Source organism: Chamaea fasciata, unplaced genomic scaffold (assembly GCF_029207755.1).
Source record: "Chamaea fasciata isolate MVZ Bird 193981 ecotype frontalis unplaced genomic scaffold, bChaFas1.0.hap1 SCAF_9, whole genome shotgun sequence".
Lineage (NCBI taxonomy): Eukaryota > Metazoa > Chordata > Aves > Passeriformes > Sylviidae > Chamaea > Chamaea fasciata.
The window spans coordinates 32246317-32302060 of NW_027094094.1; the positions used below are offsets into that span (position 1 = coordinate 32246317).

General features: G+C 50.3%; 3 protein-coding genes across 8 annotated transcripts in view; 2 read left to right on the plus strand and 1 right to left on the minus strand.

Annotated features, from left to right (window-relative positions):
- MINPP1 (multiple inositol-polyphosphate phosphatase 1) overlaps window positions 1-3371 on the plus strand; it is a 16061-nt gene extending 12690 nt beyond the window's left edge. The window contains exon 5 of the mRNA XM_066191731.1: window positions 1-3371. This exon is cut by the window's left edge and continues 220 nt beyond it. Within this exon, the coding sequence (XP_066047828.1) occupies window positions 1-180 (180 nt within the window). The 3' untranslated portion in view covers window positions 181-3371.
- Window positions 3372-13564: 10193 nt separating this feature from the next.
- On the plus strand, window positions 13565-40157 carry PAPSS2 (3'-phosphoadenosine 5'-phosphosulfate synthase 2). 3 transcript variants are annotated; one of them, XM_066191730.1, is made up of 13 exons: window positions 13565-13633; window positions 27122-27227; window positions 28625-28860; window positions 29573-29711; window positions 29974-30092; window positions 30204-30317; window positions 30961-31072; window positions 34195-34400; window positions 35094-35229; window positions 36221-36489; window positions 37558-37787; window positions 38975-39075; window positions 39323-40157. In XM_066191730.1, the coding sequence occupies exons 1-13, from the start codon at window positions 13613-13615 to the stop codon at window positions 39331-39333; spliced, it is 1800 nt and encodes a 599-aa protein (XP_066047827.1). In that variant the 5' UTR covers window positions 13565-13612; the 3' UTR covers window positions 39334-40157. The 3 variants fall into 3 exon arrangements, with proteins under 3 accessions (XP_066047827.1, XP_066047825.1, XP_066047826.1); XM_066191728.1 differs by having other exon boundaries at window positions 38975-40157; XM_066191729.1 differs by lacking the exon at window positions 39323-40157 and having other exon boundaries at window positions 38133-39067.
- Window positions 40158-41792: 1635 nt separating this feature from the next.
- Window positions 41793-55373, minus strand: ATAD1 (ATPase family AAA domain containing 1). Of its 4 annotated transcripts, none has more exons than XM_066191736.1 (10): window positions 55226-55373; window positions 53494-53669; window positions 52212-52310; window positions 51861-51981; window positions 49841-50041; window positions 49116-49222; window positions 47227-47316; window positions 45629-45679; window positions 44038-44144; window positions 41793-43151 (listed from the first exon to the last, which is right to left on the minus strand). In XM_066191736.1, the coding sequence occupies exons 2-10, from the start codon at window positions 53653-53655 to the stop codon at window positions 43031-43033; spliced, it is 1059 nt and encodes a 352-aa protein (XP_066047833.1). In that variant the 5' UTR covers window positions 53656-53669; window positions 55226-55373; the 3' UTR covers window positions 41793-43030. The 4 variants fall into 4 exon arrangements, with proteins under 4 accessions (XP_066047833.1, XP_066047829.1, XP_066047831.1 ...); XM_066191732.1 differs by having other exon boundaries at window positions 44008-44144; window positions 55226-55370; XM_066191734.1 differs by lacking the exon at window positions 55226-55373 and adding an exon at window positions 54865-54924 and having other exon boundaries at window positions 44008-44144.
- Window positions 55374-55744: the final 371 nt, after the last annotated feature.

Sequence of the window (55744 nt, forward strand, 5' to 3'; positions counted from 1 at the left end):
GAGGAGTACCAGGTGCAGCTGCTGCTCAACGAGAAGCTGCTGGCCTTCCATCACTCCAACGAGACCACCTCCACCTACACAGACCTCAAGGACTACTACAAGGACATCCTGGAAAACTGCCACTTCAAAGAGGAGTGCGAGTTGCCCAAAGTCAACGTCACTGCTGTCGATGAGCTGTGAGGGAATGAAACTGGACGAGTGTTCTTCAGATCGGTCTGGGTTCAGTTCCACAGGCATTAGGAACAAGCACTTTGGATGATTTGCTGCTGCTATGTTGATTTTCTAACTTTGCAGATTTGGGGGGTTGTCTCAGCTTGGTGCACTGGTTCTCTGTTGCATAAGCAGAACTGCATAAACAACTGCTGTCACAGGGAAGTTGTGAGAAATGCGTGATGCAAGACACAAATACCTGTGTGTTTATATGTGCAAATAAGCTGATTTCATTGGTCACTTCTGTTATGAATGGGCCATAGATGGATTTAAGAGCTGGGGCAGCTTCTGTTTTACTGGATCTGAAGGTGGTTGGACTGATTCAGTATTGGTTTGTGCTGCCTGTGTTTCTTGCTGCTGTTTTCCTGTGCCATGCATGAAATACTTCAAACCTTTTTTTGATCCTTTTCCCAAGCTTCTAGAAGGGAGAGGGTACATAGTCCTTCTCCACAGCTGCACAACTTCTGCCTGGACAGCGCCATTTCTATTTTGGGCATTTTAAAGTAGGAGGAGTTCCTGCATGCATCACCTGCTTGAAAAAGGGCAAGGAATTAAAAGTCCTAAGGTCATCATCAACCCATCCTGCACAGCAAGTTAGTCTTCAGGGTAAGTAAATTATCTTTAAAAAGAAGTAGGGGAAAAAAGACATAAAAGTGAGGGAGTGGAAAGTAGCCAGTCTTCCTTTAAGGTGCTCTGGGACTCGCAGCAGTTATTCTCGAAATACTCGAGTATTCTTTCACTAACACCATCCATTTCTGGTGTTACTTGGGCATTCAGGTTAGGCTGTGCTATGGCTCTGAATCTCTTGGTGTCCTGGCCAGGTGGTGACAGTTTTCCTACCAGCTCTGGCTGGAAAACACCTCTGATGTCTCCAGCCTCCTGCTTGAAATGGAATTGTTGCTAACTCTAAATCCAGGTTTTTGAACTGTCTAAAGATTTGGCTGAGACTTGACTTCTCCTAACTTTAAGGCACCAAACAAGCTGCCACTTATGTAGGCCTTACACATTTGGTGTGTCACCTTGCTTTTGCAATGCAGCTGGTTTTAAAGGGGTGAATGGCATAGAAGGACGGTTGATATTTTAAAGCAACTACACTTTAAGTAGGTTTCCTTATGCCTGAAAGCTGGGAAGTGTTTTAGATCTGTGCAGTGTGACTGTAAAAGGAAAACTGAAGATAACTGATGAGAAATGTCTGAATTAAGTCAGATAAAGATTCCTTCATCACCTGCAAGGGAATAACTGTTTGACCAAGTTGCCCCAAAGCAAATAAGAGTATGGATTTATGGTGCTGGTAGCTCTTGAAGTGTGCACTCTCACCATCTGATGAGTGTTCAGAGCTCACCCTGTAAAGTGGGGTTTATTTTGCTGTTTCCTGGGCAGCAGGTGAAGACTGCGAATAAACGATTACCAGAGCATAGCCTGCAGCAGTTGAGGGTATAAAGGCCTATAGTGCACCTGATAAGTCCTTTTTGTAGGCTCACCCCCGGAACTGGGAACTTGACTGCTGCAAAAACTGAAAAAAGAAAGCCAAACTCCAAGTTGAGAAAAGTTATACTTAGTGTATGGGGTTTTAATTTTTTTTTTCCTGAGGACTCAGGCTTTTGTCACTTTTTTTCTTCTTAATATACCTTGTATAAAAGCACTTCATGTGTACATAGCTGTAAGTTAAGGAGCAGTTGAACGCCTGGTTTTTGCTGTTGCTCTCTGAATGAAGGGCATTTCCCTACCTGTGCTTTCAGGGCCCTGTTTGATTAGTGCACCACTTGCTGCAGATACCAAGAGCTCACTGAAGATACTGATTCAAATATTTCAACACTTGCCTGTGTTAAATCCGCAGCTCTTTCTGAAGCTGAATAAATGGTTAGGGAGGAGTTCAGTGCTGCAACAACCAGAGGAATATAGGTCAGGATAATTGTCAGCCCCTGCATAGGACTCCTGCTCAATCACCTTTGCATGTCTCCTCTTTCACATGATCCTACCTTGAGACTAAGTCAACTGATGCAAATGGTTGTGACAGATGCCAGTTAAGAACTTTATTGCAACATTTGAGTCAGGCTACGAAGAAATGAGCCTTTGTTTAAAGGCAGTTAAGTTTGGAAAGAGCAGATACGAGGGTGCGAAAATCCACCTTTGAACAAATATTTTTTTCTGTGAGTCAGTGATGATTCATGAACAGAAGGGATGAAAGCCTGACTATGGGAGATGAATGGAGGATCCTGTTGTTAGTTCAGCAAGACTGATTTTAAGACATCACATTTGTTAAAATATACATCCTTCTTCCTTATGGAGGGAGGAATACATTGCACTTGACTGCTTTTTTGATTGTGTGCCAGATGAGGTGCAGGAACCAAAAAACACCTTCTATTGTGGAGTGCCCTCAGAAGCTGTTCCCTGTTTCACCTTGGAGCCTGGGTCCCTCACACCCCCGCTGTAACAGATCTCTCTTCAGCTGCTGTCAGCAATTTACCTGAGAGGAAAATGCGCTGTTGGAGCTCTGATCTGTGTTTAGAGGATGCTCTGACTCACTCCTTTGGCAGAATTAGAGGCTCAGTGTGGAAACCTTGCACCATTGTGGCACTATAGAAGTGTTGGGACATAAATACTCTGGGCACTTACTCTGATACTTAGCACTGGGGAGGTGACTTCACTCTGACCCTTTTGTCTAATAAACAAAGACATTTGTTTAGATACTTAAAAAAAGAAAACTAAAATGGATCAAAATACTTCAGTGTTGGGCACTAGCTCAGTATGCGGTGTTTGATCAGGCTACCACATCTGGCAGTGCACATTCCCCCATCCTGCAAAAGTCCTGCAAGACCATGCTTTCTCCTCCTTCCTGTGGCTCTGGAGGCATCATCTCAGACATCTGTCAAGGACTCTCTTTGCAACCTTTCTGAAACTGGAAGCTCTCACTGATGGGAAATACCAACAGTGTTCTTGTATGCTGGCCTTCAATATGTGTGAAGTACATTTTAATTTGTTAAAATGTTTAATCTTTCTGGCAAGTGAATTTTTTCTGTCTAGTAAGAGCTGCTGTTATTCTGGTTAGTGTGGGGCTGTCAAATGCAGATTTGTAATGATCTTGGACTAACTGGATGAATTTGGAGAACTTGTGGATTTTTAGTGCTGTGAAATAAAACTGCACACTTTCTTCACCTGTTTTCTGAGCAGCAATAATGACATGATCTTTGGAGTCATGGTTGTGTTTTCCTTCAAAATACAGTTGGGAGGTTGCTGTTACATATGTTGGTGTCTCTGATTACTTTAGGTCATCAGATTCCTCGATGGTTAATAGAAAAATGCCTTAATTAGGTTTTTACACTCACATTTTGAGGGGACTAAAGATTTACTCTTGTTTCCAGGAACCCTGGTGTGAAAAGCAGTAACAATTTCCTGACAAGGTTTTTGCAGATGCAAAAAGGATGCGGTGGCTGGGATGGCATCATTTTTGATTAAGGGCTGTTTCTGCATTTTCTGTGAAGATGTATTTGCTTGTAAGACATCTGGAGATGGAAGACAATAGAGGATGTTTTGTTCAAAACAGGGAAAAGTCCCCCAAACTGTGCAGTCACAGGAAAAGGAGTGAAATGCCTCTCAAATTAAGACACCACATAGAACCTTTGGGAAAGGAACACAATCACCACCATCCTTCTCCCCTTCTCCCTATTTTTTGTCTGTAATACATTAAAGAATTGTTTGTTGTCTAACTTTTTGAAGGTAAGGTAGTATTATCAGGTGCTGCTGAGGCAGGAATAATGACTTATCTTTAAAGTGTTAAGTTCTTGCTTCCCTGGGCTTTAAATTATAGATTTTCTCCTGACCTGACTGGCCTGGAGTGAAGGTCAGGAGTGAGAAGATTCAGGCTAACAGCATGTGGCATTTATGGTGGTGAACCCAATTATTTAATTTAACAATCCCTTTGAGTTTAAAGGGAGCATTGTTTTTCTGACGTTCTGCTGAAAGGTTCGAGCACGCCTCTTACTGTCTTCAGTTAGCGGAAACAAATCCCTCATCCTCAGGGAAGAAGGGATTATTGTGGAAAAAAAGAGTATGGAGGGAGTGAGGTGGATTTTGTATTATTTATTTAGAGGTCAGAAAAGCTCTGCAGGCTTGTCCACATTAGTGCCCTGTAGCTCTCAAACGCTTCCCTGCCTGTGATAACAGAGCCTGAATCTCTTACAGAACTAGAAGGTGCCCAGGTGATCCTGGGAACCACTCCAGAAAGAGGATCCAGGTGAGATCAGGCTCAGGGTCCTTCAGCCTGGTGCCCTCTGGCTTTTGGTGGGATGTGGGTGGTGCCTTGAACATAGGGACAGAGCAGACATTCCCCATCCACTCCTGATTGTGGCTACAGGGGTTTTTTGGGCTAAGAACAGTGGATTTGTGTTTAGCTTTATATATTGCTCTGAAGGAATTTCTCTTCTTTATGGCTCTCCTGGTGCTTTCCTAACCCAAAGACAGAGCTCTGTCGCTGTGCCCAGGTGAGACCCCACCTGCAGAGCTGCCCCAGCCCTGGGGCCCTGCACAGGAGGGACCTGGAGCTGCTGGAGAGAGGCCAGGGGAGGCTCCAGGATGAGCAGAGGGCTGGAGCAGCTCTGCTGGGAGGAAAGACTGGGAGAGCTGGGATTGTTCAGCCTGGAGAGGAGAAGCTTTGGGGTGGCCCAGTTGTGGCCTTCCAGGGCCTGAAGGAGCTACAGGAAAGGTAGGGGGAGATTTTAAACAAGGGCCTGGAGTGCCAGGACGACTTCCCACTCTCAGAGGGCAGGGCTAGATGTGATATTGAGAAGGAATTGTTCCCTCTGGGGGTGAGGAGGCCCTGGCACAGGGTGCCCAGAGCAGCTGTGGCTGCCCCTGGATCCCTGGAAGTGTCCAAGGCCTAACTGGACACTGGGGCTTGAGGCAGCCTGGGACAGTGGAAGGTGTCCCTTGCCCATGGCAGGGGTGGCACTGGATGGGCTTTAAGGTCCCTTCCCACCCAAACATTTCTGTGATTCCATGACCACTTTGCAGTGTGATGTGGTGGAGGCTGGAGCTCAGCTAGAGCTTTGGGAAGGTCCAGCTCCTCTCATTTGAGCCTCCTGCTAGACTGGAATTTCAGCCACGTTTCCAGGAGCTGTGATTTGAAAACAGTGAGAGCTTCCCGCATTCTCAGTGAGCAGAGTTAGTTACCATATGCAAATGCTGAGGCTTGGCATGTGTTCTGGAGCAGTTCTTGCGATACAGATCTTGTTTCAGTGTTGTTTTCCTCAACACCAGCAGTTCATCCCATTCCTTGGAGCACTTTTATTGGGAGAGGAGTTAAACACTTGACCTCTTTGCATTCCACTTGTACTACTTGTGACTTTGATTTTCTTTTCCTCGCATGGGAGGGGCCCATCTTGCTTCTTTCTTCCTTGTGCTGAAATTATTCTGTTCTTCTCGTTGCTGCTGATTTCTGGCTTGGTTTTACCCTGTGCCTATAAATATATTTCCTGGGCCACACTTGCACCACACTGTTCAAGGTGAGGCTGTGCTGTTGACTTGAAAAGGAGTGAAATGATAATTCTTGTGAACTTTTCTAGGTTTTTGTTTCACACTTCCCCCACATAAAATAGCATCCCAAAGATGTCCTCTGTGTATGACGTATTGCTCCTTCTTGCTATTAATGCTGTTTGCTGCTCTCTGAGGATTTTGGTTGCCTAAAAATACTTCTGAAAATTGGAGCAACTTTCTAATATTTATGAATGTGCAATATCTTGTATTTTTAAGTTATGATCGTTTGAAATGAATAATTTGTTTATTAGACTAAATATATGAGGGATGAGGTAGAGGGAGTATTTTCAAACAATCAGATAGTTCTGTCCAAAACACAGGGAGGTGGCTCTTGATCCTCTGCAATCCCACCTTTGTGCTGGATCAGCCAGGACAGAGTTGGCTTTCTGGGCTGCCAGGTCATGTCCAGCCTCTCATTCACCTATCAGTTTAAAAAACCCCAACCCCCTGAGCTCCAGTTCTTGGTTTATGTGCCAGAAGAGAGATTTGAAGTCCTGAGGGGTTTGATTTTCAGCCTGTAATGTTATACTTACCCTTTATCTTCCTATTCTGTGTCCTGACATAGTCACTGACCTGCCTGATCCCTCTGGAGATGCCGCTTGCATCTCATTTCAGTCTTTGCTTTGCCAGATCTGATAAGCTGGTCCCTCTTCATCTCTCCTCCTCACCTGACTTACTTCATGTGTGTGGTGGCTTGTTTCACTTCAGTTCTTTTGAACTTTATGGCCACCATTGTACTTGGTTTTCCAGATGCGATCTAACAAACAGCTCACCGCTGGCAGGGAGATCTCCCCACTGTTCTTCTTGGGAGGGTTAATCATTAGGCCAGTGAGGTTTTTATATTTATTGGGTTGGTTGGGGACTGTTTTCTGTGGCCCTGTGGAGGTTTTATGCTCTGGTTCCCATCTGCTGCTACAGAACTTTCTCACCGGATGCCACAGGTCATTTCTTACACATAGATTTGTGTAGAACAGATTTTATTTTTTGCAATATAAATAGTGTTACTAACTGTATCCTGCATTTGCCTGCATGCCTGCTGCTTTTATTATCCACGACCTGCTTCCCCAGGGCCTCGTGCTCCCAGCCCTCTCAAGCATGAAACGTATGCAAAATCGTGCCGGGTCTTGGCTTCGCAGGAAAGCCTTTGGGGCTCAGATTTCATCTCCTAATACCCAGAATTACCAGGCTGTTCTTCAGTCCTCATGGGCCTTGGTGTGGCAAAGAATAGCTCATCTTCCTCTGTAGGGAATGCAGGCTCTGCCCTGAACCCACCAGCGAGGATGGTTGGCTGTACAGGGATTGATTATCCCTGGGGATAATCGGGTTTGCCTTTCTTCTCCTGGGTTTGAGGACAGGTGAGATGGATCCTGCAGTGTTCCCATGGAGCAGATCTCCCCTGTCTCCATCTGCTCCTTTTCCAGGCAGAATTGGGAGCAAATGCCGCTCCCAGCACGCCTTGGCCTGTCTCTCCTGTGCCCCTGTGCTCCGTGTCCCTGCTCAGGCAGGAAAGGGGTGGTGACTCAAAGGGATTCTTGATAGGTTCAGGTTCTTTTCTTCCTTTTATTTTGCTTTTCCCCCAGGAGGTGCTGCATGTGTTGATCAACCCACTGTTGGGCACAGGGCTGGAGTTGGGTGTCAAAGCCAAATCCTGGGGTGTGCTGGGAGCTTCCAGCTGGATGAGGCAAGACAAGGAACAGCAGAGGCTCATGTGACCTACTTCTTCAGCTCTCCCACGCAGCCTGCAGAGCACAGCCCTGAGCTGCAGGAGACAGCTCTGCTGGTAAATGAGGAATTGTTCCCATCCTGTGTGCCAATTTCAGGAGTTTTGAACTCTATCGTGGTTACTGGGCCACTTTGGCAGCTGTGGCTGCCCCTGGATCCCTGGAAGTGTTCAAGGCCAGGCTGGACAGGGCTTGGAGCAGCCTGGGACAGTGGAAGGTGTCCCTGCCCAGGGCACGGGGTGGCACTGGATGGGCTTTAAGGTCCCTTCCAACCTAAGGGAAATTTGTTTCTCCAAACAAATCAGTGTTTGAATCAAGCACCCAACACCTGTCACAAACAGTAAATGTCACCCTGATTTTTTAAAGCTTGTCACCTTATCCTATACCTAGGAATGGCTGTTCTATGAGAGTGATAAAAAGACTTCTCTGGATTATTCTAAAAATAGCAAAATTGAAGTTGAGTTTACCAAACCAGAAGAAGTTTCCTTTCACGTGGTTTCCTGTGAGAACAGTTGCTTTTCTTAGTTGGTGGCAGCACACATCTGTCATGGTTGACAGCTTGTCTGGAAATCTGTGTGACAAATCTCACTAGGAAATGGCGCGGGGGAAAAGTGCTATGATCCAGTAGTGTATTGCAGATCCTAAATCTGCGTCTGCACAGGCGTGAAGACAGGTGAAAAAAGGTGGGGACTGTGGGGTTTTCCCTGTGCTGCCTGGAAAAGTGCTTGGTGCTCCTGCTCACAGGTGTCTGGAGATGGAGGGAGTGACAGGTAGGAGGTGCTGTCACAGATGGCTGCTTTGTAAAAGGATTAGGATGAAATTACACTTCAAAATGTGATAGGAGCTGACTTCCCTACCTGTCTGTGCTTGTCCAGCTTTAGCACTGCCCGGCCCTGGAGAGGCTGGATTTTAAATTGGCCCTTCCTTAGCTGATTCTGCTTCAGTCACAACAGTCCTGGTTGGCAGTTTTAGCCAGCCTGGTATCTTTGTAGATATCTTTGGTCTTTTATTCTGCCAGCCTGCTTTTGGAAAAAAAAAGCTTCTAATCTGACTTCCTGAGTTCCCAGATTACTGTAGGGAAAGTGAGTCTGAAAAAATTCCAGGAGCTGAGATCTTTATTCTGGTATTGTAAAAGGAACAAGGTAGGGATATGGGTCAAAGTCTGTGATAGGGATAAGAAATCACATAGGGCAAAGGCAACAGACCCATAGTAGATAATTACACTCAATAAATAAATATCTTTACTGCAATATGACACACCACAAAAGGATAAGAATCCTCATTTTGCTTCCAATGAAAGACATTTCTAAAGTCAATATTCCCTTCCTTGTAGAGTGTTGTCTAAGCCCTGGTAGGGGCATATCTTTTATATGTTATATATTTTATATCCTGGAGCTGTGGTGTGCAGTCAGGAGAGCATGAGGTCTGTCTGCAAGTGGGAGCTGGGATTGCTCTGGGCTCTGTGGGGCTGGCAGGGAAACCTCAAAAGCACTTTAAGTTTACAGACAGGCAAAGAGAAACATGAATACAAAAAAGGAAAAAAGAAAAAGAGGTGAGTGAGAAAAACCAAGGAGCCCTGTCAGAACTTAGTTTACAGATCTGATGCCCAGGAAGTCCCACCTGGACAGGAGGCAGAACTTCTTCCCTGAACACATTGTCCACACGGCCTGGGGGGCTCCTCCCTGGGGCTGTGGCAGAGCTGTGTGCACACAATGCTGTGCCCTGTGCTCTGGGATGGCCCTGCTGGAGCACGGAGGTGGCACCACGTGCCCACCGAGCTCCCTGCAGCCTCAGCCATCCTGTGACCCTGTGCTGAGCATTGCTCGGAGGACAGGACACGTTTGTACCCGCCCTAAAAACAAGTGACAGAAGCAGCAGTGGGATTGTACATTTTGCATTTTTACCATTTCCCCAATGATTATGGGGGTTTGGTATGTGTGGGATGCCATCCCCAAGGCTGGACCAGTTGCACTGGGAACCTTCAGAACTGTCAGTGCAGCCCAGAGGGTGTGTAGGAAAGCAAGATCCTGCTGGGGAGCAGGAGTGGTTGTGTCACCGGAGCGGTAAATACCTGGCAGTCCCACCTCTGGGTTGTTTAAAGGGAGCTGTGCAGCACTATGAGAAGACCCAAGTAGGTGCAGAGCATGTTCCTGGCTTGGGCTTCTCTCTCCCATTGTGAAATCCTGGCAAACTGGTTTTGAACTTGGTTTCTGGCTGGAGCAGTCCCCAGCAGCAGTGGGTGTTGCCGGTGCTGGAGGCTTCAGTAGCTAATTCCTTGTCACTTCTGGAGCTCCTGTTCTCTCAAACAGCTTTCTGGAAGTTGGGGATGGTCCCATGTGTTTGAATTATAGAACAAGGAAAGGAAAAACGTTTCCTGTTCTCATTAAAGTCCAAATTGCTGACTCCAGGAAGCAGTGCCCTAACCTGGATCTCTGGTGCTTCCAGCAATCTGTGCTTTGCTTTCATAGCGTATTTCTGATTTGACATCTCCCAGGTGAGGCTTTAAGGCTGCAGATCCACCCTTGACTTATCCACAGAACTCAACCCGCTTTGTGCAAAGGGTGAAAGGTGAGGTGGATAAGCTGGAAGTGCTTGTTGGGGCAGTTCTGTATCTCTGGTATCTCTGCGGGCCGATGCCGGAGACGTTACGTGTGTTCAGTTGGGGAATGTTCGGGTTTCAAAGGTTCCGATCCTAATGCATTGGGGACGGGATGAGCAGAATTTGTCACGCTCCCAGTGACTGGAGGATGCTCCATTAACTGAGTGACAGCGTCCCCTGGCACTTTGGAAAAACAAGGCCAGAGAATCTGAGAAGGAATGGTGCTGAAGGCAACAACCATGTCTCCATCACTTGAAAAACTAAACATGGCACTGAACCTTCATCTGCAGGTCCCCCGGTGCTAGGAAAGCAAATTAACAAGAGCAGAGGCAGCCGCAATGGAGTAGTTTTGAGTACAGGGCATAGTGGAATGCTTTTCCAGCTAGCAGTCATCGAATAAGGGAATTCCTGCAAGGACTTAAGAGTATAGTTGTGCAAAGTCAGGGACAGTGACCTCCCCCCTGTATCTTCATGTGGGAGAACTCTGCAAGGCACAGCCCTCTCCTTCCATGGCACTTGCCCAGAGGCTGCAGCACTTCTAGGGTTGATACCTCAGAGCAGAAAGGATGTGGCCTCCTAATTTCCACCTCTGCTGCCTTGTAGGTGGCAGAATGTGTTGGTGAGCCTATCCCACTGGTCATGGCCAGCTGGTGAACGCTGACGTGAGTGTTGGTGCTTTGGGGCGATTTCTCGGGTAATGCTGGGATAGGAATTTTGACTAAGAAGGTGGTTTGGAATGGGGAAGATGGATGGAGCAAATGCCTCACAAGCAGCTGCTTGCTGGGTCTGTTTAGGGGAGTTATATATAGATTCTGCTCTCTGTTAGTTGCTTGCACAATGGGGTCCTAAAGGAGCTTTTTCTCTAAGGATTTATTGTCTCTTTGAGATCGGCGTGTCAGGGCGGCACAGACTTTGCAGGAAAATGCTGAATCCCAGTGCACAAGGGCAGCTCACAGGGGACATGGCTTTCTTTGGTCCTTCCCAGTAAGGAGAGGAACAACAGTCTCCTGTAAGCAGAGTGAGATTCCCCACAAATAAAAATATTTCCTGTAATCATAAAATCACAGGATGGTTTGAGTTGAAAGGGATCTTAAAGCTCATCCAATTCCACCCTGTGCCATGGGCAGAGACACCTTCCACTGTCCCAGGTTTCTTCAAGCCCTATCCAACCTGGCCTTGGACACTTCCAGGGATCCAGGGGCAGCCCCTGCCTGCTTTGCTGAGCTGCTGCTGCTTTCCCTGTCTGCATGAGGCCGAAGCTCTTGTTTAATAGCCCAAGAAATTCTTTGATGAAAATTGAGTGTCACTAATTTGCATGTCTCTTCAGGTAAGCAACTAGATTTTTTTTTCTTGCTTGCTTCGTTTCTGATTGTTTCTTCAGTTACTTCCTTGAAAAGCCCCACACAAATTAAAATTTTTGACAATAGCCAAACGTATTTAGCTATTATAGCTTAATGTAACGAAAGTCCCCACCATTCTTTGCCATTGTGCTTGGGAAAATTAAGTGAAAAATAGGTGAAAAACCCTTGGATCTCTTACACACAAAATATTATTTGCTCGAATTCCCAGGCAGGTTATGAGCAGTCAGTTTAATTCCTAGAAGGGAAATAACTTTGACGAAGTTAGAAGTGAAGAATGATGCAACAAATGGAGATAACGTTGACTCATTTTCTGTCTCACTGATAGGTATCTAGGGGAAACATGGAGGTGTTACATGCTCTGGATGCTAATTTTTCTGTTACATTGTAACCCTAGTTTTCTGTCTTTCCCCTTTGCTTTCTCTAGCTCACTTTTAATGAAAAAAAAATGTTTTCCTTTGAAAACGCCCTCTCTAGAACCAGCTATGTGTCAGGCCAGGATGGTTTAGAGTGGTCTGTTGTTACAGGAGCCCCTCTTTGTGCCTTTTGTTCTTCACGATTCCCTTCGTGCTGCTCCTTGTTCTTCAGGAAATGGGTTTCCCTTCTGGCTTTGGTCTGCTGGGCACCTTTCCCACCCTTCTGCTTCACTGAAGGTACAGAAAGGCAAGGTAACATGGAGAGGGAGTAAAGATGTGAATTTAAATGTACCAGGATGGACTTTTCCAATGGATATTGCATTTAGCCTTCTTTCCCTGTTCTTCCAACCTTGCTGTGTTGTTTCCATGGCAGAAATTTAATCCGCCCTTAATTGAGAAAAACAATATGAGGAAAAGCAGGGAATGAGTGATGCTAAAAAGCGACCCTGGTATTATTTAGCTGAGTTAATCCTGAATGTAATGCCATGGGTTTAACTGGAATTACACTGGGGATTAGTTCGGTTGATAGCTGATCACACTCTAATAGCTGCCTGGCTTTGGGAGTTGGTTCAGCAGGTGCTGTTGCCTCCTTCCAGCCCCATTCCTTCACCTCCATGTTTTCCCACAGTGGGCCTGTACTTCCTGCAGCAAGATCTCATTTGAGAAACCTCAGTTGTCCTTTCACTGCTCCCTTGGCGGTTCCCATTTTCTGTTTTAAGAGTTTATCAGGAGAATGAACCTTCGGGAGCATTGGAAAATCCCAACACCTTTTTCCTTTTCCTTCGAGGGGCTTCACTCAGGGCTCAGTCAGGGTATCAATGATTTTAAACTCTGCTGGAATGAAGGACAGAGATGAAACAGGAGTGTTTGATGGACTGCTGATGATCATGTGCTGAACAGGTCCCAGGAGCTGCCCAAAGTAGGCTCAGCATGTTGGACCTGGAGGGAGCACTTGCTCTTCTGGGCATGATGAGAAGTGAGGTATCTCCTCCTAGAGGAGAGGCAGCACAGTTGGCACAGCCGTCCTTGTAGCCCTGGGATGGATCCATGGATGGGTATGGAGCAGGAGGCAGTGGTCCAGGAGGATAAGAGCCATGCTGGATTGGACCCCACGTGTAGAATTACCCACCCACCAGGATGTTCCTGTCCCTGGATCACGGGGCCATCCCAGGGTTGTACTACTGCGGTTTCCCTCCACCAGGACATTGCCTGTCCTTTCCTCTGTCTCAGCACGGTGCCGGGACCTGAGCTTTTCCAGCAGTGGAAAACTGAGAATTTGGGGCAACGCTGTCAGTCATCAGGTTCTCTTCCCCTCACCTGCTGCGCTTTGTTTGCTGGGAGGCTCCTCTGTGTTTCTTTTCAGCTCTTTTGATATTTTGGCCAAACCCTCAGGGACCAGCCTCCGGCACTGCTTGGTTTTATTCATTTTTATCATCATCCTCGGGAGGTGCTTTTTCTCCCAGCAGTGTTGCGTGACCCGCCGTTCGGCTCCCTCTCCTCGAGCCTGGCCGTGGCAGGAGAGCCCCAAGCGCTTCGCTTTAGGGCGCTTTCCTGCGGGCGGCCGTGCCGGGGCGCGCCGTGCCCGCGCTGCCCGCTCCTCCGGGGGCTGGGGGCCGCGCCCCCCGGCCCGGAGCGCCCTGCCCGGTTCCCCCGGGGGCCGGACCGGAGGAGGCGGGGGCGGGGGCGGGCGCAGGGCGAGAGGGGCCGGCCCAGGGCCGCGCTACGTGTCCCGCAGCCCTTATAGCCCCGGCCCGCCGGGCCCGGCGCCGCAGCACCATGTCGAGCCGCGAGCAGACGGTAGGGACGCGCCGGGGAGCGGGGGGCGGGCGGTCCCTGCGGATCCCTCTCCTTCTCCTGCGCTGGGATCCCCGGGCAGCGGCAGCCGGGGCGTGCCGGCAGCGCTCGGGAGTTGGCCAGCCCATCCATCACTCGGGACGGCGGGGATGGGCGCGCTGGCCGGGAAGATCCCGCATCCTCCGCTGGCATTCGGCCGTATCCCGCACCTGTCCCGACTTCGGTCCCGGCGGATCGCCTCCAGGCGGGGCCGGAGCTCGTGGCTTTTTTGGGCGTCCTCTGTCCCGGTCCCAGCCGGGACAAGGAGTTGGTGAGCCGGTCACCGCCACGCTCTCAGCATCGCTGCACAGCCAGCGCTTTGGAACACGCACAGCAAAGTAATCATAGCCAGGACACAGTTCGGTTAGAAATTAAAATTGCAAATCATAGCCGCAGCCAGACATCGCGTTCCGCTTGCCAGCTGCCCTCCCCTACTCCCTGGATCTGGGATGGGAGCTCTGGGTCCCTCTGGCTGTGCGTACGTTTTCCAGGTTTTAAATCAGAACCAGAAGAAATCTTGACGTAAGTCTTTCGGGCTGCTTTTTGCTGGTTGATTTGATTCATTTTTTAAAAGTTTGCCCTAAACTTTTCCGATGGATTTGATGCATTTTGGACACAGTGGTAATTTGTCCGGGGAGGAATGCAGCCAAAACCACACGGAACAAAGCGCGCCTGTGCGGCGAGGTGTTCTTGGAAACGCAAAAACCTGTGGTTTAGGGATTATTTCAGGCAGGGGAGGTGCGGGCCGTGAGCTGTGTATGGGAGTTCTGTTTATTGCTGTGACAGGAGAGAGGCATTACTGAACTTCCAGAACAATCCCTCTCCTTTGCCTCCACTCTGGGTTGGAAAAATGACCTTTATAAGCGAGTTTGTGGCTGACCTTTGTGCCGGGGCTGTCAAAACAGATGCTATCAGGTTGACAGCTGTAGGCGGATTTTTGTGTGCTTATCTGCCAGGTATCTGATGGAGTGAGAAAAGGCGTGATTTCGCTAATTACAAGAGGTTTGGGGAGTGATGGTGAAACGGTGATGTCCCATTAGTGATCTTCCCGTCCCTTGCCAGGAAGATGTGGTTGCACAGAGTGTAAAGGAAGTTCTCTCTCTGAACTGCAACCTCAGCAGCTTCTTGGTTTCAACCATCTCCAGTTTATATCAAAGGCATGGACAAGGAATTTCACTTTGCTCAGGGTCCTTTGACCTTTTTTTGTGCCCACAGACGGTTCGTCGCGACACTGTTGTAGCTGCAACAGCCGAAGGTGTTAGTTCCATTTTAAAATGGAGACACAATAATTTATCCTGTCGAGATCTCTGTTGATACAGCAGTGGGATCATCCTTCTGTTGCCCCTTCTTCGTTCTCCCAGTAACACAAATCCTTATTACTCCTAAAAATCCTTGTTGCTGCTAAAACCTCCGTTTTGTCACAGTTTCGTGATGTGGGCGGTGTGTTAATCTTCGTCCCACAGACCAGGTTTTGTGAGGCTGGATGGTACCAGCTTTATTCACCAGAGCTGGGTTTTGCAGGTGATGTCGATCAGCTGTCAGGTTTGGAAAGGCACAGCAGTGCCAGCCGTTGTGAGATGGACCACTGTGTTATTTGACAGTGCTCTTCATTTTGCAAACTGAATAACTAGAAGTCCGGGACTTAAATCCTAAAATCAGCCTGAATGCTCTCTGGAGTTTGAATCTGGTTTGAGGATGCTTTAATTGCACACCTATTTATTAATTGATAATATGGTAAGGTGTAAAGAAGAAAACTTTTTTTTTTTTCCCTTCTGCATGTGTTATCCTTAAAAATGAAATGAACGTGGCACCTTAATTGTGCCTTGTGTGAGGACCGGTCTTGGTGTGCGGGAATTTCTCTTTGGCTGGTTAATATGGAAACACTTCGTGCTCTCCTCATTTCTGCTCCTGACTCCGCAAGAGGCATGAAGCCCTCTACCGTGCCAGGCAGTGCCCTCCTGTTCCCAGCCCTCACCGACAGAAAGCATTTGTTTCTGGCCAGTTTCAGGACTGACTTTTTGGGCAGGAGAAGGGTCTGTGATGGTGACCTCAAAGCCGTAGTGTCCCTCACACAGGCCTCCTGTGTGCCTCGGTGGCAAACGCTGCCCTCGGGAGCAGGCACACCGTGACGAGAGTGCAGGGCGGGAGGTGGAGCTGTGGGCCTGCCCTTGTTTATTGTGCGGGCTCTTGCACAGCGTGGCTTTCAGGGTTGAGGGGTTCTTTGAGCTCTGTAGAAAGAGCAAATCCTTCTCCCCACACCTGCGGCCCCGCCGGCATTTCCGCCGCTCGCTGCCCGTGCCCGCCGAGCGGCATTTTCCTGCCGGGCGGGAGCACACAGATGATGCACTGTGCTCCAGGGAAACTTGCCGCGGAGCCCAGAGCCACGGGCACGGCCCTGCCCTGGCAGTGTGACCGCCTGCGTGGCTCTGTGTCCCCAGCGCTGCGTGGAAAGTGCAGCTCAGCGCATCTCATGGGCTGGAGGTGTTGGGAGTCCTGCCCCCGGCCAGTGAAGTTTCTCTTCGGGTGCTCTCGCAGGTGCTTGGGGAGAATGAGAGCCCAGAACCGAAACTGTTTTTCGGGGGAGGTGTTTCAGCTTTGTCACCTGCCTGCTCTCACAGCAGCGTCTCCAGGAATCCGACTGGTGAGGCATCCCTGGCTTGCAGCAGGATGTGCTTCCCCAGCCCAGCGAGTCACAGAGCTGTAACTTCTGCTAGCTCACTTGTGTTTGTGCAGGGCTTATGTGCAAATGATGTGGGCTTATTTAAATTTATTTAAAGAGGAGAAACAAACCCACAAGATCAGATGTCAACCCTGAGGAGAGGCTTAGTTTCTTTGCCTAAAAACTACTCTCCTGTTGAAAAAAACCGGAGCTGCAGGGCAGAGTTCAGATGGACTGAGTGATACCCCAGGCAGAGCAGGAACATATGTGCATCTCCATCAATTTAATTGCTAAGCAACATGAAGGAAAAAGCTTATTAAAACACCCAAACCATGCATTCATCTCCTCTCACACTTCCTCTTAACTCTTGCCTTGAACGTAAAGAGCAAAACAACTTGAAAGATGTTTATTTTCAAAGCAGTTCTGAGTAGCTCATCACAGTGACATTGCCTAGGGGACAGGGCAGCAAAGCCCTGATTTCAGGGAATTAGTGTGGCTTGCTCTGCGTTGAGTCACTCAAGAAAGTGAGTTTTCTAAAACTCATGTTTTATCCACTGAGCCACAAGCTGCTTGCTCTTACAGCATGATTTATTCCGTGGAACGCGGCGTCCAACTCATTGCGCCGCAACATCCAAAGGTGATTGTTTTCCAGCTGCTCATTGCATGCTTGGGATTTCTTGGTTTATTTTCTATTACTTTGTTTGCTTTATATCTCTTTTCTTCGAAGACCGTGGAAAAGTGAGGTGATTGACTTTTGTTACTTTGTTATTTAGAACTTTCTCCCCTTTTCTGCCAATTTCTTCTGAAGCCCTTTGCTATTAGAAAGTTCCCTTTCCAGTCTCTTTCCCCCGCCTTGCTGTTTCACTCACTTGGGCTGCCAGTGTGCCAGACCAGTGTTTAATAACCACACTCTGCTCTGTATGAGCAGGCAGGTTCAGCTTGGGGGATTTCAGGGAAGAAAAGCCAGGAGAAATTGCAGGTTCCTAAACATGAATGCCTTCTCCTTTCCGTGCTTGAGCCCTCCAGGGGTTGGGGAATTAAATAACCATCTTGGTGTGGTCTGAGCACCTCTGCTGGTGGTGGCCAAGGCTGTAACTCCTTCAGCTCTGGGTGGGAGCACTTCGAGCCAGTGTGTTCTTTCCTGTCCTGCTGCTGGACTCCGGCAGAAATACAGACTCCAGCCTCCTCTGGTTTTCAGGCTGCGCACATCAAGTCACAGCCAGTCACAAGTCCATGCCAAAACCCCTTAACACAGGTGTAGGTTTCCATCCGTGCCCCTGCAAGAGCATTTAGTCAATCAGCAAATGATGCTGAAGACCCCACACTACCCAGACATGTGCACTGCAGCTGCAGCTTAGATTTAGGCCAAGGAGATTTTATTTTTCTGGAGGGTTTTCAAGACAAACACTGGCATATTTGCCTTTTTTTTTTTTTTTTTTTTTTTTTAAATCTTAACTGGGCTGATGTTGGTCCTGGAGGGTGCCTTTTAGAAATGAAAACCCCTTGCCTATCTGAACCTGAAACCAGGTGTTTTAGATAAACTTACAGCTGTACGTGCCCCCAAAAGATAACTGGCGTGCAGGGCCTGTGTGAATACTTGAACCTGTACTTTTGTCACGCTGCACATACACTTTGCTCCTCAAAAATCCATTAAGAAGGTGGTTGTGTGATTCAGGTTGTCATCTATGAATTTGCTGTTATCGTGACCAGGGTGTCACTGCTGAAGGGAGTGAGAAATAGCTCCTTAATGGTTTTACAGCTTAATCATTTCCAAGTGAAAATTTACATGGGTGTATCATTAACAAAAGGAGGGATGCAAAAAAGCCCCGGGTGTGCGTCATGCCACGCGGGAAGTTGGGATTTGCCTGTGGGGCTGGTAGTTCCTTGCTAGCACTGCCTCCTGTCCCTCCCAGAGTGGTCTTTGCTCCTTAGCTCACAGCTTGGCTCAGTTACAGCTCCGTGTGTCAAAAGCTTTGTCTGCTGAGTGGGTGCCAAAATGTGTTTGGAGAGCAGAGCTGGTTTACACAGATTTGATTTTATTTTCTGTCAGCTGCAGCATTTGGTGGGTTGTTGAGATGAGCTTTTTCTGTGCATTGCTGGAAAACAACCCTCTGCACCTACATTTCCAAGACTTTTCTGACCTGGAGGTCTTCGTGGCCTCTCTGGCAGAACAAAATGTTTTCTTCGATATCAAACTGTGTTTTAGCTTCCCATTGTGGCGCAAAGTGTGTGGTTGGGCGGGAGGTCATTTTTCAGGCCTGCCCAGCCCTTCTGATGGGAAGATCATCAGGCTGTGTTGCCAGTGAGCGTGGGAAGAGGGGGGAAAAGTAATTTTAGAGGAGGGGCTTTTTAGAGGGTTGCTGTGGGGGTCTGAGCTGGGCACCTGCCTCTGGGCATGATGAGTCCCCCCAGCCATGGCTGGGGCAGCTCACTGCATCTCTGGAAAGCTGATCTGAGACCCTGGGGATGGATGTGAGGGATGTCTCAGAGGTGCAGCCTGAAGTCCAGGCTGCTCTTCAAACATGCGTCATTGGTTATGTCCTAAATATTGTGGGAGCTGAAGCCTTCGTCTGCTGTTGGTCCTATTCACCACTGCCCTTCTGTGGCTGTAAAACTGAGGGTGAAGCCACCCTCTGAGAGATGCTGGGAGTTTACATGAACTTTTGAGCGACCAATTAACAATAATCTTCAAGGAAAATGTGGAACTGTCCTTGGACCAGCCTTTGAGCAGCGTGGAACGAGTAAGGGCTGTGCCTCTGCCTGCTTTAGGGAGGGGTGGGGGAAATGCTGAGCAGCCACTGGTTCAGGAAGAGTCCAACATCCTTGCTGCTGACTTAAGCCAGGGTCTGTGTAACCCTGTGTGCACTCACCCATGAAAAGCCCATCTTGCAGCTTGTAGGGCTCAGATGCACAGGGAGATGGGCTGGGAAAACTTCACCCTCCTGAAGTCTTCAACTTGGACTTTTCTCCTGCAGCTGGTTTTGCAAAGGGATATATTCAGTCGTGCAGCAGTGAAAACAGCCCTGTCTTCATCCAGCAGGAGTTCTGAGGGGACTGAGGAGGTGCTGAGTGAGGGGGAGATCTAGCCCTGTCTGTCGTACCCGGCAGCAACCGAGAGTGGGAGCCAGGAAAGACTTTATGGCTGGGACAGCAGTGCATTGTCCCCCCATTTGCACTGATTTATGACCTGAGATACCAGAGGCTGTGCCTTTCCTCCTGATAGTCCTTGATGAACTTTCCTTCCATGAATTCATTGTAATGACTTTTTCCAGCCTAGTGAACTTCTGGCTCGCCAGGCAAAGTTCCCCCATTTAACCGTGTCCTGTGTGGTGTGTCTGGCTGAGTTCCCCTGCGCTCCTTTCTGCTGCTGCTTTTGCACTTTGAAAACCCTAAAAAAGGTGCTGAGGTGCAGAGAGGTGTCCCGTGGCCTGCTGGTGGCCACTGACCACTGCAGAGTCAGGCACATGGGGTGCAAGACGCCAGGTTCAAGGCTGGGCATCCAACCTGAGGCAGGGAGAGGCACCGTGTGGCCACAGCACTGAGAGCCCACCAGCCTGGGCTGGAGTCCAGCTTTTCCCTTTCAGGCTGCCACCAGGTCCTGCAGAGGAGAAGCCTCACAGAAGAATGAGTTCTTTTATAGAATCACAGAATCATTGAGGCTGGAAAATCCCTCCCAGCCCATGGAGTCCAGCCTGTCCCAAGCCAAGACTGCCTTGTCCCCAGCCCAGAGCACTGAGTGCCACCTCCAGCCCTTCCTTGGACACCTCCAGCCATGGGCTCTCCAAACCTTCCTGGGCAGCCCCTGCCAAGGGCTCAGCACCCTTTCCATGCAGAAATTTCTGCTGCTGTCCAAGCTGAGCCTCCTCTGGCACAGCTTGAGGCCGTTTCCCCTTGTCCTGTCCCTGTTCCCTGGGAGCAGAGCCCGACCCCCCCTGGCTGTCCCCTCCTGTCAGGAGTTGTGCAGAGCCACAAGGTCCCCCCTGAGCCTCCTTTTCTCCAGGCTGAGCCCCTTTCCCAGCTCCCTCAGCCTCTCCTGGGGCTCCAGCCCCTTCCCCAGCTCCCTTCCCTTCCCTGGGCTCAGAAATAGATGTATTTTAAAACCTGAAACTGCTTGAAACACAGATCCTCTGCTGCTCCCGCTGCTTATGAAAACACAGGAGCTTCTCTAAAGACAGAGGATTTCTTTCCTGAGAGGGATGTGTTGGGCATGGTAAAAGGGGTATCTCCTCCCCATGTCATTGAGACTGTTCTCAGGTTTAGGGTGCCTGTCCTGCCACGGCAGGAGGCAGGTCATGTACTACAGTGCCATATTTACCATAGAGAACCACAACCCACTAACTAAATTCCTGAATCTCATATTCAGGGGGGAAAACAAAGTATTTACATGTGGATACAATTCCTACCTGGAAATCTTTTTGATACAGAAGTTAATGTGTAGTCAGAATCTGAACCTTTGCCCTCTTTTCCTCTTGTCCCTGCAATCTGAGGGACTGAGTTTCCCTTTTCCATAACTGGATCTTTGTCTCCAGGAGAAGGTAGAGAAGCGGGGCCGTGTGTTCTGGGTGGTTTTCCTGGCAGCATCAAACCAAGGCAGTTCTGCAATGTCAAACCCATTGTTTGCAAAAAGGAGCAGAGGCCCAACTGCTCAGGCAGATTCAGCTGGGGGAGATCATTTAGCAGAACTGCTCTGGTTATTAAACACTGGGCAACCATGCAGGGGTTTCGTGTTTAAATTGGTTTTTTTGTCAGTGCCTGACAAAATGCTTTGTTTGTTAAATATTTGTTGCCCCTGCAGCTGTCCCTTGAGATTTTAGGAATGAAGACAGAGGGGGCGGGGGTGGGCAGGAGGAGATTGTTTTTATAACATCTGTCCTGGCCTTACAAGTTTATCCCAAAAATGTAGGAGCACAGAATGAGTCACTGGCTTTTCTGCATCGAGGAAATGAGAGTAGTGACATCATCTCATTCTGAGATAAGGAAACGCCTGAGCTGGGAGCCTCCAGAGAGGCAGATTTCAGTACCCAACTGCTGATTTGGGCTCACAGTGCAGAAATCAGCATCTGATTTGTGAAGTTACTGGAACACGAGCCTGATTATGTTGATTCTCTTCTCTTTTTTTTTGTGTGTGCCAGCGTTGTCTGAAGCTTGATTGTGACAACCCAAGCCGTGCAAATTTCTGCCAAGAGAAAAGTATTTGAGCTGCCATCAGCAAATAAGGTCTTGCTAAGAGCTCAGAAATTCTTGTGGCTTAAGAAAACACGGCTTCGGCTTAACAGCAGCTTGAAAATCTCGTGTGCTAGTGGGGTTTGGCATGTCCAGCTGTCTGTCTCCAGGCTGAAAGGCTGCTTGTTTCAGGGCACTGGGATGGCTCTGCTGCTCTCCTTGAGGTTTTTCTGTGTTATGTTCCTGGCAGGGCCCCGGGGGCGATGCCAAAAGGAACAGGCAGCGAGTGCCAAGGAGAAACTGAGCCTGCTGGGCTTTATTCAGAGCACGGGATGGAGAAAGGGATCCCAGTCCAGCATCCTGCCTGGGACAGGGAATGCTGGCAGCCCCTCAGCCTCAGCAGGACACTGTCACTGCTCAGCTCAGGCTGGAGAGAAAACACAACAGCATTCCTGCCCACCTCCGGGTGCTGGGAGAGGAGACTCATCCCATGGGCAGGGAACAGGAGGACACCAGCACGGGAGCAGGAAGGTGGTGGGACAGCAGCATGGGAGCAGGAAGGTGGGCAGTACAAAAGGTGCTTGCAGGGTCCCACTTCCCCATCTGGGCCTGCGTCCTGAGGGGTTAAACAGGCAAAATTTCCAGGGTAACTCTGCCTTGCTGAGGTTTTGTCTTGGGAAAGAGTGGGGCTGGGGTTTGAAGCATTTTCCTGCCTTAGCGAAGTAAATGAATACTTGGGGAAAGTCCATAGGTTTTGGATTACAAAAGCTACGCTAGGATGTAAGAGATGCCAAGGTTTCTCCACTGTTTTTCAATATGATGGTAATCAAATCTTTGCTTCAACAGACAAAACCCCCCTTTTTCCTCTCTTCCTCCTTTTTTTTGGAGTATCAGTTTTACTCTTCTTCAGCAAATGACTCTTTTACAGGATGTTTTCCCCCCTGATTGCTTGTGGACACAGTGTCACCCTTTTGCCAGAGCAGGTCTCATAGAAGACAATAATTTTTTAAGGAAAAAATTTTGAGAAGTGTAGTTTTTATACATCAAATGCACAAATATTTTTAATTTTTTTCGGTAACTGGCAGGAGTTGGGAGGGTTTTTTTAATGATAGGGTAGCTCACTCTCCTGAGGCTTAGGGGAAGCGTTTGACTTCAAACTCAGAATCACAGAATCTCCTGGGCTGGAAGGGACCCACAAGGATCACCAAGTCCAATTCCTGACGCAGCACAGGACACCCCAATAATCCCTCCATGTGCTTGATCCCACTGCTTGCCTGTGCAAGTGAAAGCTTGCTTGATCATTCCATCATTTTAAAAGCCCATTCTACCATTTGCAAATAGGATCAGCTGAAAACATTTCGAAAGCCTCTATTTTTATTTTGATCTAATTTTTCCTTCCTGGAGACGTGTCCAGGCTGCGGTACCGAAATAGGGCGTGTGTGAAACGCTCGGGTGGAAAAAAATGAATCATATTCCTGGTGCTGTGAGCTTGCCCTATAAATAAAAAGGCAGCTGGGGGAGTCCTGACCCTGCCCCGGCTGTTGGGTCAGGGTTTCCCCGGGGCCCTGAGCGCTGCCAGCTGGATGCAGGTCCTGGTGCTGAGTGAGCCGGACGCGTGAGTAACGTGCCCTTCACCGCGCGGTGCTGCACAGCCTCGGTGTGATCCGTGTTTTTGAGAGCCAGTCCCTCTCCAGAGCGGGATGCTGCTGCAGCCTGCCGTGAGCTGAGCCTCCTGGACAGCTTCCAGGTCCGTGCCTGTGCCAGCTGCAGCAGGCAGGGGTGAATTAAGGGCAGCATAAGGACACGGGCTTGGAGCTGATGGGACACGGCGACGGCCAGCATGGCTTTCTGGTGGCTCATCTTCTGCAGCATCACAGAGCTCTGCCTGCTCTGGGTGGCTGAGCAAGGGTTGGCCTGGGGGTATTGTGTGCACTCAGGGGATCTCTGGAATGTCCTGCTCAGCTCTCGTCTGTCCTTTGTTTCCACCCCTCAGCTGTGGAACGTGGCACTTGCAGTCGGTTCTTGCCATGCTCCCACTCGTGATGCAGCCACGGAGGTGCTGGGTGAAGAACTGGGGATGTGGAGGCAGGAGGAGGTGCTGCCCTGAGGGCCAGAGTTTATATTTGAATTCCTAGTGGGAGACGGCAGAACATCCGTGCAATTTGTTGGGACAACCCTAAACCCAAAATGGCAACAGAAGAGCTGGGGAGGGGTTCTGGTGAGGAGCAGCTCAGGCAGCTGGAGGGGCTCAGCCTGGAGCAAAGGAGGCTCTGCATAACTCCCTGACAGGAGGGGACAGCCAGGGGGGCTCAGGCTCTGCTCCCCGGGAGCAGGGACAGGATGAGAGAAAACAACCCCGAGTTGTGCCAGAGGAGGCTTAGATTGGATATTGGGAAACTTTTTTCATGGAAAGGGTTGTAGAACATTGGAATGGGCTGCTCAGGGAAGTGGTGAAATCACCATCCCTGGAAACTCAAAAAACCCATATCAAAGACCATGTGGATATGGCCCTTGAGGACATGGTTGAGTGGTGAACACAGTGGTGGTGTTGGGTTGATGGTCTTAAAGGTCTTTTCCAGCCTTAACACCTCTAAAAGTCTATGATTATAAATGTTTCTTGTCTGGTGCATTTTCTATTAAATATGCAGTGGTTCTGCTCCCAACAAACATCCGTGGTGTCTGGGAGAGGCCCCACAGACCTCATGCTTTTAACTGTCAGATGAGAAGATGCTTCCTGATAAGATCTCCTCGAGTAGTCACACTTAATTTATGTGGGCAAGCACAGCTACTCCCTTCCAGGGCCAATTACCTCAGGAGGAGCTGAGGTCACTTTTTTGGATGCTGTGAATTGAGCAATGGTGGCTCTCAGAGCAGAGGACACTGATGGTTCCTGATTTCCAGCAAGACTCTCCTGTCTCCGAGGCCACATCTCTTTATTCAGGAGCATCACTCAGGAAAAGCCTCCTGCCTCTGGCTCTAACCTGCTTTCACACAGCAGGGCAGCACCTTGTCTCACCAGGATAGTTGATGGAAAGCTTCTTCACTTTGGAAACTAAACCAAGAGACCCTTGCCAGGCAGCTCAGTCAAAGACAGGCCTAAAGACAGCCAAGATCTTGGTCTCCCCCTGTTTGCCAACCTCATAGAAGGGTTCAGTAGGAGGGGAGACCAAAAGCAGAGTTAGGATTTGGTTTCTTGGCCCGCTGCGGCCTCAGTCCAAGGTTTGGAGCAATGTGTTTGTTTTTTTCTCATTTCCTGCATGAGCTAAGGCAGGGTGGGCTAAGCACTGAGCTCATCCAGACAGGGCCAAACAGCGGATTTCCAAGGAATGGGGACAGTGTGGCAGTGTCATCTTTGACCATCTGTCTGGCAGGGGTGCACGGCCCTTCTTTGGAGATGCTGCTGGGACATTTATTGCCTTGTTTGGAGCCTTGTTTGGGGTTGAATTATAAGTCAGAAGTTCCTCTCCCAAACCTCATTTCCTTGCCTGAGACTATTCCAAGACATGCTTACCAGTGTCCTAAACTGTCCCTGCTTTAGGGCCCAACATCCAGGCGTTGATGTTGTGCTGATGAATGGATTATCTACTTAAATTTGTATGATTTGCAGTGATAGGGTTAAAACCCTGAGAATCAAATTGATGGGACAGCCCAGCATTTGATCCATCCGCTGCTGCTCTCTGCCTACCAAGCATCTTGCAGGATGTGCTCTTCCTAGGCAAAATCTCTCCAGGATTTGCTCTCAGGCCATTAACGATCAGTTTTCCCAGTGCCTTCACTCCCTTCCACCACACTTGAACTCTGCCTTCCCAAACCATTCCTAGCTGGTGGATGATGAGGTGGGAGGTTGGTCTTTCCCACTGAAGAGCCCATTCCCAGCTAAGCAAGCTCCCAGCCCGGCCATCCAGTTGCTTTGGGTTGGGAAGAGTTTCCTGAGAAGTTTATGCACAGAGCAGAAAAATCTGAGGGATTTGGTACCATCTGGAGCTCCCAGCAGGTGGGAGAGGTGTGACAGTGTTGCTGAATTGCAAAAATGCCCTCAGCGGTGCTTTCCCAAGCTCCCAAAGGTGCCAGCGTGCAAAGTAAGAGCTCTGAGATGCTCACACAGCGCAGATTTATGGCACAGCAACCTGTACTTAGAACAGAACAATCTCCTTACATCAGCCGTGTAGGAATGTGCCAGATCCTGCATCTTCCCGAGGCACGGACGTTATCGTGGCTCATCTCCTGCAGGACACAGCCTGAACTCCTGGGGATGGGACAAAATTAATCCATGGTGGTGCTGTCTTGCCTTTGCGAGCTCAAAATGTCCAAACTTTTGACAACCCCCCACAAAAAAAAAACCACAAAAAGCAAAAAAAAAAAGGAACAAACCGCAGCTATCAAGTCTATTTATCTTTTATTCTCTGAGTCACAGGATGTGTAGCATTCACTCACCTTTTCAGGGGCAGGTCTAGAGACGTTTTGGGTTTTTTATAGAAGTGCAGACTGGTTTGTGTTGGAAAGGACCTTAAAACCCATCCAGTGCCTCCCCCTGGCCTGGGCAGGGACACCTTCCACCATTCCAGGCTGCTCCAAGTCCTGTCCAATCTGGCCATGGACGCTGTCAGGGATGCAGGGGCAGCCACAGCTGCTCTGGGCACTACTCCCCAACCTCACAGGGAAGAATTTCTTCTGTATAACTAACCTAAATTTCCCCTCTTTCAGTCTGAACTCATTCCCCTTGTCCTGTCACTCTGATGAACAGTCCCTTTCCAGCCTTCCCATAGGCTCCCTCAGATACTGGAAAGTTCTGTGAAGTCTCTGTGCAACCTTCTCTTCTCTCTCACTCTGCATGTGTATCCAGGATATATTTATATCCTTGTTCCCTCCATGTTCTTTCCCTTGCGTGCCTCAGCTGGGAACATCATCCTCCCAAATAACAAGGTCTTGCGGATATTTCATGCGGAACATTCCTTGTGGAGGTGCTGTTGCTGGAGCTGCAGGCCACAGCCAGGCTGTTTCACCTGCAGCCCTGCAGAGACTCTGGGGTCAGCAACGTTAGGAAGCACCAGAATTCAGGCCTCTGGCTCAGCATTGTGCTGGTGCCTTGTTTGCTTGGGAATTCACATGGATTGTTTCCTCTGCCTCCCATCCCATCCCATCGCGTGCCCAGCTCGGCCCTGCTCCTGCCCCAGCTGCAGTTCTCGAGTTACACAGCCAGTAAATTAGCACCTGAAGTCGCTCTTGTTTTGCAAGCCCGATTAAAATAATAGGTGAGTCTGTCTGTGTTTGAAATTGTCGAGAAGGCAGGGAGGGTGTCTCTGCCCAGACTCTGTGTCCTGCCCACCCGCAGGGGGATCAGTCACCTGGCAGTGCTCCTGCAGCAAAGCCAGTCACTTTCTCCCTTCTCCCTGCTGGCATGAAGGCATCACCACCAGAAACACCCTGGCCAGAGGCAGAGAGCCTCCAAAAAATGAGTCTGTGCTGCTGAGACAGAAATCCAACTCACACCAAAGCACCAGAGTTCACCGTGCTGGCTCACTAATGAATTTTGCGTTTCTCTCCCATCTGTTTGTCCCAGCCGAGATTTCCTTTTGCACTGAGGGCAGCAAAAGGTAACAGAAGTGCTTTGTTCTACTCTGTTTTCTCAGGGAGCCACCAACGTGGTTTACCAAGCCCATCATGTCAGCAGGAGTAAGAGAGGACAAGTTGTCGGCACCAGGGGAGGATTCCGAGGCTGCACGGTTTGGCTCACAGGTATTTCTGTCTGGGTGTGAAAGCGTGGCCTCACCTGTGAAACTCCACGGGTATGGCTGGCAGGTGGGGATTTGGGATCTGCAGGAAACATCAGCATTCCCTGCGAGCTGGGAATTGCAAAACATCCCCACGTGGGAAACGCAGACACGCGGTGCTGGCGCGGCAAGATGTTCTCCCTGGCAGCTGCTGCCCATAACTAATGTTTTTATGGACTTCCCAGCTGCTATCAGGCTCCTTTGAACATGTCAGAGGCCCTCGGGGTAGCACTTGTTGTTCCCAAGACTGTGGCTGAGGAAGCCTTGGCTCAAATCCAGCCAGTCTTTGGCAGTGGAACGTACCCAGGGTTGTCCAAAACGTGGATGTTTTCATTCAGGAGCGGTGGGAAGTTTATTGGGACATGTAGGTGTGCTGTGTTCGAGGCAGCACGAGGCAGTCACCTTGTCTGGAGAATAAACACTCCCAGCCACAGAGTCATGTTGGGAGCAATCCCTTGCATTTGTTCTGTAGCCCTTCTCTTCTGCCTTGAAGTATAAACTCATTGTTTGGGGTTTAAGGGGTGCCAGAAATGACAGTTGCATTTCTCATTTCTAGTATTTAGCCAAGTCTGTCTTTTGCCCGTTGTCCAGTTGTTCCTTTGCTTGTTAAATCTTGGCATTTTCTTTGGCTGCTGGAGGATGTTGTAGGACGTGCTTTGAAGGATTTGTAAAGACGTTTGGATTTGTCTTCCTGTCACCTTAGGTTGTAGATGCTGGATTCAAGCACATTTCTGTTCTGTTCTCCTCCTCAGTTTTGAAGAGCACAATCTGCTTTTATATAGTTTCTGAAGCCAAAAGCCCTACCCAAGGCAATTTCCTTCTTTTTTTGAGTATTACGCAAAAATCTTGTGTCTGAAAGGTTTGAGCTGGCCTGGCTGGTGATTGTTCTTTGAAATACACACCTAGAGAAGGAGATGAGCCTTTGCTGCTGGAGCCTGTCCCACTCCACATGGTTACAGCAAGAGCCTCTCCTTGGGTTCAGAATGGCAAAGCAGTTAGCTCTTTACAGTGGGAGCAGGGGGAGGAAGAGGAGGATGCAGAGCGACCTGGAGGAAGCAGCATCCTTTCAAACCTCCCCTCCTTCCTGGAACTCATGTGTCCCAGCACAGCCCAGGGAGAGGCACTGCTGGGTTGGACCCCTCCAGAGGCTGGGCTGTAGATGCTTTCCTCACAGCATTAATGCCACCCCTTCGATAATCAGGGTGGAAAAGGGCTCTGTGAAGGATGAATCCAACTTCCTTTAGGAAGGAATGAGGTAGGGAACTTCAGACAGAAGGGGTTTGGCCGCCGGTGTCACAGTTGCACTCTGGTTTTCACTCTCTTGACCTCCAACCTGACCCCTCACTTTGCTCCCTCCCCCAGGCCTTTCTGGAGCTGGCAAGACAACCATTGGCTTTGCCCTGGAGGAGTACCTGGTGGCTCATGGCATCCCGTGCTACTCCCTGGACGGTGACAACGTCCGGCACGGCTTGAACAAGAACCTGGGCTTCTCAGCGCAGGACCGCGAGGAGAACATCCGGCGCATCGCCGAGGTGGCGCGGCTCTTCGCCGACGCCGGCCTCGTCTGCATCACCAGCTTCATCTCTCCCTTCACTAAGGTAAGCTCTGGAAGATCCCAGAGATGCTGCTCTCTTCTCAGCTTCACCTCAGGTGGTGAAGGTGGTTTATGGAGAGGGTTTCCCAAATCCACTGTCGGATGCTCCGTGGAACACCGCCGGCACACAACCGCGTGCTCAGTGCTCAGAGGGCAGTGACCTCGCTGGATAAATTCAGTGTTGCAAACTGATGGAAAGCTAAGAGGAGTTTAAGATCTCCCTGCTATTAACTCCTCAGAGGCAGAAAAGAGTCACAGAAGCAGCAGCCCGTCCTAGAGTTGTCACTGCTCTTTTGGAAGAAGATTTGACTGTGATTTTTACTTCCATAGCTGCTGTTATCAGGCCGATGCAAGCAGTTCCTTTTTTTGTAGAATCAAGGAATCATTGAGGTTGGAAAAGACCTCTGGGATCATGATGTCTGACCGTTTCGACACAGGGCAGATAATTATTCACAATCTAAAGTGCTGCTGAACTGCCTAATGAAAAGATCTTGAGGTTTTGCATGGGAAAAAATGAAAACAGATTGAAGTTCTGGATTTTTACAATTTTTTTTAAAGTATTTTTGAAAAGAAGGAGGGAAATGAAATAAAAAACTCCCCTTATTAGAACTAGTGTACATTTAATAAATCTTTAAGAGAGATTAATTTACTTGTGTCAAAATCCAAGGAGGCTTTTTTGCTGCAATTCAGATTTTTCCCATCTTTTTTTCCAACAGGACCGTCAAAACGCACGGAAAATTCATGAGGCAGCTGGACTTCCTTTCTTTGAAATCTTTGTAGATGCTCCTCTAAATATTTGTGAAAGCAGAGATGTGAAGGGCCTGTACAAGAAGGCAAGAGCTGGAGAGATCAAAGGTACGGAGGAGTGAGATCTTACTTTGCCTTTTGCTTTCCGAAGCTTTGGATGCCTTGTCCTGGCAGTGCCACACGTAGGGGTGGGTGTCTAAAGGCCCCTTGCAGTGCACAAGGGGATCCTGTTCCCCTAGTCTTACTGTCACAAGTGTCACTCGTGCCCAGCATGGTTGAATGCCCCCTGGTTGTTTGCATAGTGTTCTTGGCTCTAAGGGACTGATTATTCTATTAAATAAATTTAATTCTGGGGGTTAATTGTCCGTAGGATTCACGGGGATTGACTCAGAGTATGAGAAACCCGAAGCTCCCGAGCTGGTGCTGAAAACAAACGTCGCGTCGGTGTCTGAGTGCATCCAGCAGGTCGTGGAGCTCCTCCAAGCACAGGTGGGTCACTTCCACGTCACCATCGCTGGTAGCTTTGCAACCCTGCTCTGGGGCATTGCCTTTTTGGTAAGAACCAGCGTGTTACAAGTGCTGCCTGTCTCTGTCTTTCAGAACATTGTGCCCCCAGGCTCAGTCAAGGATGTTCTGGAGCTGTTTGTGCCTGAGGATAAACTCAGCAGTGTCCGGGCTGAGGCAGAGAAGCTGCCAGCGGTGGAGATCACGAAGGTATTGTCACACACAGGTTCTGGCACTGCTTAGCTGCTCCAAGGGTGGAAGCTTCCAGGGGGGCCTGTGTTCCTCTGATGGCCCTGACCTTTTGTGGCTGTGGTTTATGGCGAGCTGAGGTGGGATCCTGATCCTCAGCCATTTTCTGCCATGCCTCCACCCTGTGATGCAGGGTGTCAGTCTCCTCTGCTCTGTTCATACAGCCCCACAAGTGCAAACTGCCGGAGGGCAGGGTTAGATGGGATGTTGGGAGGCCTTGGCACAGCATGCCCAGAGCAGCTGCGGCTGACCCTGGATCCCTGGAAGCACCCAAGGCCAGGTTGGACAGGGCTAGGAGCAGCCTGGGACAGTGGAAAGTGTCCCTTGCTCATGGCAGGAGTGGGATGTGATGGGCTTTAAGGTCCTTTCCCACCCAAACCATTCTGGGATTCTAAGTTGTGCTGTGCAAGTGTGTGAGTCTGGCTTAAAGCCCTGAGCTACATCCCCCATGTCTTTCTCCCCCTTATGAATGTCCTGTATTAGAAGCAAAACAAAATGAAAATGCTGTTTCAGCAGATGGAAAGGAAAAGCAACATCTGAGCATTGACATGGTGACAGGAATGTGACAGGAGTCACAAAACAACCCTTTGGGTTTGTTTTGCAGCTGGATCTGCAGTGGGTGCAGGTGCTGAGCGAAGGCTGGGCCACTCCTCTGACAGGATTCATGCGGGAGGCAGAGTACCTGCAAGTGCTGCACTTTGGCACCCTGCTCAACGGTATGGATCCCCTGTGTCCTCCTGTCCTGCCTTGTGGCACACCCCAGGGCTCCCGAAGGTGGCCAAGGTCACCCTGCTGTGGCCACAGCCCTGGTTCACAGCTCTGACATCCCACACGGTGCTGCTCAAACCTTCTGGGAGTTGTTGTGTGCCTCTTGTGCTTGACTGTACCAGGGTAAATAGACATGAAAACCCAAAGCCAGGGAAGCAGGGAGGCTGCCAGGCTGAGCTGGAGGTGGGAGCAGAAGGCAGCTGCTTCTTGGAAAGAGGAGCAGAGCCTGGTTTTGCCCCCCATCCCATTTCCCTGCTTCTCCAACATGGCAGCTTGAAGTAAATCTGATTTATCTATGCGTTAGCAGCCTCTTCAAGGTGCTTCATCCCTGGAAGAGGCAAAGAGGGCTCAGGTGATGACCATCCACAGCTGAGACAGGACACAGCTGTTTCCACCCTGTTTCTCAGCTGTGGATGCTGTTGCTGTGACTTCAACCGGAACATGAGGTGCTCACATTGGGGTTTGTAGACCTGGCAGTGATCTCTGCCTTCGGGGATCTGGGTGAGCAAGTCCCTTTGAGCCTTGCATGCCTTCTAGGCAATCCTGTGGTCACACAGGGAAGTGACCTGCTGCTGTTGCTCAGATTTGGGCACCATGCAGCCGAGGCAAAGCTCAGGACTGCTCACTTTGCACTGCGGGAGTGTCTGTGTGGGGGCTCTGCTCCCAGACACGCCATAGCCTTTCACCTCCTGCCCAGTGTGCAAACAGCATTCAGAAGCACATGTCCCTGTTATCAGAGCCTCCTCTGTGGTCTTTGAGCTGCCTGTTGTGCCTGGGGAGGTCGCAGAGTGCCCTGGGATGGCCACGTTGCTCCAGAGCCCCGCACTTTGTGCCGGAGGCTCCTCCCAGAGCGTGTCTGGTTTTGGGGTGGCCCCCCCAAACCTGCCGACATCCCTGAGCACATCTCCTCTGAGCTCTGTGGGCAGATGTTCCGGGTTTGTAAAGCTCTCTGGGGAGCAGGGACAAAGGCCAGGAGAGCAGCTCTGCAGGGGGATGAGCTCTCCAGAGCGAGGTCTGCGTTAGCAGGGGGCAGCAGCATCAGTCCCTGGTGCACCCTGTCTCCACCTGTCCCCACGGGGGTCTCCAAACCCAGCATCGGTGTGGTCAGACCCTCAGGGTGACATCTGAGTGGGAAAGAGAGCACCAGGTGCTCCTGGACAAGCTTTGGGAAGTGGTGGAGGGTTCCATCTCATGGTGCTGAGGCATGGCACTGCCAAGGAGAGGCTTGAGCCTGCTCTTCCCAGAGCCATCGGCACGAACCTTGTTCCCTGGGCTGACTGATGGTTTGGGCAGCTCCCGTGATTTTTTGGGGGCACGTGTTCAAGCCAGTGCTCTGCAGGAAATACCCTCCTGGATGCCCCAGCAGGTGGGTGATGTGCTTTGTGTAGGGCCACCAGGAAGTGGGGTGGATCTGCAGCAATGCACCAGTGACCCATGAGTGGCAGGAGGGGTGACAGTGGCAGTGGAGGTGCCACTCAGTGTGAGGCTTTGGTAGCACCATGGAGGACCATTGCCACGCCACCAGGAGCTTTTAAACGTTTTGAGTCTTGAAATAGTTTCCGTAATGTGCCCCTGAGCGTTAATTGTCTTCATTATGTTTGTGTTCTCCCAGGAAAGAGGCGCTTGGTAGCTGGTATGTATGGAACTGTTCTCAGGCTCTCCACAAATTACCTCAATTAAGATTCTTTTTGGCTATAATTTTTTTGAGATTTACCAGAAAAAAAAAAAAAGAAAGAAAAAAAAAAGTTGAAATGATTATGAAATTATTACAGCCGTTCATGATCCAGGCAGTTCTGACGTGGCCTGACACACCCCGTGTCCTAGGGACCAGTCTGCACAAAGATCCCAGTTGTGTAATTTTGTAATTACCTGCACTGGAGTGATCTTTTGTTACCTCTCCATCCTGCATTTGGAAATGGAGCCCGAAGATCCTCGTTTTCAGCAGCATTTGTTGGTTTCACAATGCAGCTTTTTCTTCCTGTGCTGGCTTCATTGACTGATCATTATTAATATGATTTAAATGTATGAAGTTGATATTGATTAGATCCCGTGTGAATATAATGATGATTATTCATGAAAATTGCTGCCTGACAGACAAATGATACCCAGTCATGAATTTAAAGTAAATGCAAATATTAAAAAAAAAATTATAGTAAAAATCTATATCATAGTCAAAATCGTCAAATTAAGACTCTCAAGGGTCCAAACTGATTTCAGCCAGATCAGAACAAATTGAATCAGTGATTTGTTTGTGACTGGAAACCCATCGAAGAGACTGATTCTCCTGGATTAACGCTGGAATATCCAAGGAGAAATGGGAGGACCTCAGTGGAACACTGGGAAATTGGGAGAGTTAGGTTAGAACCAACATGATTTCAAGCTATTTAGGGCCAACACTGGAATTAGAAACTATGTGTGCTCTTACAGACTCACACAAATTAAACATGGGCAGTGCAGAGATGTAAAGGAGGAGGAGTAGCGGTATAGAGATAGCCAGGAAAAAAACCCAAAAAAGACATAAAACCCAAATGAAAACTGAGTGTGGTGGAAGAGGCAGCCCAGGAGGTGTGCAGGGAATGGGGTTCTCCAGGGAAGACTGGAGCCATCTCCGCAGGGGTGGTTCTCCTGGAGGAGAAGGCATTTTCCAAATGCACTGAAATTTTTCAGTCAATTTTTCAATTTCAATCCAGGGTTGCATTTTGCAAGCACATCGAAACTTTTCACCTTCACAAGCAGCTAACGAAGAAGAGAACCAGGGAAAGGGAGCGTGCAGGAGCTAATGAGATGCTCCAGGTGTCTTGGAGACATCTCTGGCCCTCGGATAGGGAGCTTTTACATCCCGCTGACATCACTATTCATTAGCAGCACAGAGAAAAGCTGCTGCAATGACTGAGTTTCCACGAAAACCTCTGTTTACTGCGCTCCCGGGGCTGGTTAAACCCCTTCTCCAGTGTTCAACCCCCTCCCCTCCGCGGGCCGTGACCCGGAGCATCCCCGCGGTGCTGCCGCTGTCCCCGCAGGACGAGCGGCGGCCGGAGGGCGCTGAACTCCTCTCCGTGTCTCTCTGCAGACGGCGTGGTGAACCTGAGCATCCCCATCGTGCTGCCGGTGTCGGCGGAGGACAAGCAGCGGCTGCAGGGCAGCGCGGCGCTGGCGCTCAGCTTCCAGGGCCGCCGGGTCGCGGTGCTGCGCAGCCCCGAGTTCTTCGCGCACAGGAAGGAGGAGCGCTGCGCCCGCGTCTGGGGCACCACCTGCCCCCGACACCCGCACATCCAGGTGGGTCCGGCCCTCCCTGGGGGCGAAACGTGGGCAAGGGCTGGAGAAGTGAACTTCTCCAGGGTTTTGAGGTCCTGTCTGTGCTTCCAGCCCAGCTTCTTGCTGGGAAACAGCCCATCCCGAGCAGGCAGGACTGGATTTTTTTGGCTCTCCCCTACGGGCATCCAACAGGGTTGTTATGGTTTTACAGCTCCTCTCTTCTCATTTAGTCTATGGCAGCACAAGGAGCATCATCCCTGGGAAAGGGAGAGCTCCGGGCTCTGCTCTGGGCAGTGACTTGAGCTTTCTGCTTCCAAAGGCTGCAGGTGTGGTAGTTCTTTCCCCTCCCTTAAAATTCCTCATTTAATTTATTAGCAGCAGACACGTGCCTTGCAACAGGCTCATTCCTCCTGCGTGTTCCCAGGAGGAAAGAGCAAAGAGGGAGGTGCAGGAAGGTGTTGTGCCTTCCTGTAGACTGCTGGCTGCCAGAGGAGCCCAGCACCCAGCTGGGTGGGAACTGGGTGGCTGCTGCCCCACTTGGTGAGGTTTTGCTGCCCATGACACTCAGCTCACCTGGTCCCTGCAATGAAGTTTTCCACCTGAGAGAAGGGAAGGTCATCCTGCAGTGGGGCTGAGCCTCACACTTTTCAAAGGAGACTGGGAGAAGGAGGAGTGTGCTATCCCCTTTGCACTGAAGGTGTGTGTGATTCCCAGATGGTGATGGAGAGTGGAGACTGGCTGGTTGGTGGAGACCTGCAGGTCCTGGAGAAGATCAAATGGAATGATGGGCTGGACCAGTACCGCCTGACCCCGCTGGCTCTCAAGCAGAAGTTCAGGGAAATGAACGCTGGTGAGTGCCCTGGTTACACCAGGGACAGGGCTCTTCCCTCCCCACCAGGCCTTGGTGCGATCTCTGAGTTGCTGTCAAGCTCACAGCACTTCCAGGTGGCTTCTGGATGCTCCCAAAAGTTTGGGGGGTGGGCAGTAAAGGGGACACAGGGCACAGGGTCTCCTTGGTTAGGGCAGTGCTTGTGATGGGCTGTGTCCTCAGTGGGCTGCTCTGAGGACTGGGAAGTGCTGAGCATCCTGCTCACGTCCCCCCTGGCAGGTCACATCCTCCCTGCACTGACATTCTTGGCCTTTACACCTGGGGCACAGCTCAGGTGTCTCCTCCCAGCTCTCTGTGCCATAGAATCCCAGAATGGTTTGGGTTGGAAGGGCCTTAAAGCTCATCCCATTCCACCCCCTGCCATGGGCAGGGACGCCTTCCACGTTCCCAGGTTGCTCCAAGCCCCATCCAGTGTGGTCCCAGCAGGCTGGCACGGGTCAGACACCCACCCTCATTTTGGGGAAAGAGCATTGGCCCTCCTGAAGTTGCCACTGAGCTTGGGGAGGTGACAGATCACTTTAGACACCAGTGAAGGTGTCCAGTGCTGTGCACAAACGTTGCAGGAGAGCTGACAGGGCTGAAATCAGCCCCAGAGGAAGGGAGTGCAGTGAAAATAACCTCGGCAGGGCAATGTGCGTGTGTGAAACACTCAGCTGAGCTGTTCAGGGCTTTGCTCATGTGGAGATGGGACACACAAGCCTGTGATGGCTGTGACAGGGCACACACAGCTCTGTGATGGCTGTGACAGGACACACACAGCTCTGTGATGGCTGAGACAGGACACACACAGGTCTGTGATGGCTGTGACAGGACACACACAGGTCTGTGATGGCTGTGACAGTGCACATGCAGGTCTCACAGCTGGGACAGGGTTCACACAGGCCTCTCACAGCTGTGTGGAAGCTCAGAGTGTGGGAACGAGCCCCGTGACCCCCTGCCCCTTTCCTTCCAGACGCCGTCTTCGCGTTCCAGCTGCGCAACCCGGTGCACAACGGGCACGCGCTGCTGATGCAGGACACGCGGCGCCAGCTCCTGGAGAGGGGCTACAAGAACCCCGTGCTCCTGCTGCACCCCCTGGGGGGCTGGACCAAGGACGACGACGTCCCTCTGGAGTGGCGCATGAAGCAGCACGCGGCCGTGCTGGAGGAGCAAGTCCTGGACCCCAAGTCGACCATCGTGGCCATCTTCCCCTCTCCCATGCTCTACGCCGGCCCCACGGAGGTAACTCGGCCCTTGGCTGCTCAGCAGGGCAAGGCAGGAAGGCTGTCCCTGGGGGTTGTGCTCCCAGCCTGCCTGTGCTGCCGTGGAAAACTCTGGGAAGCTGTGTCCTCACTCTTGGCTCCCTGCATGGTTTGCCTGTGCTTGCTGCTGCAGTTTCACCCCACAGAGCTCGGCTTCATCAGCTCCCATCCTCTCCTGGGCCGTGGAGGGCTGAGGAGAAGGGCCAGAAACAGGCTTCACCTTCTTCTGGCAGGCAGGGACATTCATTTGTTTGCCCCCAGGGGCACACACAGGTCTGTCGTGGCTGAGACTGGGCACACTGTTTCCCTTCTGTCCCTAAATCACTGGGACGAAAGGGGCAGATACTAAACCTCCCCTTCCCTGTGCTGGGGGGCACCACTTGGGCACATCGAAAATTCAAACTGCAACCTCCGTTTGCCACCAGATGAGACCCAGCCCTGTGGGTTTGTTATCTTATTCTCTGTTTAGAGCTGGGATTAAATTCTCGAGAGATAGTTCGTGTTCAGACTCAGATGTTGATTAATTGTTATCTATAGTACTGTCTCACAGGTTGTGAGTTCTAGCTAACAGAGTGAAAAATGGTTCTGTCTCCAACTCTTTCCAAGGTCTTTTAAGCACAAACTGTCCAGTTATGAAATGACACCTAGATTATTTTTACTTTTAACCCAATAACCAACCACCCGTGGCCCGCAATGCGGATTTTTCTACCCAATTACAAAATATCACCCAGACCCATGAAGAAGGAGGTGAAAAAGAAGGACTCAGCCTCTGCCCTAAAACCTCCATCTTGTTTTATATCTCTATTACTATATCCTAAAACCTTAAACTCTAAGTTTTCCACCCTGTGATATCACACACTTCTATCCAAACTACCCACCCATAACCCCAGTGCTCTCGCTCAATTTTGGAAGCCTCTTCCACGGCCTCAGGTCAAATGCAGTGTTCTCCTGAGGGTCAGAAAGTCTAAAATTCTCAGCGCCCGGGGTTCCAACATTGCCCAATTCCCACGGGATTCTCAGGCCTCAGCCCCTGTGTCCCTCCCTGCAGGTGCAGTGGCACTGCCGGGCCCGGATGGTGGCGGGGGCCAACTTCTACATCGTGGGGCGGGACCCGGCGGGAATGCCGCACCCCGACACCAAGCAGGACCTGTACGAGCCCACGCACGGCGGGAAGGTGCTGAGCATGGCCCCCGGCCTCACCTCCGTGGAGATCATCCCCTTCCGCGTGGCCGCCTACAACAAGCTCAAAAGAGCCATGGATTTCTACGATCCCAAAAGGTAACGCCGCAGCGGCGCTCTGGCTTCTTCAGAACGTGGGGTTTGTGGGCTTGCAGCTTGGCAGGGGACAGGGAAAAGCCATGTTCCTCCCAAGGGGAGGAATGGGGGGAGGACCTGGGAAAGCCACCCGTGTTTTCCTCTAAGGGCTGTTCCCAGGTGCCACGTGAAACTCAAGATGCCACCAGGGAGGAAAAGCAGCACGGGATGGGGGCTGAGAGGCAGTAGAAACACAGCCGCCCACAGCTGGGAAGTGTGTTATGGATGCTCCAGCTCCTCTGGGATGAGGAACCCTGGGGGGTGACTCAGGCCACCTGTGCTGATGTCACCTGTCTCTGTTTCGCTCAGGCACGACGATTTTGACTTCATCTCAGGAACACGCATGAGGAAGCTGGCTCGGGAAGGGGAAAACCCCCCGGACGGCTTCATGGCCCCCAAAGCCTGGAAAGTCCTCACCACCTACTACCAGTCACTGGAAAAAAAGAATTAACTCCTCCTCCCTAAAAATACCTGTATTAAGAGTGAGCAATGATCGATTGATTCCCTGTGACACAGATCATTTGGCATGACCCTGGGATTTTCCTACCTGGGGCAGAGTGTTTTTTTTACCAATCAGAAATACTTTGAGCCTGATCCTTCTCCCCCTAAAGCTGCTGGGAGTGTCCCCATGGAGCTGGAAGGGCTGGGGAGCAGGCCCTTCGTTCCTGGCTGGCGCCAGGATGCGCCACCGGGATCGTTGTGGTGCTGCCAGGGCCACACAGCAGCTCCCAGTGCAGAGGAGGGACCTCAGACCAGGATTTATCCTGCCTGGAGCAGAAATGAACAAGTGCCTTTTCCACGTTGTGCCTTAGACAGTTTTTGCTAATTAACAGCAGAATCTTTTTAATGCCCTTTTTTACAAACGGACTGTTTAACATCAGCTGTGACCGCCGCCAGTTCCTTGTGGCTGAGCCAATTCCTCACTGCCTCCTTGCTTCCTTCCTCCTGCTTGACCCCTTTGGTCAAACAAATCCTGGGCTGAGCATTCCTGTTGCTCCAAGTTCAGCTGTCTGTGAGATTGTGCCATGGTGATCCCTGCACTCACAGCCCAGAGGGGGAACCTGTCCTGGGAGGCACCATAAAGCCCTGAGATCCCTGAGAAAGCTCCGGACAGCAAGGAAAAGTCAGGAATGCTGTCACTGTGCTTTCAGGTGTCCTCCCACGTGGCAGGATGGGATCCCTCTCCCCTCTGCCCACACTCCTCCCATCCCAGAGGCAGATCCAAGGCAAAACAGCAAAGACACAGCGCGAGGTGGGTCTGGAGAGGCAGCTGAGAGGAGGCTGAAGCTCCTGCCCTCATCCACACCTGTGTGGGTGCAGGTGACCTGATTTATTCCATGTCTGTGGGATGAGGCTGCTGGGGACAGCCAGAGGATGGCAGGACAGCCCTTGGCCCCCCCAGCCCTGTGCGGTGCTGGTGCTGAGCCGAGAGCCGGCGCCCGGTGCTGCTCCCAGCTCTGGCTGTGGAAAGTTACCCCGGACTTTATCTCCTTCCCCAGCCTCATCCTGACATGGACTTTGCCTGTGCCGTGCCTGAGGCTTTTCCGCTGACTCGCAGCTCCTGCGGTGGCCTCCGGGGGGACGGAGCAGCGACACAACAGGGGACACAACAGGGGAGCTTCCCTGGGCACTCCCGGGAAGCGGGACACTCCCCGGCTGCGAGGTGTCCGCAGAGGAGAACAACCCAGCGCTTGGTGAAGACAGCGGCGGGCTCACTCCATGGGCTTTGCACCTGGCCGCCTTTAGCAGCTGCCCCAGGACCCGTGGCCATGTGTTCCCAGAGGAGGGCAATCAGCGTTCCTCTCTTCTTGTGCTCCAGTTTTAATTCCAGGTGGATCCACGCTCAGCAAACTCAACCCGCTCCTGCTTGTGGTGCGGGGTACTGTGAGCTACAGGCTCTGCTGTGGCCAGGGCACAGTGTCCCAGGCTTCGTCTGTGACTGGAAAATATCCTGGCAAAAGGGCTTTTGGGGTGGTTTTTTTTTAAAGTTTTTTTTTAAGTCTTTGGAGCAAAGCTGTGTTTTACCCCAAGGCAAATGCTGCCGCCTCCATGGGAGCTGCCAGTGCAGCAGCCTCATCTAGCCAGGCCCTGTGGCAGGAAGCAATATTCCCATTTAGGATTTTGAAGGAGTGAAACAGCACTGTTGCTGCTCATCATAAAATAACCCAGTGTTGAAACCTGCCCCCTCCCCCCCCCCAGTAATTCCAGGTGGTCACAGCTGTTGTATCATCGTTTTAAACCAGCGTAGTGTCCTGATTACCTCTGATTAAAACACATGGGCTGGGGGTTTGTAGTCTATTTATTAAAGACATGAGACTGGAATTTGTACCTCAACTGATGCATCTCATGATTTAATATATTCTGAACTCAATACTCTACGAAACACTCGCTTTTAGTACAAATAAATATTTATATGTGTAAGTAGCTCTCGCTTGGTGATTTTTGGGTGGAACTTTGCTGCAGACTCGCTCAGCCTCGGCGATGCTGCCCTTGAACCGCTGTCCCTGGAGCTGTGGGAGAGGGATCAGGCTCTTCCTCCTTTCAGAGAGGCAGGATCAGATGCTGAGGGTTGGACCAAGCCTCTGGAGGCATGGAATTAAAGCAGCAACATTCCAAACCACACTGCTTCCTCAGCCTTTCGAGGAAGCTGCCAGAGGGTTTGTGCCTTGACAAGGACTCACACAGCAGCAGCAAGAGTAGACAAGTACGGGAGAGTTCCTGGAGAAGTGGGAATTGCACTCCAGCTGCAGTAAGTGCCCCCGGGAGCAATCAGAAATAACTCCTTGTGCCTCTTCAGTCCGCCCCTGATGAGTTACGGGCAGCAGGGAAAGGCAGCTCCGGGCCGCAGCGCCCAGGGCTGGGCTTTTGGGGACACCGCCAGGAGATCAGAGCCCAGGCAGGGACCGGGGGCTGTCCCCGGGTTTGTTCCCGCTTCCGTGTCATTAACGCCCTGAGGACACACTTCACGCTCAATTAAGGCCAATTAAGACCTGCAGGAAGCGGTGCAGGAGGAGCTTCCCAGGTTGGCATTTCTCAAGTGGAACAGCCCCTGGGAGCGGGCTCTGAGCGCACGGAGCAGCCGGACAACTTCCCTGGCACAGGCGCCATTCCAGCCTTCCCAGGGATTGCAGAAAGTGGCACTAACGGCAGGTTTAAGGTTACTCATGGAACCTCAGATGGCTTTGGGTGGGAAGGGACCTCAAAGCCCATCCAGTGCCACCCCTGCCATGGGCAGGGACACCTTCCACTGTCCCAGGCTGCTCCAAACCCCAAAGTCCAACCTGGCCTTGGACACTTCCAGGGATCCAGGGGCAGCCACAGCTGCTCTGGGCACCCTGTGCCAGGGCCTGCCCACCCTCCCAGGGAACAATTCCTTCCCAAGATCCCATCCATCCCTGCCCTCTGGCAGTGGGAAGCCATTCCCTGTCCTGTCCCTCCATCCTTTGTCCATAGTCTCTCTCCATGTTTCCTGTAGCTCCTCCAGGCCCTGGAAGGCCACAACTGGGTCACCCCAAAGCTTCTCCTCTTCAGGCTGAACACCCCCAGCTCTTCCAGCCTTTCCTCCCAGCAGAGCTGCTCCATCCCTGGGATCATTCTGGTCCCTCCTCTGGACTCATTCCTGGATCCCAGGCTCACCCAGAGGCAGCACTGGGCACTCAGCCCCTCACTAAAGTAACTTGCGGGATTAACATCCCAGATCCCAGGCTTTTTCCATTTCCATAGCCCAGCAGTTCTGCCGTGCCTAAATTCCTGCACCCTTGTGTTAGACCATTGTGCATCTCCCATTGCTTTGTGATACAGGGAAGTAGTCTAAGCAATTATTCCGTTATTTTTATCGTCCCCCTCCCGTTTGGTTTTAAGATTAAATTGGGACAACCTCAGCCCTGCTGCATCACCCAGCCAGCATTCCAGAGGGCAGCACAGCAGGGAGCAGGCTGAGCTTGAGGGACACAGTCACCAGCCCCACTGTGTCATGGCAGGGCTCCAGCCCTCCTTATTTCACTTTATTTTCCTTCGCAGTGCATTTGGTTTTACATCATTCTGTGCCTCCAAAGTTTCCCTCCCCTCACAGGCAGCAGAGCTGTGACACAGCATCCCATCCCTGGGCTTTGAACAATTAATTCCCTTTACAGATTGGGGGTCAATTAAAACTTTTGCCACTCACATTTATAACCCTTGGCCTTTATCGCAATCGCACGTTACAAGAATTCACCAGAACTGGTACCAGCAAGGACAGCACGTTGCTAAACCACATCGATAAGCCCAAACCCCATTTCCTCCTCTTTAAATTCACAGATCTGAGCTTGGAGCAGAGTCAAACATCACACAATGTCCCCCCTGTGCCTCAGGGCAGTGACATTTCAGGGGAGGGTGTCACAGTGGGGCTGGCAGAGACGGAGGGAGAAACAAGTCCTTGGGACAGTGCACAGGAGCTCAGAAAGCTCAGGCTCCAGAGAGCTCAGAGGACGTGGGGCTTTAGGAAAGAGCAAGTGGGATTCTACTCTAACTGCTCACAGCAAGGGAAAACCAAAAATAAAATCAGCCTTCATTTAAAAAGCCTTCAAAAGCGGAATTCATAAAAAAATTAAAAGTATTCAAACATTCTTACGGAGTAGTTTACTATCTTGACTAAATGGCACCAAATTTCAAGTGGTCATGTGGAAGAAAAATCAGTAGCATTTCAAACGTTGCTTTGTTCTAGGAGCAGTTTCTATGCTGGCATTTGCTGCTAAAAGGTAGAAATGAACTGAGTATCGAGGAATCTTTCCCTTATGCAGCTTCTGATTTGGTTTGCTTCAGGAAGTAGAAAAGATTTTCCATACTCAAGTTATCTACAGATTATGTCTATATATAAAAAAAAAAGTGTGGCTATGTACAGGTCCTGCACTCACACACCCATCTGTACACACACAGCCCGTGCCAGGTCCTGCCCCCTGGCCCACCCGCTCCTGCTGGAAGGCTCCAAGGGATCCCCAGGGACAACACACAGGCACTCGCTCTTGGTCTGGGCCGAATTGTTCCGCTCATGATCTGTGCTTCCGCTTCCAGTTGGAATTGCAATAACTTAGAGGTTGTTGTTGTATAAAAAGGATTCCAGGAACAGAATTCCCTTTGCCACCCCTGCTCCCACCCCGACATTGGTTTTACTAACTGATTACAGAAGTCAAACTAAATCACATCAGGAACTGCAAACACACTCTTTTGTCCTAATCAAACACGATCTCCATGGCCAGGTTCTGCATGGAGACGTCCTTGGATTTCCTCATCTTCTCGATGGCCCTGTGGAGATCCTGCTGCTGCACGGGCCGGATCTCATCTTCATCGTGTCTGGGGAAGAGAGAGGAACAGCCAGGTGAGGGTCCAGGGGCTGTGTGACAGCTGTGCCAACAGTCAGCAGCCATCCCTGCAAACAGCAGCTCTGACATGGATCCAGCTGGAATCACAGAACCACCGAGGATGGAAAATCCCATCTTGTCCCCAGCCCAGGGCACTGAGTGCCACCTCCAGCCCTTCCTTGGACACCTCCAGCCATGGGCACTCCAAGCCTCCCTGGGCAGCCCCTGCCAAGGCCTCAGCACCCTTTCCATGCAGAAATTCCTGCTGCTGTCCAAGCTGAGCCTCCCCTGGCACAGCCTGAGGCCGTTTCCCCTTGTCCTGTCCCTGTTCCCTGGGAGCAGAGCCCGACCCCCCCTGGCTGTCCCCTCCTGTCAGGGAGTTGTGCAGAGCCACAAGGTCCCCCCTGAGCCTCCTTTTCTCCAGGCTGAGCCCCTTTCCCAGCTCCCTCAGATGCTCCTGGGGCTCCAGCCCCTTCCCCAGCTCCCTTCCCTTCCCTGACATGCTCCAGCCCCTCAATGCACCCAGGATTGCTGCAGGTGTGGAAAATACCAGAGGGCTGTCCCAGCACTGTGTCACCAGCACTGAAGTCTGGCACTAACCAGTGCAGCAGCAGGACTTGGTGGCTCAGGCCACCTCCAGCTTGGGCACCTTGGAACAACCAAGGTGCTGAGCCTATTTTCGGAGCCAAAAGGAATAACAGTAACTGAGTTGTAAGGGGGGATTTGGTGTATAGTGGCAACTGGGCATGAAAACAGGACACTCCTGCTGTGTGTGCCCCTGTCCCCAGTGGCAGCTGCAGTCAGGGAACACCAGGAATGGCTGTGGGTGTGCAGAGGGCCCCACGTACACGTCCTCCTCGCAGGCGTTGTTGACGTACTCCCGCACGCAGAGCAGCGCCGCGTCCCGGCACATCTCCTTCAGGTCACTGCCCGAGAAGCCGTCCGTCTCCTTGGCCACCTGCAGCAGGTCCACGTGGCTGTCCACCTGTGGGGAGCTCCAGGTCAGGCCAGGGACACTCCAAAGCCACTGGCTTTGCTTACCACAACAAGCAACGGTCACCTCCAAGGGTTTTTACCTGCTCTGCGATCATCTGACGTTTTTGGGGAGATAAATTATTCTCCTTTGAACCTCCAAGTGGTTCACACTGCTACAGGAAACTGATGTTTCAGTTCATCAAACTCTGCCATTGGTTGAAAACCTCACCAAAACCCCCCACAAACCCCAACCATCCCATTGGTGTACCCTGTACTAACCATACTCCTGCAGGGATTGGCCTGGAAAAACTGGATCCCAGGAATCCCTTTTCCCAGGTGCCCACATTAAATTTCTCAGCACTCTGTTGTCTGGACACCAGAGTTTGTTCCTGTCTGTTCCTGCTTTACAGAGTCCCAAACCAGGGGATTTAGAGGCAAAATAATATGCCCAACTTGGTGCACTGAGTCAGGCTGAACTCTTGCCAGCCAAGACCTCAGGTTTATTCCATCTTTTTAAGGGATTTCTGATTCCTTTCCCACCATGTGCATCAGTATTTCCTTTTTAAAAAGTTAAAAGCCAAGACAGTCTAATAAAAGGCTGAGATTCTGGGATCACTTCTTTCAAGAGGAAAACTATTCCATGGTTTAAGTCAGGCAAGGAAAAGGGAGGGCAGGACTCCCCTTGCCATGTGAAGTCTGGCCTTGAGAGATCCAAGCCCCCCTCCTGTGGGATATCCCATAGGGGCTTGGTTTTTCTATCTCCCTGAAAATCTTATTTGTGTGGTTCCCTGCCACATGCTGGTGAGCTGCCATTTTTAGGCCTCTTCAAAAAATTTAAGTCGGTTTTACTAATAAAAGATATTTATTAGGCTGGACCTCAGTGTGGAGACACTTTGCAACATTGACTTGAAGGCAATTAGTGCTGCTGACTAAATTTGGGAGGAAGCTCTGATGACAGGGATCCCCTACCCCGCCACAGACATTTCCAGGTGTGCTCACACCTCATCCTTCCCCTCTCCTCTGAAGGAGATTTAAATTATGGACCAAAAGCAGCCCTGCCAAAAGAAGTAATTCCTCCTTGCTTGACTTGAGCTAAGAAAGAGCTACAGTCAGCATCTTCTCCCTGCTTCATTGAGGGCTTGAGATTTCCTTCCCTCATCTAAACACGATTCACCTGCACCTTTTTTAGAGAGAGAAATCTCTTCTCTGTAACAGAACAAGCAAATGGAGCCAGAGAAACTGAGCCATTCTGCTCAGAGGGGGTGATTCACCACACAAGCCAAGGCTCCTGCTGCCAAAGGTGCCAACTGCAGGGCTTCAGTGTCAGGCCACACCTAAACCCACCAAACATTCCCAAGTTCTCACTGGGAATGCCCTGGCAGCTCGTCTCGGCCTCACTGCAAGGCAGGCAATTATAAACCACAACTTGTGCACGGCCAGAGCTGCATTGGTGGCAGTAATGCAGCCATGAGCCACCAACAGGAGGCTACTCACATTTTCATTCTTCAAAATCAGCTTCAGGATCGCCTCTCTTTGCTTCAGAGCCTAAAAGAGAAGAGACTGAAGTTACCAGAGGACAAAAATAAACACTTGTGACATCCCAGGGCTCTCAGTCCCATCAGTTCCCTCGCCCAGGACAGGTGACACACACTGAGGAAACCTCTCTGATGGCAAATTCAGCTCCCCAGGTGATGCTTGGGGAGTTCTAAACCAGATAAATCACACACTCTGTGTGAGGAGGTTACTGAAGAATCAGCTGAGTCTTGGACAGATCCTTCCTAGGAAGGTCAAACACAGGCAACAAAAACTGGGGTTTGTGCCTGCCAAACCTCATCATTAAAAAGGGGAAGAATTCCCCCACGGATAATCTGGCAGCTGAACAGTTACTACTCTGTCCCAAAACCTACTTCTGCCACTTCCCTCTGCTTTGCAGGTAATTTTTGATGAGTAATTCGGGCCCTTTTCATCTCCAACTCAGTTATAAAATCTGCAAGCCTTTCACTCCTGCCCGTGCCTGTTCCCAATGCACAGCACACCAATTATTCCACCTTCAGTAAGAGTCAGGGCCAATCTGGGTTGATCACAAGGCAAGAGAGAAGCAGTAAGCTCATGGCAGGGCTGCAGTGGGGTAAGGAAAATCTGTTCCCTAAATAACACTTCCTGTGGTAACTCTGATCCTGGGAGATGGAGCCAATCCCTGTAATATCCCAGGGCACTTAATTCATCCTTCTAACAATGGGGCTTGATAGAATGACACAACAAAGTACTCAAATCCACATCCTTGTCCCCTGCTAACTCAAGGAACAGCTGGAGATGAGGAAGGTGTGTGGAACAGGTCTGGAAGCACAGCAGTTCCCAAGTTAGAAATGCTCTTTCCAAAGGGATCCACTCCCATGGAGCGAAAGTCAGTTCCAACAACACAGGCCTGGGAACACAGCTCCTCTCTTGCACAATCAATAAGAATTTTACTCCTCCAGTTTGGTCTCTGAGTTTCAGCAAAAATGGATAATGATTTCTGTGGCCAGAGGGGAATTCCAACAGCCACGACTGAACGCCTGATAACACCGACACAAAAGTATCTGGGGACACCACCAGGCATCTCAAGGTGACTGAAATACCTGGGAAAGGATGGCAAGAGCAACCTTTGGAGTAAGGACAACCTTGTGACAGCTGCCTAATTGATAAAGAACTTCATAACTGGGGCATAAATCACAGAATCATGGAATGGTTTGGGTCCTTAAAGAGCCTCTCATTCCAAGCCCATCACAGGCAGAACAAACCAGGTTTTCCACACTGTATGCTGTGGAAAGGCCTGAGCAGAACACAGTTACAAACCAGCCCTTCCCAGTGTGCAGCATCCGAACATCTCCATTCCCAGAGAAGAGCAGGGGTGGGAAGCTCATGGTGTTGTTTCTCATGGCGTTGTTTCAGATAAAACACCCAAGAGATCAAAACTTCACCTTAAAAAGCTGAGTTATGGACGTGCTTCCAAAAAACCCTGACGCCAGCTCAGCAGAATGGAGCATTTCCTGGAGGAAAACCCCCAGAGCTGTGGATTTGCTGGCTGGGGGGCCAGGGCAGGCAGGACTTACAGGCTGGTTGATGTGGAAGCGGGTGGGCATCCTCCTCATGATAGCAGAGTCCAGGTCCTGGGGCCGGTTGGTGGCTCCCATCACAATCACCTGTGTGACACCAACAGACAGCACTGAAATCAGCTCTGGGAAACATCCACAGCCTGGGAATGTCAGCACCAGCCACGGCATCTCCTCCACTTTATCATCAGCATCGACATTTCAAGAAGTTACATAAAAGTTTCCTGGCAGTGATCTCAGCAAGGGCAGCTAGAGAGAGCCCTGGTGCCACAAATACCACCTGGGGGGAGATTTCCACACGAGTCCAACTTGAAAATTCAGACCCTAAGAAGGAACTCAAAACTTCTGCTTGTGATGTCACTTTTAGCTCCTGGTGGAAATCGAAAGGAGATGTTTCGAGAAGGTATTTAAAAACATGGTGGTTTGGGGCTGTGCTGAAAAAAGAATCACAGAAGGTTTGGGTTGGAAAAGACCTTAAAGCTCATCTTGTTGCAAGCCCTCCACGGGCAGGGACACCTTCCAGGAGACCACCACGGCAGTGGGTTCACCTGGCAGCTTTCACATGCACCCAAATACTGTTTTCATTTTTTTAAACATTCAAAAAAAGCATTCCATGACCTACATGTCAGCAGTGGGTTAAAGGTGTCCTAGCCAAGCCCAACACCAGGACAGTGTTTACCTCCCTGGAGCACTCCAGCTCTTTAATTCCAGAACAAATTTACTCCCCATTTCACAGCAGCTTTGTTTCCCCATTTCTTACTCTAAGCTGTGTACATGGTAAACACCCGGGCAGGAGAGTGACAAAACGCCAGGGTGATTAATCTGGGCTCCTGGAGAGTGAAAAAACGCCAGGGTGATTAATCTGGGCTCCAGGGGGTTTCCTACCCTGCTCCCGCCTTTGGGCCAGGCCCAGCTGCTCCAGGAAGGCGGGCCAGCGGGGCCGGTGGCCCGGCAGAGTCACCCTGCCACCTAGAGGCACTGGGAATGCTGGCTCGGGGATGATCCACACTTCTCCGGGCATTCTTTTCAGCCAAAAGGAACATTCTTCACCTGCCCCGAGTTCCTGCCACTCTCCAGATCCATCCTCAGCAGGTTTAGCCCACAGCTGAGCGTGGCTTCCAGGTGGAATCAACACATCCGCCTCAACGCTTCCTTTCAATTTCCTCCAAGCATTTGGGATCCTTGTTTTTCTTACAAAAGGCAAATGCTGCTCAACTTGAGAAACCTCAAACTGTCTCACTGCAGGGAATGAATAATTTCCTTTGCTCCAAGGAATTGTCAGTGTATTGGGAAAAAAGGTAACACACTGTTCTTGGAAGGTGGTGTCAGTTTCCAGTGAAGGGTTCATACCACTGGCTTTTTACTAATGGGAAGCTTTCACTCCCCTCAGTACATATATAACACTGGTTTTTACTCATTTTGGGAAAAATCAGCTGGAAAAACATCTTTGGCACAAGCTTGGCAGAGGAGGAAAAGCCATTTATGGAAAAATACACCTTAAAAAGGCTGAAAATTTTCAAATTAGAGAGTAAACATCCTGTTTAAGGGCTTCGAGAAGATCACCCCAAGTGACAGTTCAGAACCATGGCATGCAGGCTTTCTGCTACATTCAAGTCATTTAAAATCCCAGAATGTTTTGGGATGGGAGGGACTTAAAGCCTATCCCATCTCATCTGAAAACACCTCTTCTTGATTAAATCCAAAATAAGCACAAAGCCAATCTTTTCAGGAAGAATAATCCGGGGATACAAATCCCCTCATTCCCTGAAGTGCTGGGAATCACTGACAGGTAAAGAGCCCTTTGGCAATCCCCGTTCCCGAGCAGCTCCAGGCACAATATCCCAGCTGAGGGAATTGTCCCAGCTTGTCCCAGCAGCCTGAGCACTCACCTGGCAGTTGTAGTCGGTGTCCAGCCCATCCCACAGGCTCATGAACTGGGCCTTCATCATGGCTGTGGCCTCGTGGTCGGTGCTCGAGCGGTTCCGCAGGAAGGAATCTGTGCCAAAGGAGGGAAGCAGCCACTGCCAAGCCAATTCCTCACACCTGGGCTGCTCTCTTAGCTCATTAATGCACTTTTAATCCCCAGGGTCAGCAAACAACAGGTGCTGCTGAGGGTGAAGGCAGCGAAGTGGACCCTCCCCCATTCCTAGTCCCCTCTTTCGAAGGGCACTACACAAGCGTGCACCCATCACAGGAGACTGCCATTGCCCCACATCTTGTGCTCCTAACTTTCACCCTCCTGAATTCATGGAAAGCAGCCTCCCCTCCCGTTCTTCAGCCTTATGAAACCACTGTTGCAGACCTCTCCTAAAACTGTGTTTTACTTCCCAGTATGTGCCCTGGCAGCAGAAGTCCTGAAGTGTATTTGCTGCTGGGTTTCCTCGTGAACCAAAAATAAGTAGAAACTTGTTTTACTTGCGAATTCCTCCACTATCACCAGTAAAAAACCCCAATGTTTTTCCTAATGCGCCACCATTCCTTTACAATTCTATTTCTCTTACTGAGCCTTCACTCTTTTTAAGGAAAAGATGACAGCAGACCCATACATCACTGAACCCAGAGTTCCATCTCACTCTGCTATAGCTACTGATTTTTAAAAAAGGGAGATTTTTACCTATTTCATCAATAAAAATGATGGATGGTTGGAGCTTTATGGCCAGGGAGAAGACAGCAGCAGCCAGTTTTTGGGATTCTCCATACCATTTATCCGTCAGCGTGGAGGGCTGCAGGTTGATGAACCTACACCCAGCTTCCTTGGCCGTAGCTTTGGCAATCAGGGTCTTCCCACATCCAGGGGGGCCATAGAGAAGGACTCCTGGAAAATTCACAGTGTTAATGCTTTGCTAGGACAGCCCTGGGGGTGTCCAGGCTCAAGTTTGATCCTTACAAGGTAAGACACCAAAGCAAGGAAAGGAAACACTATTCCATGGAATCAGAGGTTTTAAGATAATCCCTCTTAAATTACAGCTCAGAACAACCAGAGGTTGTGAAGCTGAGAGGAGACATTTGAAAGATGACTGGTTTATTGTCCCTGCCCATGGCAGGGGGTGCAACATCATCTTTAAGGTCCCTTCCAACCCAAACCACTCCATGATTCCATTTCATCCCATTCCCAGGACTACGAAGGTTACATAAAATTAACCCCTATTTATGTCCTGTCAGGCCTTGTTTATAGCTCCTTTCAGTCCTGCTAATAAAACTTAGCACAGAGGAGTGAGGAAAGGAAAAATCCATCACACAACAGACCCAGAGACATTTTAAACAAATTACCCACAATTAAACATGACATCTTGTATTATTTTTGAACTTGTCACAGTGGAAGAATTCACAGGAGTGTTTGTCTAACACAGCTCTAAAGAAAACAATTTCAAGAGCAACATTCAGTCAAAAGAGCCCAAAGCACAGGGAATTATTACGGTTTTTTCTGTTTATGTGAGAAAATGATGGACTTGATGTCTCACAAACATCATTACTCTGGAGCAGTGACTTCCAATTAACACCCAGCACAAGCCACTCATAAAACTGGGGAGCAGCTTGAGCTGGAAAGTCTGCTTTAAAAAGATAAATAAAAAAAATCATTTTTTCCTTCAGCTTCTTAGATCATGGCATTCATGTAATTTTCCAGACAGCTTCAGTTTGTGACTTACACAGAACATAGCCTGGAAAAACTAAACCAGCTACCAGAGTGCTGCATTTTCCATCCCTTGAGACACAGCAGTGAGGGAGTCACAGATCCAGGCAGGAATTAAGAGCTCCAGAAATCAATATTCCAGGGAACAAAGCAGTAAACTTGGGTGTTTAGTCCAACATTTTTGGTTTAAATTCTGCTTTTTTTCCTTTTTTTTTTTCTTCTCAGTAACATACAACAAATATGGCTGTAGGGATTTCAGCAGATTTCCAACTTCTGTTTTACTGTGGAAAATGAATCTGCCACCTGCCTTAACACTGTGTAACCCAACTCCAGAGAGAATCAAAGGCTCTCCAGAGGAAAAATGGGATGTCTGTCTTGCTGAATGATGGGAATTTCCAGGAGTGTCAAAGCTGTAGAGCAGAGTTAGAGCTCAGCTCTGCCAAAGGACAACATGGGGTGTAAAGACAATAAAAATGACATTTTAGGCAGTTAATAGTGTAGGATACATGGATTATAATGGCCTGGAGTGACAGAAAGAGGGGAAAGTGACAGGAAGAGGGGAAATGGGAAGGAATTGTTCCCTGGGAGGGTGGGCAGGCCCTGGCACAGGGTGCCCAGAGCAGCTGGGGCTGCCCCTGGATCCCTGGGAGTGCCCAAGACCAGGCTGGACTTTGGGGCTTGGAGCAGCCGGGGATAGTGGAGGTGTCCCTGCTCATGGCATTGGATGGGCTTTAAGGTCCCTCCCAAGCCAAATCATTCCACGATTCTGTGATCAATGCACAAAAATGGACCATCAAAACCAAAATCCAGCTATTGGTTCAATGTTGAGACAAAACTTCTTCACCAGAGCAGGAGAAGAGGGAAAATCTGAGAGGTTTTTCCCTGGCATCAGTCCTAATGTTTGCACTTTGACCTAACAACCCACTTCCCCTTCCCTTTCTGAGAAACTGCACCTTTTAAATTTTAAATACCAAGGTAGAAATCCATCACATTCCCTTCCTACCTTTTGGAGGCTGTAAGAGCCTGGAATTTTCAAACAAATATTTCTTCTTGATGGGCAAAATGACAGTGTCTTTCAAATCTGTGATGACATCATCTAAGCCTGCAATGTCACTCCAGGTGACCTGCAAGGGAAAAACAGTGTTGGGAATGATCAGCATCCATCCTGCCAAGGAAAAGAACCCACCAGCTTCAGAGGAGTGCCTTGAAAATACAAGAGAGAAGGGATTAAAACCCTCTGCTCTCAATGATGATCACAGGAATATTTCCTGTGTTATTTCCACAGAGGTGCAAATAATGCAATCCAGAGACAAAGGGGAGTTTTGCAGGTCTGAGGAGCAGGGAAGGTGCTCACATGCATGCTGAGTGGGTCCACCAGGTGGGCAGCAATGCTCATCTCGTACTCGGTCAGCTTGACATTCTTCACTCCTATCTGCTTCATCAACTTCTCGGCCTGGGGGAAACCAAACACCGGGAAAATCAAGGGGAAAAAAACGGAATGGTTCACTCAAACATCAGCTTTTTAAAAGAACTGCTTCTTGTGGTTTGAAAAGCTTCTCCCTAAGAGGTGAAATCTCGATTTAAGAAGGTTCTGCTGTTTCCTAATGACTTTGCCGCCACTTGAGTGAAACCAAGTCAGATGTCTCAGTTCCCATCAAACAAATGCTGGGGGCCTCACATGACCAAACCCACAACTCCTCTGTTATGACCTAAGAAACAACCCAAAAAAACCCTTAAAACACAGAGTGTGTCCCCCAAGCCCTCACAGCACTTGGAGAGATCCGTGTATTTTCACATGAATCAAGGAGAGACTGATGTGTTTGTAAATTCCCAGAAGCCAGTCAATTTCTGACATGTGTTCGGTGGGTTTCCCCTAATTTACAAGGAAAACTCACTGTGTCAACACACTTGCACGTTTCAATTTCTCTTTCTACTCAAACTTGTAAGAAGTCCAACAAGGTTTTGGGACAGTGCAGCTTCTGAGATAACAGCTGGCACTGAACCCATTGGGAAAGCTGGTTTTCAACTACAAAGCTCATTACAGAAGGAAAACCACCCAACACAGATTTAGGTTGCTCAGAATCCGTGCAATTCTTGTCAGTCAGAAACCAAACAACCAAAAAAAGCTGCCGCATTTCCAAAGCAAACCTTTAACTTTTGGTTCTGAAGGGCCCCTAAAGCTTTTCCAGAGCACAAATCATTCCAGTTCAAGATAAGGAACGAGGCTTTTCATTTTTTCCCTCCCCTTCTCCAAGGCATTTGGACTGCTGGTGGAGGTCTCTGCCACCAAGTTGCCAGAAATGCAGAGCTTTCAAGTTCTCTTTTAAGTTAAGAATTGAGTTCTCTCTGCTCCAGGTTTTCAAAGGCAACCAAGAGACTGATGATTTAAGGCCACTGCTGCTCAGCAAAGTTGTCAGAAGCAGAGAAGGCACCAGGCCCACAGACTTGCTGGAAATCAGAGCCAACAGCAGCCTCCAGACCAACAGTTCTGCCACCGCTTCAGGCTACAAATTGTAATTTGTTACAAAACACAAGCCCTGAAAAGACCAACAGCCCAAACTCTGAGACTGACTAAAAACCTTCCCAACAGGATACTCCTCAACACCCCGGGGAAACGCTGCGGAATGGAATCCTACCTGCTTCTGAGCTTCCACCTTCTGCTTCCTGGTGGGGTCGATGGCGTCCACCATCCACTTGATGGTGAAGTAGGTGACGGCCCCGAAGATGGTGAGGCGGAAGATCAGGCCCACCACCTCGTTCCGGCTCAGCGGCCGCGAGAACGCCTCGGCGTGCACCATCCTCCTTCCCAGCCCTGAGGGGGACAAGGGAAACCACAGGGAGGGAAATCAGAGCTGGAAAAAAAGCCTACCTGCCTGCCTGCCTGGTGTTTAAATGTCGTTTGATAAAAGCTGTTTCGCAGGGACTTTGGACAAGGGCACGGAGTGAGAGGACAAGGGGAAATGGCTTCGTGCAGACAGAGGGGAGGTTTGGATGGGATATTGGGAAGGAATTGTTCCCTGGGAGGGTGGGCAGGCCCTGGCACAGGGTACCCAGAGAAGCTGTGGCTGCCCCGGGATCCCTGGAAGTGTCCAAGGCCAGGCTGGAGCAAGCTGGGATAGTGGAAGGTATCCCTGCCCTGGCAGTGGGAGGAAATCTAAGGCGCCTTCCAACCCAAACCATGGTGGGATTCTGTGCTCACAGTGGGCACAAAGCTGCCATTCCCAGTGAGACTGACATTTTGGGACTGCTGTTGCCCCTGAATGCTGAATCCTGGAGCCAGGGAACTCCATTATTTAACCAGAGAGGTCTTTTCCCTAAGAGGAAGTTTACAGGAAAGGCACGCGGCAGCCACATTAAGGAGCAATCAGCGACTCGCATTTGATTAAAACCAGGGTAAGAGCTGGAGCCTGCACCTGGCAGGATGTGTGGGGAGTTATTAATATCCCTGGAAACCTGAAAATGCTGGATGTGGCACACAGCTATCCAGGGAAAAGCCTGACTGCTGCATGAGCCAAGCCCAGAGAGCACAGCCCTCTCAATCCTGGGAACAAAAGGCACAGAAGAAAGACCTTTGCTAAAACATTGGGAAAAAGGACTTGTCAAATCAGGGTCCGCTTCCTCCTCAGCTGGTGGGGGGGATCTCCTTGAGAACCCCCAAATCACTCCTTGGGCACTGCCCCATCTTCCTGCTGCAAGGCCAAAACCAGCAGCAACTCCTCTGGCAGCTCCTGACACTCCCTGGCCACTCTCCAAACCAAAGCTGGCAGCCAGGGCAACCCTGCAGCACCCCCAGCCAAATTATCCCTGGATCCCCCTGCCCAGGGCAACCCTGCAGCACCCCCAGCCAAATGATCCCTGAACAAGGAAAAAACGTCCCCAAAAACCCCGTGCAGAAACATCCTTCTTTTGCAACCCTGAGCGCCAACCAAAAGGAAAACCTTGAACACAAGAGGAATTGAAGCATAACCTCGCTGAGCCAAGTCCTGATAACACACAAACGTCAAAACCTGCAGGAACTCAGCGGTTCTTTTCCCTGAGGCGAGGACTCCGCTCGGGGCCCGCTGCGGCTCCGCTCTGCCCGTACAGGCGCAAAAGGGAAACCAAAAGCGGCAGCGGCGCTCGGTTTCTGTTCCGCGCCGAGGGCAAGCTGAGGCGCTGCCGGGAAGCCCTGGCCTGCCGCGGGCCCGGGGAGCCCCGCGGGGCCCTCCGCAGCGCGGGGATCCCCCCCGGTGCCGGGCAGCCCCGTCACGGCTGCCCCGGGCAGGGCAGGGCAGGGCAGGGCAGGGCCGGGCCGCGCCGCCCGTGACCTTCCCGCCGCCCGGCAGGTGCGGCGCGGCCGCCGTGCCGCCGTCCCGCCGGGTCACTCACCGTGCGGCGGCTCTCCGGAACTCCGCGACAGGGGGCGGGACGAGCGGCAGGAGGAGGAGGAGAGGAGAGGAGAGGAGGAGAAAGAGCAGAAGGAAGGAGCGGAGCAAAAGCCGGCGGCAGCACCGAGGGCCCGGCGGCGGCGGCGCGTCCGGCGCTTCCTCCGTCCGTGCGGCGCTCGCTGCCCCGCCCAAAGGTTCCGGCCGGCGCACCCCGCGCGAAGGTTCCGCCCGGCGGATGGATTATATATATAACAAATATATATATTTTTATATATAAAACAAAAATATACATATTTTATATACGCAACATATAAAATATAGGTAATATTTATATTATATAGAAAACTATATATTTTATAATAATATACAATATATTATATATTATTATGCATATTCTATATTTATATATAATATATTATATATGCACAACAATACAGATATACATATATACACAAATATATACAAATATATACATATGTATATGATGTATATACATATTATATATCTGTTACATACAATT

What these genes read in the sequence shown, in the direction of transcription:
- PAPSS2 (XM_066191728.1), top strand. Translation starts at nt 13,613, where the DNA reads ATGTCGAGCCGCGAGCAGACG. An exon ending in TCATCTCTCCCTTCACTAAG is followed by an intron (nt 28,861 to 29,572) that starts GTAAGCTCTGGA and finishes TTTTTCCAACAG; the next exon opens with GACCGTCAAAACGCACGGAA. An exon ending in GTTCAGGGAAATGAACGCTG is followed by an intron (nt 35,230 to 36,220) that starts GTGAGTGCCCTG and finishes CTTTCCTTCCAG; the next exon opens with ACGCCGTCTTCGCGTTCCAG.
- ATAD1 (XM_066191732.1), bottom strand. Translation starts at nt 53,655, where the DNA reads ATGGTGCACGCCGAGGCGTTCTCGCGGCCGCTGAGCCGGAACGAGGTG. An exon ending in AGGTGGAAGCTCAGAAGCAG is followed by an intron (nt 52,311 to 53,493) that starts GTAGGATTCCAT and finishes GGTTTCCCCCAG; the next exon opens with GCCGAGAAGTTGATGAAGCA. An exon ending in GCTTCCACATCAACCAGCCT is followed by an intron (nt 45,680 to 47,226) that starts GTAAGTCCTGCC and finishes CTTCTCTTTTAG; the next exon opens with GCTCTGAAGCAAAGAGAGGC.